The sequence below is a fragment of the Delphinapterus leucas genome, chromosome 5 (assembly GCF_059928025.1).
Source record: "Delphinapterus leucas isolate spDelLeu-1000000601 "Yukka" chromosome 5, BTC_Dleu_Yukka2, whole genome shotgun sequence".
NCBI lineage: Eukaryota > Metazoa > Chordata > Mammalia > Artiodactyla > Monodontidae > Delphinapterus > Delphinapterus leucas.
The window spans coordinates 136982775-137054863 of NC_143133.1; the positions used below are offsets into that span (position 1 = coordinate 136982775).

The 72089-nt window shown below is 41.4% G+C and overlaps 1 pseudogene; it reads right to left on the reverse strand.

Annotated features, from left to right (window-relative positions):
- Window positions 1-31280: 31280 nt before the first annotated feature.
- LOC111178986 (catenin alpha-1 pseudogene) lies at window positions 31281-33838 on the reverse strand (annotated as a pseudogene).
- Between the last annotated feature and the right edge of the window lie 38251 nt (window positions 33839-72089).

Below are 72089 nucleotides of genomic sequence, written 5' to 3' on the forward strand. Positions count from 1 at the left end.
CTTCACGTTTCATTCAGCTTGAACTCGGAAATCAAAGCCTCACGTGCATATCAATACTTCGAACGCTGAAGTGAGCGCAAGAAGATGAGAAGGTCTTACCAGGGTAATCAGCTGGACTTTTTCACTGCTCAAAATGTGGTTTTCATTATAAATGAATTGGCCTTCAGGGGAGAATATTCACAAGAATAGGAACTCGGGTTACTTAATATTATCAGTAAGCACCATCTAAACAAAGTGATCTGCGTAAATGAAGGCGTGAAGGCTGGGATCTGCTGGTGAACACATGTCACAGAGACAGCTTTGTGTAAGACTCACGAAGGTCTGCCCCGCATTACTCAATGGGGATGTGGGCAGGTCACACTTAGGTCCACTGTGAAGAGATAAGGAGGAAACATTTTACTTCCCTGCAGCAAAAGTATATCCCATGAATTCGTGGTGAGTTCTCTCCCAGAGCTTTCTGAGAGATGGACAATTCTGTCTCTGGGAAAAAGCTAGTGTGGGCTTCCAAAATCCAAGGAGCAGAATATGGGTATATTTTGATACCTGGAATCACTAGAGCCCCACTCTCAACCTTTAGCCTTCACCACATTTTACTACCAGTTTAGGGACTAAAGTCATAAAGTCCCTCCAGTGATATAAACACCTTATGTCACTCTTCTGCTGAAAGTCTCGTTGAGATCCCGTGTTTCTTTCAAAGCAAAAGTAAAGCACTTCCAGTGGGTCTCAAGGCCCTAGCCCCGACGTTTGCCTCTGATTTAGCTCCATTTCACGGCCTCCGTTTGTCCTCGCTCAGGGCTCACTCTGCTCTCACCACATGGCCCCTGTCTGTTCACAGCCTTTGCTCTGGCCTCTCCTCCACAGGGCTTCTCTCCCCAGGCATCTGTGCGGCCTCTTCCAGTCGGCTGGAATTCATTTGCACGAACTCTGTCCTGCCCACGCTACTTGATGAAGCAAACTGCAACCATCTCCCACTTCACCCTCTTCATCCCCTTTACTCTGTCCCACTTTTATTCTGCTTCCAAAGCATGTGTCACCTTCGAAAATACTATAATTTATTTATATGTTTATTTTTGTCATCCTCCTGTCTCCCACTGGGATGTAGGTAGCATGACGCAAAGTCTTTGATCCTTTTACTCACTAGGGCGTCATTAGCACTTAGAGCAGTGGCTAGCTTGTACTCAGGGGCAGATAAATATTTGCCTAATTTTGATAACTGCATGTGTAAACAAGAACAACTTATTCAAAATGCATTTTAAAAAATCTGAAACCTAAAAATATCTCAAACACATGATTTCTACTAGGAAGTAGACAGTACCACTTAAAGAATTCGTAAGTCTTTAAAGTATACAACTTGCTCTTCAGAGTAGTGATCAGCAAACTATGGCCTGGGCCGAATGTGGCTAGTTAGTTAGTTTGTTTTGTTTTGAATCAGAGCGTTATTGGAACCCAGCCCCTCCCATTCGCTTATATTGTCCAAGACAGCTTCTCATCCGCAAGAGCAGAGTTGAGCAAACCTTAGTTTGCTGACACTGACTTGGATCAAAGTTACAGGCATACATTCCAGCAGTTATCTAAATAAATGTTTTCACCTATATGTTAGGAGAGTAGAAGGAATCTAAGGGCGGGAGACTGTCTGAAGCGTCTTTGCTTCTGCACTGCAGCTGCCTGTCTGTCCCACTCACTCCAAAGTACCTTAAGTGTTTGAATTCTCCAGTGGTCTCTGACCTTCAGTTGAAATTGAAATCTGCCAGAATTCTAAAGTAAACAACTCCTTGAAGTCCCATCAGGGTTGGTTTATTACTCAGAATTGTCTATTTTCCATACTATTATTGGGCATCTTTAACATATTACAATAACCTGGATTATTCAGTGCCTGTGTCCTCAGTGATCTCTTTCCCTTTAAAAAGCAGTTCCCTTGATGTTCTCTGAAAGGTATTTAGACACTATTATACTACATTTATACTTCAATAATTTTCTTGAAGGAAGATATAATTTTCCTTAACATTTAACCCTAATGTAAAATTAGTGACCCTATACAGCAGTAGCATTGTTACCCTAATAGCTGCATTATAACTAATGATAGAGAAGGGCAGACTAAGATGACAGATTCATCATTATGCTTCACAAAACATAGGATGCTAGTACTTTTAAGGGGATTCGTTTAGGTGCTATTTTAAATAACACTTAATTGAATATATTCAAAGAGCTTCTCTTAGCAGAAATTGGAGTCAACCTGAGGCATGTCTCTGGGTAATTCAAGAGAAAAATTACCTTTCCTTAATTCTCTAGATACTTTTAGATGATGCTTTACATGTGTCGTGTGAATGTGTGTGTTAAGATAGATAGATAGATAGATAGATGATTAGATGGATGGATAGATAGATGGATAGATGGGTGGATGGATGGATGGATGGATGGATAGGTAGGTAGGTAGGTAGATAGAAAGAGAGATAGATGGTAGGTAGATGGAAGGATGGATGGATAGATGGATAGATAGACAGGTAGATAGATAGATATATGGAAGGATGAATGGATGGATGGATAGATAGATAGATAGATAGACAGATAAATAGGTGGGAAGAATAGAGTGTTTGCCTGGAGGGTGGCCTATAGAAAGGCATTCAATAAATATTATTGTTCTTTTCCTGTACATTCTTTTATTTCTCACCAATAAATATCAGAAGTTGAGAAGACTTTAGAAAATTCTTATTAATAGAATGCATGGAAATAGCCAAGTTGGGTAATAGTGACATTACAGTTTTGGTGTTAGACCTGAATTATCCAGCTAAACTTTTTATTGGAAACATCCAATCAGACAACTGACTGATTCATTTGGAACTCTGTAAACATAGGTTAAAGAAAACATATTTGCAGGGCAATTAAACCTAGCAGGATTGTTGTCCTACCACCTTAAATACCATTCTTCACGTCATTACAATATTAAAGGGTACGCATGCACATTTGATTCACAACCAATATTTATTTAGCGCCTACCAAGGTCAGAAAATAGCTGCTGAGAAACGTGAGCACTGCTGCCTTATCTGCTCCAGCACCGTCTGTCATTATTGATGGATGTTGCAGAGTGGCGGGACTAGGGACACACTACCACACTGTCAGCCACGGAGTCCAGCACGGTAGGATTTTGAGGTGTGTAGAAGGAAGATCCGACCAAAAAGGGGAGGCTCGGATGAGACGTTTCTCCCCTGACTTCACCTGGGAAGAAGATGTGGATCCGGGGGCCATCCAGCGCAGGTGCACCTTCCAGGAGCTCTTCAGTACATGCCTGTATTGAACCTGCAGGCACCCTTCCATCCGTGCTCCACTCCCATCAGTTGCGAGAACCAGCTTGCTCTTTCTTTTCTCAGTGTTTGCTTAGGAAGTCCTTTCCTTGTCTCCTGCTTGCCCAGCTAGTTCCCACAACCTCTTCAGGTCTCAGTTTTAAACTTTCTTCTTGGGACTTCCCTGGTGGTGCAGTGGTTAAGAATCCACCTGCCAATGCAGGGGACACGGGTTCGAGCCCGGGTCCAGGAAGATCCCACATGCCACGGAGCAACTAAGTCCGTGCGCCACAACTACTGAGCCTGCGCTCTAGAGCCCGTGAGCCACAACTACTGAAGCCCGTGTGCCTTGAGCCCATGCTCCGCTACAAGAGAAGGCACCGCAGTGAGAAGCCCTTGCGCCGCAGCGAAGAGTAGCCCCTTCTTGTCACAACTATAGAAAGCCCGCATGCAGCAACAAAGACCCAACGCAGCCAAAAATAAATAAAAGTTAAAAATTTATTAAAAAAAAAACCCTCTTCTTCAGAGTGACCATCCTCAACTCTTAGAATTCACCTGATGCTCCAAATTGTGCTCCCATAGAAGTCATTTTTTCATTGTACTCGTAATTATTTGTTTAATGTATATTTTCTTCAACAAAGTAAAATCTCTATCTAATGTGTATGCTCACTGTTCGTGTAACATCTGTACCTCCAGAGATGAAGACAGTGCCCGGTGCTCATGTGTACGCATAATAAATGCTTGCTGAGTGAACAGCAGAGAAGTCTGGTGAGAGGACTCTGTAAGTTTCAATGGCATATCATTTAGGTTTGGTGAGAGGCAGACACCAAGATGGGATCAGTCACATAAGAGATTTACCTGTGAAGGGAGTGAGAGAAAGTAGGGCGAGCCTTGTCGTGATGTGGTTCCAAAGACCATTTGAGCCGGCCTGTGGGGAGTCTCTGACCATAGGTGCCCACTGGAAGAGTCACAGAGCTCCCTGGAGTGGGTCTGCTGAGTATCCCCAGCGTGCCATTCACGAGCTGGGAGCAGCCAGGGCGGCAGCTCCCGGGACGGCAGCTGGGTGACCACTCAGCGATGCTCCCTTTAGGACGAGACCAGAGCATCACGTTCTGATGACTGCCGTGCAGTAACGCCCAGGGAGATTCCCTACCAGATGGCCTTTGGGGATGATCGCTTACAAAAAAACCTCTAAAAATACATGAGCATAGTCAAGTTAAAGGTAAGGTAACATTGATCACTGTTATATTTTATTTGGCATAGGAATTTTGATCTAGCTGTGATAAAGTTTTGCTTCTTGTTTTTACTTTTCCAATACCAAAATAAAATATTAAACTTTGCAAGAAGATGTGAAAAAGAAGATTAAAATAGTGCTTATAAATGGCAGCTTTTCTTGACCCGGACTGTACGAACTACTTACTTATGTTACATCAGTGGAATTGACACTTTTATCTCATTAATCGTCCCTAACGTGAAGTTGGTAGCCTACCACATAAGACCAGCCAGGGCAGAAAACCCTGCGTGATGCTTTTACGTCCAAAGGGTAGTCAGGCAGTGTGCAGTGTGGTCCCTGGCATCTAGGCTACCCCCCCATCCCCAGACTTAGTTGACGGTTACGCTTCAACAAATAGGCCATTTAAAGCAAGAAGATGCATTGCCTATGCTACCAGATCTATCTAGCATCTAGCAGGCAAGTTAAAGATGATTTGACTGAGATCACCTTCCCCAGGGACAAGAGCAAAACAAACGTAAATACTCGTAAATCTTTAAGAAATTGCCAGGACCTGTGGGCTGTAGGCTGACTATGCTTCATGTCACGATCTTGATAAGCTCCACACAAAAGTCTCAAATCCTGGCAGTTAGGAGTGGGCTTTAGGAAACTCTATTTTGTGCAGAGTATGTCAGTTAGGATCAGACTCTGTGGGCCTCTATAGACTCAGGCTAAAGCACAAAGTCTGGGTTCAGTGGAGATACCCCAATTCAACCTGACACGACTTGAAATTACCAAGGACCCCCTTTTGCTGTTGTCTGGAGGACGGATTTTTAATAGTCACTCAAGAGCTCAATTCCATCTAGAAGCCTCTAAGGTAGCCTAGTATTTATTCAAGATCTGGCCAAACCATGTCCCAAATGACTGGTGCCCATGAAATCAGGGAAAAGGTGCTAATTCTGGATACTTGATTTCTTTCTTCCTTTAGAAAGATGATATTTACAAAATGGATGACATGTGAGTAGGATTCTCAAAGATAAAGTAAATAAAAACATCATTCCCAGCACCACTAAAGAATATTTTCAAGTTATTGCAAAGTTAAAAACTGAAGTATAAAGAAGAAAGATGCAAAGTATGTTTTTTACGAATGAGACCAATAACTCTCTGTCATTCGATTCAGTGATCGAGTTTCCATAACTCTCTTATAGCTATTTTTTTCTTCAACTGAGTGTGTATTTATTGAGCGCCAAGCGCTGTTCAAGGAGCTGGGGATACAGGCAGGAACGCGAGGCCCTGACCCCTTGGAGCTTATCTTATAGGAGGAGAAGACAGTTAATAATGAGATATGCAAGTAAAGATTCAGTAAGCCAAAAATTATTAAGAACTATGGGAAAAGTCGTATGTGTTAGAAAAAAAAGATAGAAACTTTTCACCATGACGCTCACACTAAAAAGAAAGAAAAGAAAAAGGCTAAGGGGAAAACTAAAACACAGGAAGGAACTAGACAGTGCAGAGGAGAGGGAAGGGGCTGGATGGGCCCTCGTCCCTAGAGCTTCTGTGGAAGAGTCCGCGGGGCGGGGACGCAGGAGCAGAGGACTGATTTCAGGTGAGGGAGCAGAACGTAGCAGTAAACCCGGGAAAAAAGCATCCGGGAAGGGGAGACATCAGGCGCTGAAGCCCTGATCTGCGGGCCTGGCTGAGAAGCTGAAGAAGCACTGAGGAGACCAGAGCGACTGAGGGAGGTGGACGGGGCAGCAGTAGCAGAAGACGCACTGTGATGAAGGAGTTACATGTTACTAACTGAAAGTAAATTCCCGGCTATCTTAATCAGTCTGGGCTGCTGTGCCAAAATACCACATGCTGGGTGGCTTCAGCGCAAACATTGCCCACGCTTGGCCGGTGGTCCAAGGTCAGGGCTCCGGTGAAAGCCCTTCTCCTAGTTTACAGACTCCCTCACACGGCAGAGAGCAGAGAGAGGCGCGAGTCTCTGTGTCTCCTCTTGTAAGGCCACTAACCCCATCCGTCAGGGCTCCGCCCTTACGGCCTGAGCATTCCTCAAGGGCCCCATCTCCTAACACCATCACTTTTGGATGTAGGATTTCAACGTATGACTTTGGCGGGGACAAAAACATTCAGTCCCTGATACCAGGCACTTCTAGGTTTTATTGAATTTTATTTACGCAATTTTATTTACCCAATTTTATTGGGTCCTGGTGAGAAATCTGCCCGTGATGTTCTGGAAGCATGACCTATGCCACAGACTGGGAAGGTAAAGATTTGGAAGCCAGAGAAGGAAGAAGGTGGGATCCAACCCCAGCCGCTGGGAAGGGCCATGCTTAGGTTACACAGGAGGTGCTTCCATCTATGTGATCGTTGGTTGAGAATTTCTTATTAATTCACTGTTGCCCACATTGTTCACCACTAGAATCCTTACTGCACAACCACGCCTGGTCTCTTAAAAAGGTTAAGGGTGATTTTACAATTTATCATCCAAAATGGGGCCCACTGAAGAGTGAAAGGGGAGCACGTAAAATTACTCCAGGGTAGTAAGAAATAAGCCGGGGCTGTTCCAGGAAAACTCACGTGCACGGTTATCCCACTTTACATGCAGGAGCTCAGCCCCATTCACGCCAGCTCTGGGCGCTGGAGTCCCCTGACTTGGGAACTCTGGGCTGAGTGTCCAGACTTGTGAGGTGCACCCCTCAGGTCATTCTAATCTACCAGGGTTCTGGACACAGACCTGCAAAACCGAAAGTCCTGGGGACCCGTCCCCACCTCAGACTTAGGGGCCTCAGTCATTTCCCACTGAGCTTGAGCCCCACTCTCTTCAAAGTGTGGGATTCTTTCACCCTTACTTGTAAAATGTCCTCCGGAATTCAGGCTTTCAGAAAACCAAAGCCTGAAAGAAAACGACTTTAGGTATTTATTACTTCTTGCCCCATATCACAATTTAGCTCCATTGGGGGGAGGGGAAAATGGTTCCTTTCTTTCTTGTGTATTTCCAGGACCCTTTGAGAGGTAGGTATCAGAGATTACCGAGAGACATCAAAGGGCCAGCTTCATTACTGGCAAAGCTGACGGAGGGAGGGGTTTCAGATGTATGGCCAAGTGAGCTCATAAATACTTCACCTACTGGGATCACTTACCCACTTGGTCACTGATGGAGTTGGACCATTCCGGGTCCCCTCGGCAGGGGCAGAACCCACTCAGAAAGGTCACAGTGTGTATGAGCAGAGGTGTGACAGGCTGTTTCCACAGGACAGAGCCAAGAGGGGCTCGATCCCACACTGCAGATAAACGACTTCTCCTCTCCTGGTGAGCTGCAGTCCACATAGGGAAGCAGAAGTGTTTCTATAGCCCAGGTCCCTGAATACAGGAACATATGACAAGGGAAAAGTATCTTCCCAGCATGAGCTCTTTTTCCCTGATTTGTCTATGGCAGCAAAGCCAAAGTAAAGTTAATATTTCCATGAATAGTTCTGCCGAAACTATAGGCTTTATACTTACAGCAACTTTAAAAAAGAATCTAATTCTCTTCCCTAATGTGCGGTTCATAGTAGGTCTTCAGTTAATATTTGTTACGCATGTCTGCACGAACAGATGAATCGGGACTTCATTTTATGCCCCTGCACAGAAGTCTTCAAATGACTCATTCTAATTCATAGGTTAGAGCGGAATTTTCTTACGCTAGAATCCAGCGCTTTCGCATCTGATCTAACAAATCTTTCCACATCCCGCTGTACCGTTGGCACCAGCCTTCTCCCTTTGCAACCAAAAGGCCTGGTTAGAGTTCGTTACGCCATGTTCGTGTCCACTGCTGATTATTTGGGTTACATTGCTTTTCTCCCTACCCCACCCCTGCCTGTCCTTCAATATCCAGTTCCAATTTCACCTTTTCCCATAAATTCCTAAACTACGATAGAGTTTCATTTACCCCAGACTACTATAACTTAATACTGACTTGTGCAATTCAACTGTTATTTTTCAAGTACTGCCTTGTATGGCTGTGGAATTCTTCCATTGTCCACATCTTTCCCCTTAAATGAAAATGATTCTGGAGGATAAGAAACACGCCTACACTTTTCCTATTCGCTCTCACGCCTGGACCAGCTCTGAGCTGATCATAGCAGCTCCTGCGTCTCTGACTGTGGTAAGTAAACAGGGCCTCCTGTGCTGGGTCATTTCCTGCCTGTGCTCTGCTCTCTAATGGCCACTGGACGCCCTTCACAGCAATTCACGCCTCCGAGGCCTGCTGCGTTGTAATCAGACATCCTCCAAATAAGTCAGAGTTGAGCGCCTGCCACAGTGCGCGCCTTTGCCCAAGCGGAGGTGGCTGTTTCTCTAAGGCAATTCTGCGACATCATCCTTCTTCAAAATTAGCACATACTTCAGTTATTATTATTTGCACATTAAAATTAGCACATAATTTCATCTCAGTTTAATTTTGAACATTACATTATACTTTCTCCTTGGATTAGTTTCAGAATATGGTTATGTGATACAGTCTAAGTGAGAGCATATACTTTTACATTTTGGGGGGGCAACTTGCAATGGTATCACATGCCTAAAAATGTATAAAATCTTGGTTAATAAGTTCCATTTCTGTATACAAAAGAAATAGAAGTGTGTGCAAAATTTATTTAAGGGGGGGTTATCTTGACATTTTTTAGAAGAATTGAAAGTTGAAAACTAGTTCTATGCCAAGAAATAGGGATTGATAAAATTAAACTCCGATATATGTATTATGTGTGTTGTGTATAAACATATGTGGTTAGTGAGATAATGTAAAATAATTTTATCTACATGTGGATAAGTTATGCTAAAAATTGCTGATGAAAACCATGGATGGCATATCACATTAAACAATATGAAATATGTAAACACACACACAAAATGGAAGAAGTTTGTCTAAGACATTTACACAAAGGTAAGACTGTATTTATCTCTTAGTGAGGGGGCTGATTGTTTTTCTTCTATTCAATTAGTATCATCCTATAGTTATTTTGGTTAGCTTGGGTGGCTTTGGAAATAATTTTAAATTTAAAACATAAGTATTAAGGTATGTTATTATCAGGAGAACTTGAAAAAGATCTATACAGTCGATACATTTAATTATGGTTCTGAAGGTTCAATAACTCTGGGTGGGGGGAGGTGACATGGGACTGACAGACGTTTGTGGTAAAAGAGCTCTAAGTCATAAGAAAGAAAAGGGTTACCAAGGTTTGAAAAATACTCTCTACCTGCGTCCAGTGGGAAAAGTCCATCCTTTCCTAGAAGCTAAGGGACGGGGTGTACAGTAATCTGTACGGCAGTCTGCACAAGTTTATTTTCTGCCCCCAGACAAAATGATTGCTAATTTATCAAGAGAATTCCCTTCTGTGTGTACAGGTCACAGAGTTAATGGTGGGGCACGGTTTACAGGCAGTTTTCTTCCTTTTTACAAAAAATGATAAACTGTCATATTTTGCTTATTATAAATAAGTTCGAAATAGCAATGAAAAAATGAATAGTTCAACAAGGAGACTTCAGGCATTCAGGGGAGGAGACCGAATAAGTGGTTATAGAGTCTGTGGACTTTATAACAACAATAGTTATTGTCATCATAGAATCTTTTTTCTTGGCTTCATGCGATCATTTTAAACCATAATCAAGATTTACAGTGGATGTAATAAACAGCTTAGTGTTAGGTCATTCTTTAGTGCCCGGACCATTCAATTTTTATGTCCCACAGACTTTTACACGTTCTTCTTGAGCGCCTGCTCTACATTCCCAAAGCCGTGTTGAGCTCTAGCAGAGAACAATCACTCTTAAGCTATGCTCTTAAGGAACTGAGGATTCCAGTTTGCATTAAACTGTTTTGCACTGTCAGCTAACACCCTTGGTCCTAGCACACACCCACGGGGTTTTACATGGCTTGCTTTGCGAAGAACAAGAACAGGACAGGATTTTCCCAGGTTGCCAGTGCCCCACCAAGCCCGTCTGCAGACCAGGGCTTTGGAGACCTGAGCTGCCACTCCCCGAGGGGCCTCTCGGGGACTGGGTGTTCTGGAACTCCTCAGCCAGCTGAATCAGCCCAATAGAAAAATCCCTTGAGGCATAACCCAGTCCTGCCTCGGGCTTTGATCCATTCGGACTTCCTCCCCAGCTCAGAGCCTCTTCTTGGCAGGCTCCTTGGGGTTTCATCTCAAATGTCCCTTCTTCAAGAGAGCTGCTCTAATTTCACTACCTGGGGTAGGTCTCCTCTTGTTATTTTCTATCTAACCCCCTGCAACCCTCTGTTTGTTCCTCCCCCGGGCAACAGTCACAGCCTGTAAGCTGTTTATTCCTAGTTACTCCATGTATCGTCACCACATCCTTTAGACTGTTAGCTGCATGAGGGCAGTGATCACTTTTCCCTTCACTGTTAAGTCCCTACTGCCCAGCACAATTTACAGAACATAGGAGAGGCACTCTGGAACTATTATGCGGCATGCGGGATCTTAGTTCCCCAACCAGGGATCGAACCCATGCCCCCTGCCGTGGAAGCACGGAGTCTGAATCACTGGACCACCAGGGAAGTCTCTAGTTTTTTTTATTTTTGTTTTTCTTCTGTAACTATTTTTTGAATGAAAAAACGAATCCATTAATTGGCTAACTATGGATACTCCCCACTTTCCGAAAGTTTGCTTTCTGCCACATTGCTTTCAGAAAATACCTGCATTAGTACCTGTTTTCACATGGAAAGAAATCTGAAAAGGGTTTTCACTTTTATGAAAAAAAGGCGGGAAGTGAAAATAGCATTCAACATTTGTTCTGCAGGGAGTAGAGCTGTTACAGACACAGCGCACAACCCAAGCAGTGAGAGGGGCCCCGCCAGGCCCCTTCCCTAGAAGCTCAGCATCTCAGCATCAAGCCTCCAGAACCTTGACCTGTGTCTGGCAGCATCTGTGCTTTATCCTGATTCATTTTGTGCCTCCGTCAGCAAGAGGTGCCCTGAGGTAACTGCTTCTTCGCTTTACACCATTTCGGCTCGCGAAAGCTTTCGCGGGGCTGCTCTACTTTAGGAGAGCAAGGGAAACCTGTATTCAGTTTCAAAGCAAATTCGAAAGAGCTTAATTATCTTTTCCAAGGTCAGTATTTGAATTTGGATTTGTCTGACATTAAAGCCCAGTCTGTGTCCACAGCAAACACACCCTGGGTGATGTAATGAGATTGAATTTCTCATCTGCCGACTTCAATCCCAAATGGCATGGTGTTCTGTACCTCTGGAAGGAAAAAGGCGGGAGGAGCATGGCTGCTGGGCAACCAAGGCACCAGGATGTCCTGATGGCAGCATAATCGGCTGGAATCTGGCAAACCTCCCAGGATTAGAGTAACAGGGATAATTATTTTTCTGTCCTCTAATATCCTTTCAGGGTTGTCTTGAATTCCAGTCTCACATACTAAAATTGTAAACATTATTTCTAATTTCACACCATCTAAAATGTAACTATGTTCTTCAGGATAATTTAAAAATCTGTGCTAATGATTTAATCTATTGATGAATTTACTCCCAATTATCATATCCGCCCTGGGAGAGTTTCTACATGAACCATGAGTTTTAAAAAGGAAGTTTTCCTGGTTTTAAGACAGTTTTATTTCACCTGCACAAAGTCACATATCTAGACAATCAAATTATTCAGAAATAACTAGTAATTCTGATTTGGTTTAGTAGTTGGTTCACGATCATAACCATTAAACCAGTCTGGCATTCCCAGGTAAGGTCCTAAGCCAGCCATGCAGAACCTACCAAGAGGAGTCCCAGGACCTACTGCGTGACCCTAGGGCACTCACTGAAAATGCACAAGCTTTGGAATTGAAGTGGGTGGGAAAGGTGAAGCCACGTCCTGTAGCCACAGTGAAGGATGAGAGCTGTTTACTCACTTCCAGACCACCGCCTAGAGAACTCACTAGGGGCTCCGTGCACTTGACGGGCAAAGGCAACAAAATGGCTTCTAGCTGAGAAACCTCAACTATAGAAGCTGCCTGAAGAGACCTTTTATAGCAGAGTTTATGGTTTGGAAGGAAACCCACTGGCACGATGACAGTGCTGAGGTGTGTGTTTCCCGGGGACCTGGGGGCCGTGCGTGGGGGGGATGGGAGGGGTTGTCTGGCATCTTGTGTTAAAGGGTCCCCTGAAGGGGCAGGAAGATGCCCCATAATGGGGCCAGACATGTTCAGCACGCCTGGCGGGTCCTGAGAAAGTCGTCCCGGAAACTGCAGCTCTTGGTCGTGGGAGGTGGAGGGTGTCTGTCCGGGCTCCAAGAGAGAAAGGGCCAGCACCCAGCTGAAGCCAGGGGGAGAAGGGTGACCGCAGCCCCTGCCCCTGTAGGTGTCCAGCTGGAGAAGCGCCAGGCTGACACGAGACCTTTATCCGCGCATCAGCTCTCGAGTTGAGGAGGTCCCACCGCAGGAGATGTTTTGATTTCCAAACAGAGTCGGCTTTGGGGAGCAGAGAAACTGCAGGCCTTTTCACAGTGAGAGCACCCAGAAAAGGATGGAGCCTGTCTTGGAGTGTGTGAGAGAAGGACCACCCGGAGGGGCATCCAGCACAAGGAGAGGAAGGGACACAACCACTTTCTTTTTTTCCTGTGATTCCTGCGTCTCCACGCCACTGGTTTCCTGCGTTTTCCTACTGGGAAGGCACCACACTTAGCTTGGCTAGGATTGTTGACATCACTTCAAACACTTGATAATTGAATTTCCTGGCCCCCAGCAATGAAAGGTAGATGGTATGAAATGGGATAAAGAGTCGTGCTGAAATGAAACAGTGACAAAGTGACCCACAACAGACATCATTCAGGCTCCCTAACTTCCATGAGTTTGCATCAAATGCAGAAACGTCTCATTCATTAGAGCTAACCAAGTGGAACTAACGCAGTGTCTTCTGTGTGCCAGGTTCCCTGGCATCCATTGATGCTGCCTGTGATTCCTGAGGCCGGCACTTCTCCCTGGGGGTTAGGAGTGGGGACAGGTGTGTCTAGGCACTGAGAGCCAGATGGCTCTGAGGTTGAGGCAGCCTTGCCTGTGCACCCCAGTGAGCTGCTAACATGGGATTTTTTTCTGCACTTGTCCCGACTTGTCAAAGGTCGAGAAGGAGTCCTCTAGGCAATTCTTTGAACTAAATATGAATAGTCCCACTTTATAAAGTCTGGCCTCAGAGCCAGGGCTCTTAAAAACTGGACATTTGCCTTTTTTCACTGTATAAATATTGAACTAATATATAAATGACAAAATCCATGAAGAAAGGAAGATTATTAAAGTTAAAACAATGACATACAGATTGTTTTAAAGATATTTGGTTGTAAATTAAAATGCATTTAAGTTAATTTGTGTAAGAAAAACCTCTTTAAATGAAGAAGGAGAAGGGCAAGCTCCAAGTGGCGGGTGCCACAATATTTACACTGTGATGAAACGTGCAGACTGGAGCATCAGAGCTACACTTCAGGTCCCAGCCTCCCACTATGCGATCTGGGGCAGATCCTCTACTGATGTAAACTTCCATTCCTTCATATAGATATGGATGTTCATGCTACCCTGGGGGTGTGCAGTGAGATTCTAGGTAAGTGCTTCATATAGATATGGATGTTCATGCTACCCTGGGGTGTGCAGTGAGATTCTAGGTAAGTGCTTCATATAGATATGGATGTTCATGCTACCCTGGGGGTGTGCAGTGAGATTCTAGGTAAGTGCTTCATATAGATATGGATGTTCATGCTACCCTGGGGGTGTGCAGTGAGATTCTAGGTAAGTGCTTCATATAGATATGGATGTTCATGCTACCCTGGGGGTGTGCAGTGAGATTCTAGGTAAGTGCTTCATATAGATATGGATGTTCATGCTACCCTGGGGGTGTGCAGTGAGATTCTAGGTAAGTCCTTCATATAGATATGGATGTTCATGCTACCCTGGGGGTGTGCAGTGAGATTCTAGGTAAGTGCTTCATATAGATATGGATGTTCATGCTACCCTGGGGGTGTGCAGTGAGATTCTAGGTAAGTGCTTCATATAGATATGGATGTTCATGCTACCCTGGGGGTGTGCAGTGAGATTCTAGGTAAGTGCTTCATATAGATATGGATGTTCATGCTACCCTGGGGGTGTGCAGTGAGATTCTAGGTAAGTGCTTCATATAGATATGGATGTTCATGCTACCCTGGGGGTGTGCAGTGAGATTCTAGGTAAGTGCTTCATATAGATATGGATGTTCATGCTACCCTGGGGTGTGCAGTGAGATTCTAGGTAAGTGCTTCATATAGATATGGATGTTCATGCTACCCTGGGGGTGTGCAGTGAGATTCTAGGTAAGTGCTTCATATAGATATGGATGTTCATGCTACCCTGGGGTGTGCAGTGAGATTCTAGGTAAGTGCTTCATATAGATATGGATGTTCATGCTACCCTGGGGTGTGCAGTGAGATTCTAGGTAAGTGCTTCATATAGATATGGATGTTCATGCTACCCTGGGGTGTGCAGTGAGATTCTAGGTAAGTGCTTCATATAGATATGGATGTTCATGCTACCCTGGGGTGTGCAGTGAGATTCTAGGTAAGTGCTTCATATAGATATGGATGTTCATGCTACCCTGGGGGTGTGCAGTGAGATTCTAGGTAAGTGCTTCATATAGATATGGATGTTCATGCTACCCTGGGGTGTGCAGTGAGATTCTAGGTAAGTGCTTCATATAGATATGGATGTTCATGCTACCCTGGGGGTGTGCAGTGAGATTCTAGGTAAGTGCTTCATATAGATATGGATGTTCATGCTACCCTGGGGTGTGCAGTGAGATTCTAGGTAAGTGCTTAGCACAGCAAGCCTACATAATAGCACCCAAAGGTAGTTATCACCATCATTATGTCACAAGCTTTAAAAAATGCTATAAGCAATAATAGTGAATAGTTTGCATTTCAAAACATTATCAAGATAAAGTGTTATAAAAAATAAACTCAAAATGTGTTAAAGACCTAAATGTAAGACCAGACAGTATCAAACTCTTAGAGGAAAACATAGGCAGAACACTCTATGACATAAATCACAGCAAGATCCTTTTTGACCCACCTCCTAGAGATATGGAAATAAAAAACGAAAATAAACAAATGGGACCTAAGGAAACTTAAAAGCTTTTGCACAGCAAAGGAAACCATAAACAAGATGAAAAGACAACCCTCAGAATGGGAGAAAATATTTGCAAATATTTTATTTATATTATAATAAAATAAATATATTTTATATATTTATTATATAGTTGCTTTTATAAGGCAACTGATAAAGGATTAATCTCCAAAATTTACAAGCAGCCCATGCAGCTCAATATCAAAAAAACAAACAACCCAATCCAAAAATGAGCAGAAGACCTAAATAGACATTTCTCCAAAGAAGATATACTGATTGTCAACAACACATGAAAAGATGCTCAGCATCACTAATCATTAGAGAAATGCAAATCAAAACTACATTGAGGTATCACCTCACACCGGTCAGAATGGCCATCATCAAAAAATCTACAAACAATAAACGCTGGAGAGAGTGTAGAGAAAAGGGAACCCTCTTGCACTGTTGGTGGGAATATAAATTGATACAGCCACTATGGAGAACAGCATGGAGGTTCCTTAAAAAACTACAAATAGAACTACCATACAAACCCAGCAATCCCACTCCTGGGCATATACCCTGAGAAAACCATAATTCAAAAAGAGTCATGTACCACAATGTTCATTGCAGCTCTATTTACAATAGCCAGGACATGAAAGCAACCTAAGTGCTCATCGACAGATGAATGGATAAAGAAGATGTGGCACATATATACAATGGAATATTACTCAGCCATAAAACGAAACGAAATTGAGTTATCTGTAGTGAGGTGGATGGACCTGGAGCCTGTCATACAGAGTGAAGTAAGTCAGAAAGAGAAAAACAAATACCGTATGCTAACACATATATATGGAATCTAAGAAAAAAAAAATGGTCATGAAGAACCTAGGGGCAGGATGGGAATAAAGACACAGACCTACTAGAGAATGGACTTGAGGACATGGGTAGGGGGAAGGGTAAGCTGGGATGAAGTGAGAGAGTGGCATGGACATATATACACTACCAAATGTAAAATAGATAGCTAGAGAGAAGCAGCCGCACAGCACAGGGAGATCAGCTTGGTGCTTTGTGACCGCCTAGAGGGGTGGGATAGGGAGGGTGGGAGGGAGACGCAAGAGGGAAGAGATATGGGGACATATGTATATGTATAGCTGATTCAGTTTGTTATAAAGCAGAAACTAACACACCATTGTAAAGCAATTATACTCTAATAAAGATGTTAAAAAAAGATAAAGTGTTATAAAGAATAAGATTATAGTTACCATATTAAAACAAAAATATCCATATATGAATCATATTTCCGTCCTTCTATGCAATGACAATGCAGGAAAAAAGAAGATATCAAAAGCCAATTAATTAACAAGCTCTGTTATTCTGAGCAACTGACAATCTCTTTCATTCGTATTTTCTTCATACATTAGGTGGAATAATAATTACTCTAACTGGGAATGCTGTGAAAATAAAATGGAAACGAGACTTTAAAGGTTAATGTATTTTGTAAACTGTAAAAGAATATGCAAACTAGCTCACTCTACGGAAGGAATGTACTTATACTGTAGGAAAGATTTTACAATTCTGATCCTATAAAAGGTTAGTGGCTTATCCACTGTGCATGTAGCATCGCTAAGGAGATGACGTCTCTGTGTGAAGATGGAGTGAGTAGTGGTACCTGGCTGTCAGAATTCACAGGATCAGGCCGATGGTATGCTGGTGAATCTTTAACAGTGGATTCTGGTAGGCAGGGCTGGTTTAAGTGTTTGCCAATTTCTGCTGTGTAAATGCTCCTACACCGTAGCTGATCTTAAGCCACCAACGTAATGGAACTGAAAAGGGATTTTGTAGAGCATGAGTTTAGTTGGCCACCTGGAATTGGTGTAGTCCAGCTCCGGTACGACACTGGGTCAGGGGCACAATGCTTAGAAGGAAAAATGACTGTTCTTATCCTGCCCAGAAAGAACCCTAGCAAGGTCTGCCTTGTAGAAAGAAATGGTCAGAACCAAAACCACATTTGTTATCTTTCTACTCCAAAACTAGAGAATCTCTGAGAACGATAATTTGAAGGTTTATCCCTGCATAGTTTCACCATATTATTTAGGAAAATCCCAGTTATATAAGGTCTCCACTCCCTCCTCCAGGGAATGTCTTCCTTGTTATTCTGGCAATAATGAACTTTGCTTCCTTTGTCTTTATTTTAGTCTACAATTTTTTTTCTACTTTTTGTTTTTTACAAGGATGTAATTGTTGCCGTTGTCATTACACTGACTTCTTTTTCTGGATGAATGTAATCATTTTGCTGTAGATACCAATGTTTCTTTGACTTTCTGAGTGTAAAGGGAGTCAGGAAATCTAAAGCTTTGGCTGAAGTTATTTTTTCTGAATATAAGATTGTTAGTCTTGTATAATGTTTCTTGCACACCCAGTGCGTTTGGTCACTGTGACATCATGATGCGCATGTTCATAGAACATCCCAGCCACACCTGTGAGTCTTGACAGTGAAAAGGAGACACAAATCTCTGAATGGTCATTTCAGTCTAGGAGGGAAGATCAAAATATGTTAATGCCATACAACACTGAAGACGTGATTCATGAAAGAAATAGTCCATAAGCTGGACTTAATTAAAATTAAAAACTCTGTTCTGTGAAAGACAACATCAAGAATTAGAAGATACGACTGGGGGAAAATGTTTGCAAAAGACACATTGGATAAATCAGTTTATTTATGAACACTTTATTTATTGAAAACAAGCAATGCAATTTGTAAATGGGCCACAATTTTTAAAAGACAACCCACGAAGAGCGATATGCAGATGGCAAAAATGCACGTGGAAAGGTGCTCTGCATCAGATGCCATCAGGGAAATGCAAATTCAAACAACAATGAGACACCATGACACACCTCTTAGAACGGCCGCAGGCTGGAACACTGACAGCCACAAATGCTGACAAGCATGGGGAGCAACAGGAACTCTCATCATTGCCGGTGGGAATGCAAAATGGTGCAGCCACTTCTGAAGACGGTTTGGTAGTTTCTTACACAGCCAGACATTCTTTAACACATGACCCAGCAGCTGAACTTCTTGGTATTTACCCAAAACAGTTGAAAACTGATGCCCACACAAAAACCTGCACACAGATGTTCATAGTGTAAACATTTAAAATTTTTATAGAATAAACATTTATTCATAATTGTCAAAACTTGGAGCAATGAAGAATATTACTCAGCACTAAAAAAGAAATGAGCTATCAAGCCATGGAAAGAAAGGGACAAATCCTAAACACACATTACAAAGCAAAGAAGCCCATCTGTAAAGGCTACATAATTAATGACTCAAATTATATGACATTCTGGAAAAGGCAAAACTGGAGAAGGTGAAAAGATAGGTGGTGGCCTGGGCTAGTGTTGGGGGAGATGAACAGGCAGAGCGCAGAGGGTTTCTAGGGCAGTGAAAATACCCTGCATGGTAATTAGAATGATGGATGCATTTCATTATACATTTGTCCAAACCCAAACAACTTTTTAACACATGTAATTAAATAACTAACACATCATTTATTCCCTGCAGTATTTAGGAATGATTTCCGCGGTGCTCAGAGGAGCCATCGTCTTTATGAAGAACAAGTTAAAAGTGTTAAAAATAAACACTGCAAACGAGTAAGAGACAACCTTATATTCCCTGGAGGCTGGAAGAGTCTTAAATTTCCCCCTGAACCAATCGTTGTTGTTGCTTTTTTTTTTAACCGTCCTGGGAGTCCCTAAGAAAAAGAGACGGCTTCTGAGCTTCTCCCTAATCAATTAGTCAATCAATCAATCAATCATTGAACAGTTATTTATTTTTAATAAGTATTTCAAATATTCCACCATTTACGAGAATGTCAGATAAAACCTTTAGGGACTGAAAAGGTTTTGCTGTAGAGTTATCTTTTTGATGAGAGGATGAAACAGCTCACATTCTGCATAACAGCAATTATGTGCCACATTTCCCTGATGGCACGTGCACAACGAAGTGGAGGGAGCGTGCTCTCAGACTGGCAGAAGAAAAGAAAGTGACAATAAAATCAGAGCCTCACCTCATAGCCTGAGTCACACCCGCAGCGATGACAGGATTTTGACAGATGAAAGCACTAGAGGTAATTTTCCCTTGACAGTCACGTGAAATTCTTCTGAAGACAGCCTGGCAGAGTGCAAGGGAGAAAGAATATGGGGTCACAAGTCTGGAAATCGCAAAGTCAAAAGCCAGCAGAGCTCAGTTAATGAAATCATGAAATGCCACTTCGACTCTGGTTGACGGAAATGAAATAGATTGACAGCTTCCACCACATGGCATCCTCGAAGCAGAGGGGCACGGCGGGCAAGCCCACCAGGCATCCAGGACTCCCTTGCAGAGACCTCTCTTCCTAAGACTCAGCGTAGCATTTTGAAAAATAGGTTAACAACGCTCTCATTTGTTTCACATGTAGCTTCATTATGTACAATTCGAGAGAAAGTGTACACTTTGAGCAAACAAATGTATATAAGATTTTTAATTTAAAAATGAGATATTTTCCTTCATAACAGTTTTCTGTGAACCAGAAGCACATGTTTGTGTCCTGTTACATCCCATGCCAATCTGTCAGAAATTCCTGTGGGTTCTCCCTTCAGAATACATCCCCAATCCAGCCACTTCCGACCAACCCCACTGTTTCAGTCTTGCTGGAGCCCCCAGAATCTCTCACCTGGATACTCACCTCCCAACTGTTCTCTCTGCTTTTACCCTCGGGTCTTCCCCAGGTGCCTCCTCAGCTGATCCTCTGATCCCTTTAAAATCTAAAATGCATTTTTTAAAAAGCAGCAAATTCCATCATGCTTCTCCTGGGCTTAAACACTGCATTTCACTGGAAGTGAAGCTGAGGTCCTCCCAGCGACCTGCAGCCTGGCTCAGTCTGCTACAGAGTCACACAGCCTCCTGCAGCTTCTGGGCTTTGCACTGGCTGTTCCTCGGCCTGGGTTGCTCTCCCCCCAGTAACGGCAGGGCTGAATCTCTAACCTGCTTCAAGTGTCAACTGTCACCTTCTCAATGAGAACTACCCATCCCCCTGGAATCTCCCTTACCCTGCTCCATTGTACTTTCTTATAACACGTCACCAACTACTATACTAAACTATTTGTTCATTACGGTTATTTTTAACTCAGTCTCCCTACTGTAATGTCAGCTTTCTGAGGAATGGGGTCTTTGAGTTGGTCACTACTATATTCTGGGCACCTAGGACAATCTGGCACACCGTTATGACTCAAAAAATATTTGTTGAATGAATGAATTATAGACAATGGCATAAAAGGTCGAACCACTTGCAGGGCTGAGGTGATATTTACTTTTAAAGGAGCTGTGCTCAGTTGAAGACATAAGAAATGGGGCTACATCATAATGATACATTGAATAAATAATTTGCACATTAAGACTAGTGATTAGAAACAACGTCAGCAACATTTTGAATGGATCACACAATTGTGTATGTGATTAAGAAATTTCATGACAGGAAATAAGACATAACTCATGAATACGTGTTAAAATGTTCCATCTGCTTAGAATGGTTTCTTGCTTATCCATTTAAATAAAATGAGGGTAATAAATAACATTTGAACAGCAGTAGTGCTTTGTAAAAAGCTCTTCTTTCCCTCCCCAGTGTTCCTGTCCTTGGCTGGTTTACGGGAAAGCTCTCCACCAAGTGCATTATATACTCTTTCTCTAAGCCCAGACAAACCAAAAAGTTAGCATTGGGGTTACCGTTCAACAGACAAGAAGACTGGGGCTCAGGGAGTATTAGGAGTTTTGCCCGCACTTATTCAGTTAATTTAAGACTCTAGTCACGCAACATCTTTCCTGATGATGCCAAAGACCTGGCAGCAACTTGACCTTCTGTGTTCCAGGAGCGCAGCACAGGGACCTGCAGGTACCTTAACACCTCTGGGACTGTTTCCTTACATCTGCCTTCCCTACTCCTGATTCATCAGTTGTCTCTGATTCATGTTCACTCAGTCTCATCTAAAGCAGTTTGGGTGTACAAATTTAACACAGCTCAAGCCATTTTGCAGGTATTTTGCCAATAGCTTCTGTCACTTTGATGTTTCACGGTGTGATTATTTTATTTGCATTTAGTTATTTCACACAGGAAAGGAAAAATTATGAGTCTCAAGATTATGGCAAACCTAGTCAGATGAACGATGCCAACTTCAGAGACATTTAAATAAGATTATTTTGAAATCTATTCTAATTAATTGCCAACATGATCTAGGCATTCTTTTAGTGTTTGTAGGATTTTTTTCCCAAAGCTTGTATCTAACAAAGTTGTATCGATACACCTCAAAACACTGGATTTACAGTGATAAAAATGGGGTAAACTCAACAGGTAAAGTGAATGTGTTTTTTTCCATGGGTTTTAACAAAAGTCATTTTTAAGAAAACATTAGACTGCAAACTGAGCAAATGGTTAGTTTTCATAGCTCCTGAAATATTAATGTGACTATCACTGTATAAAACTTGTGGCACCTATCAGAAGGGTACAGCTTGCTGAAGTTTTAGAAACTAACACTAACACACCTGTGTAACTGACATCCAGACAAAGAAGTTGAACTAACAGACGCTGCCCTGGCATTCCAGCCCCTTCTATCACTACAGTGCCGCACACAGCTCCCCTCCCGCCTCTAGGGTCCTCATTGCTCTTAGAGAAGTGATTCTTTTTTTAAAAAAAATAATTCATTTTATTCATTTAGTTTTGGCTGCATTGGGTCTTCATTGCTTCACACTGTAGCTTTCTCTAGTTACAACGAGTGGGGGCTGCTCTTCATTGCAGTGCGCAGGCTTCTCATTGCGGCGGCTTCTCTCACTGCAGAGCACGGGCTCTAGGCGCCCCCACGGGCTTCAGTAGCTGTGGCACACGGGCTCAGTAGTTGTGGCTCACGGGTTCCAGAGCGCAGGCTCAGTAGTTGCAGTGCACGGACTTAGTTGCTCCGCGGCATGTGGGATCTTCTCAGACCAGGGCTCGAACCTGTGTCCCCTGCATTGGCAGGCAGATTCTTAACCACTGCGCCACCAGGGAAGTCCTGAGAAGTGATTCTTCAGTTTTTTGTTTTATTATTTCTTCCACCTTCTTTGAGGTATAATTGGCAAATAAAAATTGCAAATATTTAGGTTGTACAACGTGATTCTTTTTAGGTGTATGCTGTAATATACGTGTACACTGTGAAATGAGGATGCCGTCAAGTTAATTAATGCATCTGTTGCCTCCCATAGTTACCTGTGTGTGTGTGTGTGTGTGTGTGTGTGTGTGTGTGGTGAGAATACTTAGGACCTATTCTCTTCATCAACGTCAAGTGTACCATGCAGTATTCTTTACTCTAGTCAGCATGCTGTTCACTGCCCAGAAATTATTCATCTTGTAACTGAAGCTTTGTGCCCTGGGACCAGCAATTCCCCGTAGTGCCCACCCCCAGCCCCTGGCACCCACCCCTCTACTTTCTGGCTCTATGAGTTTGACTTTTTAAATTCCACGTATCAGTGAGATCATGAACTACTTGTGTCTTTGTGTCTGGCTTGTTTCACTTAGTGTAACGTTTTCCAGGTTCATCTATGCTATTGCAAGTGGAGTCTTCATTTCTTCATGGCGTTTCTAAACGTCTGCAGATGAAACTCATCTTGAAGCAGCTATGGGGGCTGCCACTGTACAGATGGAAAGATGGAAGTTGTCAAGCTGGCACATCACGAGCTGTCCTGAAAGCAAGACGGAGCCACTCTGTCCTCTCATCCTGACAAGTAGGATTCAAGTTCATAGCTTATGTCTTCAGGCTCATATGAATTTTCTGTAGTGTGTATGTCGCTAAGAAAAGGGGAGAATCTGAAGAACTCTCCCTAAACAACCAGGTCCTACTGTACAGTGCAGGGAACTATATTCAGTAGCCTGTGATAAACCATCATGGAAAAGAATATTAAAAACCAATCTATATATATGTATAGCTGAATCACTTTGCTGTATGGCAGAAATTAACACAACATTGTAAATCAACTATACTTCAATAAAATTTTTAAAAAAGAACTCTCCCTTTTCCTTCTCAGAACAACAAAAATGGAATTATTTAGACGTGAAAACATGGTGTTAATCTAAAAAAATCTTTAGAAGAGAACCTTAAGTCAGCAGAGAATATAATACTAAATGTTCAGTGGTCTCATTTTTGGTATTAAATACCTTAGCAATAACCATGTTGTCATTTTATTTTTACGTCTAGTGAACTGATCTTTTACACACTTTTTTTGGTGACATTGGTGTTGAGCAATTTTAAAACGTCCAAGTGGGGTTAATATTTTGTTCAAGGAGGGCCAGAGTAGTGTATACAGCTGTAGGTAGAGTTTTCTTAGGGGAAAATCATGCTGGGAAAGTAGTTATGTTGAAACCAATCTGCTTAGTGTCATGAAGAGGAATCTTGTAAGTAGCGACATCTGTTGGACCTATCACATCGAAAATGAAAACATCCCCACCACATGAATTATAGCAGATTCTTCTTGCTACCAAAACCTCGGTTCCTTTGTCCTAGGGCTAATGAGAAAAAATATATACTCACTTTGTGTTTTTTTTATTTTTATAAATATAAAATAAAATTAGATGATAGAACTTTATAAAGTAAATAAAAAGAAGAAAAAAATCATCCACAATTCCACCATTCACAGATAACTCTTAAAGTGTTATTCTGTTTTTTTCCTTGCACATAAATGTACATGTATTTGTTAACAAGATAATATTATATGTATTGCTTTGTAATCTGATTTTTGTCATTTATTAATCCACTTTAAACATATTGTCACATCATTAAATATTTACATTTATTTCCAAGATGTATTTCAATAAACATACTGGTGAAATATTTTTATAAGTATTTCATCTGTTTTACATACATATATATACACAAATACACATATAAAACACACACACACACACACACACACACACAGCCAGTCCCCAATTTAGGCTGAGATAAGGTAAGATGTTTTATAGGTTAAGTGTATGAAAGGCACTTTTTTTACTATGAGCTTTTTTTTTAAATCTCTCTTCATTCACATAACTTAATATCTGTGAGATTCACTCATGTTGCATGTATCAGTAGTTTTTTTTTAATTGCTGAGTAAGGCTCCATTGTATGGATACATCTTCATTTATTTACCCATTCTCCTGTTATGGATGTTTGCATCGTCTCCAATTTAGGGATTAACTGCATTTTTGACTTACAGTATTTTCAATTTACAATGGGTTTATTGGGATGTAACCCCATAATAAGTTAGGATGATCTGTATATGTGTGTGTGTGTACATGTGTATGCAAATTATTATTTGCCTATTTTTCCAATGGTATGTTTCTCTTGCTCATTATTTTCTAAGGTATCAACATGTTAAGAATTTAACTGTCAGACATTCATGACTCAAACAATTCTCAGCTTAAAATTGGTCTTTCAAGTTTGTTCATTCAAAAAAATTACATTAAAAATATTTTTCTTTACAGATTCTTTCTTTAGTGGGATGCTTCAGTAAGATATTGCCCATAATACAATCATTTAAGTCTTGTCCATATTTTTCTTTACCCCATACATGATTTAATTTTTTAATGTTTCATCATTACTCCTTATCTGGAATAACAACTTTAGAAAAGCAGAAATATCATTTTATTCCAAAATTATTATCTAGTTATAAACATATTTGTTGGATAATGCATTCTTTCCCCACTAACTTAGAATGACCTATTTATTATATACTAAATTCTTGTAGGTACTTTGATCTATTTCTTTCTACTTTCATTCCATTAATTTAATTTAATATTGTATCATTGCCATACTGTTATTAAAATTTTTATATTGATAATATATCTGAATCTCTGATGGGGCGTGTCTTCTTGCTTAATTTATGTAATATTTTTCCACCACATCAACAGTAAAGGGACCTTATATCAGACGCTTCCACTAATTCCCACCAAGTCTGGCTTCTGTTGTCATGTATTTTCTTCTACATATGTTTAAAACAACCTCAAAATATATCGTTATTATTTTTGCTTTAAACAATTACTCTTTAAAGAGATCTAAAAGTACGTATTTTATATCTACACACACATTTACCATTTCCCTAGCTCTTTAGTCCTTTGTGCGCATCCAGATTTCCATCTGGTACTGTTTTCCTTCTGCCTGAAGGACTTCCTTAACATGTCTGGTAAGTCCACTGGTTAAAATTTGTTCCGTTTTTTTTTATGGCTTAACAAGTCCTTTTTTCACCTTCAATTATTGAGTTGTTGGGTATTTTTTCCTTCTGTGCATAGAATTCCAGATTGGCAATTTTGTTTCTTCATCATCTTTCAGTACTTTAAATGCTGTTCCATTGTTTTCTGGGTTGCAACGTTTCCAACAGAAAGTATCCTGTCATTTTTGTCTTTGTTCTTCTGTGCTTATGTGTCTTTTCTCTCTGACTGATTTGAAAGATTTTTCTTTACCTCTGGTTTAAACCTTTTGTTTTATTTTTCTTATTTTACTAGATCAAGTGGAACTTCCATATCAACAGTAATGCATAATTTTAGTAGAAGACATTATTATCAACTTCTTGGGTTTAATGAATATGACAATGATAATGATAATAATAATAATAGTTATCAGAATGGTGAAGGCAATGTTACCTCAAAACATTGCTCCAATCAAAACAAAGTGTAATATAGTAAAAAGAATGGGGTTTCAAAATGAGAATAACATGGACTTTTATCCTAGCTTTGAAATTATGTTGGAGAATAGGTGAGCTGTGATTCTTCACCCCTTGCCTTTTGGTTGTGTGGTGTGACTCATTTCTTTGACATGATATAACCATAATTTGCCAAGTGCCTCTGCGATGGGTTTTATGTCAGAGGCCTCTGTCACAATCTTGGATATGCCCCAGGAGCCCCTGATCTAAGGAGGCTCAGTGTAAGTGGAGCCCCTGCCACTGCAGCATGGAGCTGAGCTGCACCTGCCAACCTACAGATTATGTGAATGAATGCTTGCTTCATACCATTGAGTTTGGGGATCATTTGTTACACAGCATGACAGTAGGAGTAGCTAATGAATACAAGTACCTCCTTCAAAGACTTTGTTGTGAATTTCTCCATTCATTCCTTGAACTAATATTTATTAAGCACCTATTCTATGCTATAGTGATGAGAGGGTCTAAGGCTACAATAGCAAAGAAGATGTCGTGGTACTTATATCGTCTGGAGGTGTGAGGTTAAACCTAAAGGAAATGGAAACAAAATAATTTTGAATGATAAGTCTCAACAAGAAAACAAACAAAAGCTGAGATGAATCAGACCATGTGGTGATTTACTTTGAACAGGGTAGGCAGGAAAGCTGTCGTGAGCTTTAAGGGATGAGAGATTGCTATATGACAGTAAATGAACGTAGACCTTGTTCTAAGTGTAACAGAAAGTCATGAAAAGGTTTTTATTAGGAAAGTGACATGATATGATATTCATTTTGAGAAATGTAATTTTGCTCTAAAGAATGGATGAAAGAAGGGCAAAAGTGATCAAAGAGGACTCCAGTGCTCCAGGCAAACTGTAGGAGCCCTACCTTGGAATTCCCTTTACCCCATCTTTTCAGGAAAAGTGGTTCTCATATAGCCTCTGTGATTGTGTTACAAAGTAGAAAAAGGGATGTCAAGAAGGGCAGTGTGGCATGACAGACTTTCAACAATCCAGTGATGTGCGGCCAAGGGATCAGGACCCTTATAGAGAATGGTACTCAGAGCAGCTTATACAGAAGTTAGAAGGGGCAATAGATGCCATGGAGATAACTCCGGGGAGATGGAAAGACATCCTTCTTCCCCGCCCCACCCCGCAAATATTTTACCACCATATCTGAAACAGGAAAAAGCGACTTTGAATGGGAACTGTCTGGGGCTTGGGATTATTGGCAAATGTGGAAGAAAGTGTAACTGGGATGACCAGTGTTACAAGCTCCACCTCCTTTTACATCCCATTCCTTTGAAACATCTCTGCAGACCCCAAGGTGCCACAGAAGGTGGTTTAGAAATAACTGTCTTGGACTTCCCTGGTGTCACAGTGGTTAGGAATCTGCCTGCCAATGCAGGGGACACGGGTCGAGCCCTGGTCCGGGAAGATCCCTCATGCCATGGAGCAACTAGGCCCGTGCACCACAGCTACTGAGCCTGTGCTCTAGAGCCTGTGAGCCAAAACTACTGAAGCCCATGCACTGGAGCCTGTGATCCACAACAAGAGAAGCCACCGCAATGAGAAGCCTGCAAACCTCAACGAGGAGTAGCTCCCGCATGCAGCAATGAAGACCAAACACAGCCAAAAAAAAAAAAAAAAAAAGAAAAGAAAAGAAAGAAAGAACTATCTTAAGGAATAACTGCTTAGTAAGGCACATAAAAGGCCTTCAGTGACTTGGTGCCCACACTCTCCAGTCTGCTTCTCAATGAGCTCCCACTTCTTTTCTGTGTCTGTGTCCAACTGTGCGGACCTGTGTCCAGATCCCTTAGTGCAATTAGTCATTTGTGTCTCTGTTTTTCTGTCTCTATCTCTGTTTCCATCTCTTACTCTCTGTCCCAAGAACAATGCTGTCCTTGCAACTGCTAGGCAAGCATGTGCTTGTTTTGGGAATCCACCTGACAATTTTGGATTAGACTATCTGAGCCTATTTGTGGCATAGATGCTGCAAGGTGTAGGTGTCCACAAACCAGTTAAATTGTGAACTGATTGTGATCAGGAGTCAAGCCCATTTTTCCTTTGTCTTTATAGCCTGTGGACTAGTGCACTGTCGTGATGTAGAGTCATGACTGATCAGACAGCAGACTATCAGTTAGCAGTCACTTTGTAATTAACTACCCCAAACTACGGTGACTTAAAACTATGAGCCTGTGTTAGCTCGTAATTGTGTAAGTGGAGTGGGTGGTCCTGCTGACTGGGCAGGGCTAAGCTGATCTCAGAGGCCTTGCTTGTACCTTCATCTGGGGTCAGCTGGCTGGTCCAGGATGGCCTGAGACAAACGACTCATCCCTCTTCATGCGGATGCAGGCTCTTCTCTGCCAGCAGGACAGCTGGGCAGCTGGACACGCAGCAGCCTTTGGAGAAAGGAGTGGACGCACCCAGGAAGCCCCTGAATTCAGGTCTCCGCACTGGTGCAACGTCACCTCTGCCATATTTTATTGGCCAAAACAAGTTCACACGGCTGGTCACAGAGCAGCGCAAGAGGTTCCACTGCTTCATAAATAAAAATATTGCCTGTATTTGACCACTACTTGAAAAAGACCTAACATTGTCCTGAGGGTAAGCATGGGATACAGATAGGATACATGATTTTTTAAAAATATAAGTTAAACATAAAGTAATATACTCAATATTTTGTAATAATGTATAAGGGAAAAGAAACTGAAAAAAATACATGTGTATATGTGTGTGTGTGTGTGTATAACTGAATCAATTTGCTGTACAGCTGAAGCTAACACATTGTAAATCAACTATACTTCAATAAACAAACAATAAAAAATAAACATAAGATGAAACAGGAAAGCTCATTAAAGAATCTTCCCCGGGGGATATTATCAGACTTCACAATGGTCTTGGAAGTTTTAAATTTTAAATATGCACAGAAATGGAAAGAAGCGGAAATAGAGAGAAGAAAAATGGTTGAAAAGGATTAGAAATCAATTTCCTAAGAAAATGTGAATAATTGTCTTGACTTAAATGGCATTCTTTTTTTTTTTTTTTTTTTTTGCAGTACGCGGGCCTCTCACTGTTGTGGCCTCTTCCGTTGCGGAGCACAGGCTCCGGACGTGCAGGCTCAGCGACCATGGCTCACGGGCCCAGCCGCTCCGTGGCATCCGCCTGCCGATGCAGGGGACACGGGTTCGGATTGATGGGTCAGTTACTGAAAAATGTGGGAAGAGGGTCACAAAGAAGCAAGAGATTGACGTACTGTCAAAATGTTGGCCGTTCCATGCCAAGGATGACACGCCAAGAGCGGTATGAGACAGTGACCGGAAAATGGCCAGCGAAGGGGGTGTTGCCGTCCTGCTAAGGAATGAACAGCCAGACCAAACGTCACGTCTGCATGGGGTGAGGTTTAGTCAGTTTACCAAGAAGGTTTTCCTAGCTATGCGCCCTGGGAGCAGCCTGGCTTCTCCTCCACCTAGAAAATGCTGCGCCTCCCAGCACCTCCCAGACCTCACGGGGGGCGGGGGGCCATGTGAGGAAGGACACCTGAAGTTTAATCTTCCGTGTCTTCAGGAGAAATCCATCTTGTTCCGATTCGACACAATATAGGACTTGAATGGCCAGACTTATTTCAAAACAGTGTCCTGTAACACTGTGGGTTTCTAGATCTCAGAGAGCATTTGGACCGAACCTAATGTGTGTCATATCTGTGTACTGAGACTCAGAGAGCTGGGCGTCTCCAACGACACCAGAAAAACCCCTCCCTTATATTCCTCCGCAGGCTTCAGCCCTCTGCCTCTACCTGTCTCTCCTCCTGTCAGAACTTGAGGGGTATTCAGGGAGAATATACAATCCAATATGCTTTTTTTTTTTTTTCCACTTTGTTTCATAGTGGACTTTATTGGGAAAAGTTATTGTAAATGACATTCAAATTCATAAAATTTAAATAAGAAAGTAAAATTATACCTTGTAGCTCTAGTAATCGCTATAGTAACCACAAATAAGGTAAGTCTAAATTACTGCCTAAGCGAACACTATTTTGTCAGGCTTCTCTCATAAGCCCAAGGTAGGAAACACTGCAATTATTAGAAGTGAGCCCAATGACGAATTTGCATTTGAAGCTGAAGAAAGGGAGAAAACCGTGTTCTGATTACAGCATCACGACACTCTAGCCTGAAAAGCACCTTTATTAATGTCCTGCAGCAGAGTATATTAGTTATTGTAACCACGCATTAAAATTTGTAGTTTGGGGACTTCCCTGGTGACGCAGTGGTTAAGAATCCACCTGCCAATGCAGGGGACACGGGTTCGAGCCCTGGTCCGGGAAGATCCCATATGCCGCGGAGCAACTAAGCCCGTGTGCCACAACTTCTGAAGCCCACGCATCTAGAGCCTGTGCTCTACAACAAGAGAAGCCACCACAATGAGAAGCCCGTGCACCGCAACGAAGAGTAGCCCCCGCTCACCGCAACTAGAGAAAGCCCGCGCACAGTAAAGAAGACCCAACACAGCCAAAACTAAATTTTTAAAAAAGAAAAAATAATTATTTCGTGTCATTAAGAGAGCAATCAGTTTTCTTCATGATACATCATGTTTTACTCAGTTTCGTGTGGTTTGTCCCTCCAAAGACATTTCTGGGACTGTTCCTTTTTCCAGGGCCTCCTAAGATGCCCAGGTTGCTTACTCTGGGTCATCTTTGGTCATTTAATACCAGCCAAACTTCCGGAACCAGTGGAAGCCCTCTCCCTGAACCAGACCCCCTTCTCTCAAACCCTACAGCTGCCACCACTAGAAGACAGGCATCTCAACTTGGTCAACAGTGTTCCTAACAAGTTAATGTGGGATTCTCTTTGGTTATGGAATTTTTACGCTTATAAAAAAATATAGCTAGATATATGCTCCTGAATTCTAAAAGTATTTTGACTGACTTAAACACAAGTATGTCTTTGCAAAATTGACCAGCTTGGCCAGGTCTGAAATCTATTTTCCTATGGAATCTAATATCAGTGTCCTATTTAGCAAACACAAGAGTGAAGAACACTGACAGGTCTTTAGAAGCCCTGAGGGGTGGGGGCAGCCTGAGATGCTGTCCACGGCTTTGACCTCACTGAGGGCCTGCACAGGGCTCACGTGCTTCTTCTGAGATGCCCTCTTAATCTTGGTCTGTGTCTCATCCTGTGCCTCTCTCTTCACCAAGGGCTTTTTCTCAGGCACCTTCATCTTCCATGACACAGCAGGGAGGTTACGGGAAGCCCTCCCCTGAGACTTCTAGTATTTGGCGGAGGCTGCACACGACACCTTCACTGTCTGCACCACCGCGTTCATCAAGTTCTTAGCGCTTGGATCAGGGACGTGGCGCTGTCCACCCCGGAGACGACCAGCTCCCCAGCGAGGTTCTGCACGTCAGCCTTGACTTTGCTGTAGGTGTTGAGCTGGTGGCAGTAGAGGACGATGCACTGCAGGTAGGCCAGCAGGTCCCTCTTGCAGGCTGAGTCTGGGCAATGGTCTGCGACGGTACGGCCAGGCTTACCCATCCAGGATCCCGCCTCAGCAATTTTCTTGGCGGCACTGATCACATCTGATGTGTCTTTGAGCGGTCCTTTACCTCGGGTAAAGTCCTTCATCTCCATCATGATCATGCACGTCTGCTTGGCCAGCACGATGATGTCATTACCACGGTCGACCCACTTGGACACTTCGGCATCCAGCTTGCTCTTTTCTTCCTGGAAACTGGCCACCTGTTCCGCAGTCTTTGCTTTTTGCTCCTGGGGAAGGAGAGCCATGGTCGCCCGGGCACTCTGGCCAGCCATCAGCTGACCGTCTTCCGTCCGGACGCTTGTCCTGCTTCTGACATCGAAGTCTTCCGTCTCGAAGTCCGAGTCACCCAGCTCCTCAGGGGTCCTTATCATCAGCAGCGCTTTCCTGACGTCCCGGATGCCGTCGTACACCAGGCGTGAGGCGTCAGTAAACTCCTCCTCCTCCATGGGCTGGGCCGGGTCCGAGCTGAGGGCTTCCACGGCCGCTTCGCTTGCTCGGTAAAATGTGGCATGACTGTGTTGGAGAGGAGTTTGGTGGCTTCCAGAACCTTCTCTGTGTAGACCCCTGGCTCGTAGGTGTCCGTCTCTGAGGTGACCACGTGAATGACCCGAGCAGCTCGGCCTCGAGTTGCACCAGCTGTGCGGTACATCCCATCCGCATCTTTCTCATGGAGAGCGATGACGCATTTGTTCACGTCTTTCAAAATGTGATTCTCTGAGACAGCCAGGAAGTCATCAATGGAAGTAATGTCATTGACATCATCTGTGAGACCTCGGACTTGTTTTTCCCACCGTTCTTTAAAAGGATCCATGTTCTCTTGGGCCAGTTTACTCCGTGGTTTTGCTGCTAAAGCCAACGCAGCATTGATAACCTGAGGACAGAGGGCTTCTAGCTAGCTTGCAGACATTCAAAGAAGCTTTACACCTTCTTCATTGTTTGAGATGGAACAGGACAAGCCGGTGACCTCAGTTAATTTGTCGGCACGTTCACGGAAAACTCGGGCATTTCTTTAACTTCTTTCTTGTTTCCATTCTTTGCAGCTTCAATCAATACTAAAAGTGGAACGCTGGTTTCCAGAAATGAATCTGAAACATGGTCCATGACAGCTTTGCAGAGCTGCCTCTGCAAGTCCGTGGTCTTCTTGGTCATTTTATCTATTGCAGAATTGAGTGCATCACTCCCTTCTTTACGCCCAGCGTTGCCCATGTACTGTGAGAGCAGGTCCTGCAAGGCCTGGCGGACAGCATTACACTCGGCCACGACTCTCTCACGCCGGTCATCACGTGTGCAGGATGAATCAGCCATCAGGGCAGCCCCACTAATGATGCTTTGCAGGCGCCCCTCCAGGGAAGGCCTAAAGCGCTCCTCGCTGAAGCTCAAGGGGTCCACAATGATTTGTTTATCAAAGTTATTGAGGGCACATGCCAGTTCTCCTCCTTCTCGACCCTGGTGCTGGGAGGCGTCATCTGATCCAGTAGCCTGGGCTGCACTAGAAACGCCTGTGACCGCCTCCCGCAGCTGCTTGTATATCAGGTCTCTGCTGGCCTTACAGGCTGCGACATCAGCGTGCTGTAGGCATGCCTGGGGTGCAGTATAGAGGATTGGAACGTTTTTCTGCAGGATTCCTCTGGCTGCAGCCATCGGATCACGATGGCCCATATCTTTCCGTTCCTGTTGTCTTTTGGCTGCCATAATGTTCAGCTTATCCACTTCAGGTTTCAGGGCCTTATACTGTATTCCCAAGTCCTGTTCAGTGCCAGCATTCCCCAGTTTCAAGATACCGTCTTCTACAACTTTCAGCTGAACAAGTAATTTGTAGGCATCTGTCACGTCAGGCAAATTAAGCAGCCGGGTAACACCAGAGAGCAAAGCTCGAGCTGCCCGAACCGCGTTGCCACGCGTCGTGGGAGAAGAGGGACCATCCACAAACTCTCCAACAGCACTCTCCATCAAATCTCCTTGTTTTCAAACACCTTCTACAGCAGCCACAAGCTCCTCCTTGAGAAACTGACTCTCCTTTGCAATTTTATCCCTGTCCTCCAAGAAATTGTCTGTTGCTTGTTCGACAGATGCAGCCCAAACATGGGCCTTCTTAGAACGACCTCAATTCTTATTAGAGGGCCCCTTGCTATTGGTATTGACCAGGGTTGTAACCTGGGTAACAAGAGGCTGCAACAGTCTTTCAACTGCCAGAGTCCTGATCTCTAGACTTTTGGGGTCCCGTTTGATGTTTATGTTGCCTGCGTGGACAGCAGTCATTTCTGTGGCGAGCTCGGCAAGTGCAGGAAGATTCCTGAAGCCCGAGGCCAACGGCCATCACTTTGTCTTCCCTGTTATGTTTTGATTAAGTTAAATAGTATTTTCTGAGGGTTACCTAGATGGATATTGGAAGGACGGAGAGACACGAAAAGATTTTGTTACTTTCCACCCGCTAAGCACAAGAGGCCAGCTGAGCAGGTCAGAGAGTGGGTGACAAATGACTGTAGGTGACAAATGACCGTAGGTGACAAATGAGCGTAGGTGACGAATGAGCGTAGGTGACAAATGTCTGTAGGTGACAAATGAGCGTAGGTGACGAATGAGCGTAGGTGACAAATGTCTGTAGGTGACAAATGACCGTGGGTGACAAATGACCGTAGGTGACAAATGAGCATAGGTGACAAATGAGCGTAGGTGACAAATGACTGTAGGTGACAAATGACCATGGGTGACAAATGACCGTAGGTGACAAATGTCTGTAGGTGACAAATGACCGTGGGTGACAAATGACCGTAGGTGACAAATGAGCGTAGGTGACAAATGACTGTAGGTGAGCAGGTCTGGTGCACAGCAGCTGAGCAACACCTGTTAGTCAACCATAACATAGCTAGCATTGGATTATGGACAGAGGAATGGATGAAGAAGATGTGGGACATCTATACAATGGAATACTACCCAGCCATAAGAAAGTGCCATTTGCAGCAACATGGACGGGCCTAGAGACTGTCATACTGAGTGAAGTAAGTCAGACAAAGAAAGACAAATATCACATGATATTGCTTATATGTGGAACCTAAAATATGACCCAAATGAATGAAAGAGAAACAGAGTCACAGACGCAGAGAATAGACTGGTGGTTGCCAAGGGGGAGGGGCAGTGGGGGAGGGATGGAGTGGGAGTTTGGGGTCAGCAGATGCAAACTATTACATACAGGTTGGTTAAACAACGTCCTACTGTAGAGCACAGGGAACTACATTCGATATCCTGTGACAAACCATCATGGAAAAGGATATGAAAAAGAATGTGTACATATATGTATAACTGAGTCACTTTGCTGCACAGCAGAAATTAACACCACATTGTAAATCAACTATACTTCAATAAAATAAATTTTAAAAATAGTATTGGATATATCTTTGTAAACTATTAAGTATTATTAAGACGTTCTCCTGTTAATACTAATTCCTAAAAATATAAACATATTTGGTTGCGTTGTACATTATTTTTAATAACTGCATCATCCTAAAGATCTGACCCAGGTCACTGTTCCGTGTGTCTCTTTGGACAGCCTGACCCAGCTTTATGCTCTTTCAACGTTCTCTCTCTGTGTCTGTGTGATTTTCAGTCAGCTTCAGGTGTAGAAGCTGGATTTATTTTCAAAGCTCTTCAGGTGAAGTGGCTTCACTTCAGACTTGGTTCGGGGGGTCTGTGTCTCGTCACTCTCCTCGCACCTGCCCCCCTTTCACCTAAACAAAGTCATCTGCTGACGCCATTTCTCATTTGGCTCACGAATCCGACCTCTGGAGCTGCTTTCCTGCACTCGTAGTCTCAAAATGAAAGGTTTGACTCAAGTACCTTACTTTGTGATACTTGGTGCCTTTTGGGCGTGAGTAGGTGACACTGCTGCTTTCCGGGCAGTGACTGTGTGATCCACGGTAAGGGTCTGCAGAGCCCAGAGCCATCTCGCCCCTTGTTTGTTTGGCTTTGCCATCTCCAGCCTTTTGTGAATGTGAACATCTAATGGCACTTTCTGCAGACCTGAGACTTTATTCCCGAGTTCGTCATCCAGGTTCCAGGGATGAGCATCTATGCCCCAGCACTTCCTACCCAGATGAAGGCTCTGCTAACCCTTGGAAACTATTTTAAACTCCAGCCCCACTTTGATGGCATACTCTGCAGATGGTTATTTGACAATGCAGATGGACGTCAATAGAAAGTCTGTGCTGGGATTATTCTGTCTGTGCTGTTCCCATCAAGCTCCTAAATAATCCACCTGTACTCGTTCAATAAACACTAAGTACTGACGAGATACTAGGTACCTATTAGACAGATACAGTGACAGACAAAACATGCATTACATACCTGAGATTACAGCCTAGGCTTTCTTTCTCTGTGTCAGCTGTTAGTATGAAGTATACACTAATGAACCCTGGAGGAAGCATAATTTCTCTATACTTCCTATTTTTATAAACATGATGTACTTTGGTTGCTCTATGTTCTGATTGTTATTAGGTTTACAGATGACCTCTTTCAACTAGATATTCATACTCGAATACTCTGGATCTCTGTTAATTAATAAAAATGTATTGTACCTCTGCTCTTGTCTCTGTGTGCAACATATAAGTCAAAGAGAGTCAGCATTCGGTGATTACTGAATCATGAGTGGATTACTTTAGAGGATTTCAGGAAAGAACAGAGTTTAATCAAGTGAAACACTTTTCTAGAGGAGCAGTTATAAATCCTGATGTTACAGACACAGGATTGAGTTGGATAATGCCAGCAGAGAGAAAAATTCATAGGAGACATAGTATATAAAAGAAATCAGGGCTTCCCTGGTGGCGCAGTGGTTGAGAGTCTGCCTGCCGATGCAGGGGACACGGGTTCGTGCCCCGGTCCGGGATGATCCCACATGCCGCGGAGCGGCTGGGCCCGTGAGCCATGGCCGCTGAGCCTGCGCGTCCAGAGCCTGTGCTCTGCGACGGGAGAGGCCACAGCAGTGAGAGGCCCGCATACCGCAAAAAAAAAAAGAGAAATCAGTTTTCTAAGGGGAATAACTTCAATTTTTTCAGGAACTGTAAAGTAACTTGTGAATTTAGGACTTTTATAGAAGTAAGACCAGGAAAATTCTAACAGACGAATCCTAATAGCCAAGCATCACAAGAAATGCCTAATCTGTTTTTACAGAGATAACTTCACCACTGGCATATAACTGCTAATTACCAAGTGAAATAATACTAAAGGAAACAGCATTCTACTCACTGATTTATAAATCAATACAAAATGTAATTTTTTTTCCAGGTTTTAGAAAGCATTATGTCAGAATTATGAAGAATTGCTGGATAAACCAAATGGTGTGATCAGGTCAATGTGCACCTTATGTCTACAACACTTTACAACCAGAAAGGATTAGACTTGCTAAACATCTTCAGAGCACTTTCTGAAGTTCACTCCAGGAGCCTCCTTGCTCCCCTACCCCTGCCTCTCCTCCGCAGGCCAGCGAGTGCTTTGGGGCTCTGCTGCTTGGGCAGGGTGGCCATCTGGTCCTTGAGCTGAGCTGCTGGGATTGGTTCACTCAAGAACTGGAGTAAGATGCACAGGAGCTCCGCATCAATCCGTGGTGGTCCTTGGACACGGGAAGTCCAGAGACTCGGGAATAAGGGAAGTCATTGGGGGCTGTTGTGATGAGAGAGCAATGAGGGGTGGTCTGCAGAGAAGAGAAGGGTAGGCAGGGATGAGGGGCCGAGAGAGGAGGTGCTGAGGCTCCTTATGGATTATCTCCAGACCCTGCCCTCACCTACAACACACTGACTCTTTTTTATTATTATTATTAATTGTTATTGGAGTAGAGTTGCTTTACAGTGTTGTGTTAGTTTCTACTATACAGCAAAGTGAATCAGTTATAGGTATACATATATCCCCTCTTTTTTAGATTTTCTTCATATTTAGGTCACCACAGAGCACTGAGTCGAGTTCCCTGTGCTCTACAGTAGGTTCCCACTAGTTGTCTATTTTATATATAGTAGTGTGTATATGTCCATCCCAATCTCCTAAATCACCCCATCCCCCCCTTCTCCCCTTGATAACCGTAAGTTTGTTCTCTACATATGTGACTCTATTTCTGGTTTGCAAATAAGTTCAGCTCTACCATTTTTCTAGATTTCACATATATGTGTCAATATACGATATTTGTTTTCTCTTTCTGACTTACCTCACTCTGTATGACAGACTCTAGGTCCATCCACCTCACTACAAATAACTCAATTTCATTTCTTTTTATAGCTGAGTAATACTCCATTGTATATATGTGCCACATCTTCTTTATCCATTCGTCTGTTGATGGACATTTAGGTGGCTTCCATGTCCTGGTTATTGTAAATAGTGCTGCAGTGCACATCAAGGTGGGACGCATGCACTCCTCTGACTCTGTACACAATGAGAGTGTGTGAGCTTCTCTTTCTTCCTATGATAGTTTTTGATAACTTAAAGGATAATATCACCTTACTCTCATCATGTGTGCACAAGGAGCTCAGGGTTAAGGTGATTGGACCATAAAATTGCTATCACCTCTTAGTACCAGCACTTTCTGGAGGGATTGTGGAGTACTATGAAATAAAGAGGTACTTACGTACATTAGGAGGGAACTAAAAAGAACACGAGCGTCTCCCTCCTACGTGTGGAGCTGTGAACAGCTTGTACGCACTGTGAGCCTCGGGCTGGCCTTGCTTGTCCAGCACCACCTACCCCTGCCAAAAAGTGTATTTTCCAGACCAGCTGGAGTAACAACTGGGACACAAGGAGATTAGTGAATATTCATGTGTTTTAGCTGCCGCCAAGGTGAATCTTCCCAAATCCTGATTATGTTTATTTAAGTGAAACATCTGCCAATAAGAAGGAGGCTTGTTTATGGTAACCGCATAGCTGTGGCTTCTGTCCTCTGAATAATGATAATACAGACATTGGCTGCATGGCCTCATCCTTGGGGGTTTTCTTTGTTCTTTTTGTTATTATTATTTGTGAGTAGTAAGCTTCTTGTGCCACCGAGATTGCTAGCCATTATGGCAATAAAAGGGCTATTTGTTGCCTTTCCTGTTGGAAAGTGGCTAATGCAGACAAGGGAGCTGCTCAGGAAGCAATGGGTTCGTAACATAAACCAAACTTGGATGTTTCTTTTCAGGGTTTAGACACTAACCGGTGATGACCCAGCTGAGGTCCGTGAGAACACCGCATGTCCTCACAGATATGAGCAGCCCAGGCGTGAACTGTCTTATTTTTTTCAATATTCTGGGAACAGTAATAAACAACACGAAGTTCTCCACTGTCTGGGGATAGAACGACGGGAGTTGTGTAAATAGACTTAAATCGGATTTCCTGGGCATGACTGTTTCCATTACCTACCGAGGACTTTATTTGGAAAAAAATGGACTATTATGAAAAATATAAAACTTAAGACCCTTTATATCCTCATTCAACCAGAACTTCAGGGCCCATCTGGGGGGCACACCTTCCCCAGGGGTGACAGGGACGAACTGGGCAGAATCTCTGGCCTCGTGAAACTTACGGTCTAGTAGAAGCGAAAGAGAGGCAGGCACAGAGCATCACTCTGCCCTAATCCTCAGGCTGGGCAGTGAGGTCCAAGGGCAAACGTCCTAACGGGTCCCCTCCCTATGGACTGTGTTTGTTTCCTGGAGCTGCCTTAACAAAGCACCATGATCTGGGCGACTCACAACAGTGGGTGTTCATTCTCTCCCAGTCAGGAGGCCGGAGGCTGGAGAAGCGGCTGGCAGGGCCCTGCTGCCCCCCGAAGTGCCCCATGGAGGGTCCCTCCTCTCCCAACAGGTCCTGGGGACCCAGGCGCTCTTTGAGTTGTGGCAGCACAGCTCCAGGCTCTGCCTCCGTTCCCCTCTGTGTCCCTGTCCTCACGTCCTCTGATCACAGGGACACCAGCCATGTTGGGTTAGGGCCACCCTCCTCCAGGATTACCTCTTCTCAACCTGCTACATCAGCAGTGACCCTGTTTCCAAATGGGGCCATAGGTGGAGGTGCTGGGGATTAGGGCTTCAATTTATCTCCCCGGAGGACACAGTTAACCCACGACATGGAGCATTTAGTGAAGAGTGAAGCTTGTAGGAGTGGGGTAATCACACACCCGCAGAAAGTAATGAGACAAAGAGAAAGGGAGAATGGATAAAGAGTGTTTGAGTGACGTGAGCTGGAGGTGGACGTCTGTAACCCTAATTCTCTGGTTCCTGACGGGTGGCCATCTTCAAACCACGTCATCTTGTCCTGACCCGGGAGTGCCACTTTCAGCTCTCTCCCTGGACACTTCTGTGCACAAAATACAGTCACTGTGATTTCTCACCTGTGACTCCACCAGGGCAGGGCCTGGGTCTCAGGGACCTACTGTCAAGATCTCCCAAATCAGAGAACTTCTTGAACCCGTGCCAAGCCTCTGGCACCAGGCTTTCCCGGTTGGCTACTTCAGAAGGGACAGAGTTGAAGTCCAGGAGGTACATATACTCAGGGTACACAAATGCAGTTTTATCTTTCCCATTTTTAAAGGGAATGCATATCCCCTGTAACACAAAGTGTAACTTGCAGTGTTTCAGAACAAGGAGTTGGTTTATTTTGAAAATGTAGCTCATTGTTGCTTTTCCAGCAGACGCCCTATCCAGACGGCCTTTTCAGGGAAACGAGTCCACATAAACACCCACAATGGGCCATTCAACACAAACCCTGTCCCAGAACAGGTATTTCCAGTGTGTCCTTCCATGCGCAAATACAATGCCCCAGAAGGACAAAGCTTGCACAAATGACACACCGCAAACAGAGAGATTTCAATAGCACCAGAGGAGTTCAGAGTCACTGTGACATTGCCCTGCAGAGAGAATAGTCTCGGCAAAGCCACCCTGGGTGGTTGGGTGAGTGGGCTGTGATAATTCTCTCTGGTGTTGCTCCTCAATCTTCTAATTCTTGTTTTAAAAGGTTAAAACACACACATACTTCTTGCCCTATTAAATTCTTCTAAAAATGCTTAACTCCTTCTGTTTCTGAAAATAGTACAATTCTCCTGTCTCACAAGAACACCTATCAAGTTTATTTCCATAAATAAAAGAAAGCTCTTCAGGGAATGAGTTCTTTCTGTTCAGGTTACTTAAGACTTTGCATTTCCTACTCTGATTTTGGAACATTAAGTAACTGTACAAGATGACAGAAAGAATCTAGTCAGCTGTTTCATGTGGCTACTTTCCAGATTAAAGCGTATGTGCGGAAGTTTTTGTAACAAAGTGTTTATGAGAACTGTCACATTTGCTAGGAAGAGCTGCTTTTATTCAACCCCCGCCATATTCTTTCACTACTAATAAAAATACATGGACTATGATCAGAAAACTGTTTTTTTTTTTTCCTAAAAACTGGCCAAACATTGCAAAGTTTCCCTGTATTTGCTTTTCAAAAAGTCTGCCTGGGAAAAGTAAATTCCAAGAACTATGAGGGACAGAATGCCAAAAAAAAAAAGCCTTTGGTGAGTTGATGAGGAAAGACTGTTCCAGGTGTGGGGAGAAGCTTGGAGGGCTGCATGATTCACAGAGGTAACCATAAATAACTTCATCTCAGATACGGGAAGGGCACTAAGAGGAACGCGGCAAATAAGGATGCGCTTAACAGAATCCGCAAATAGCAGCTGATACTCACTGGGAGGTTACTAGATGCCGAGTCCTGTGCACTAATTATTTGACTGAACCTCCCTCCAGCTTTATAAAGTGGACACTACTATTGTGCTTATTTCATAACCATTAAATTAAGGAATAGGGTAATTTGCCTAAATGACCACGACTTAGGAAACCAACGTTCTACAGGATCAGCTGGCAACAGGATGTCCAGAGCCAGATCTGAAGAGCTGCAACTAACAGCTCTTAAAATTTTTGCAGCTTTGGACGTGTGGAGAAAACTACCAGTTCACAGGGATATTTGTTTTTTTAACATCTTTATAGGAGTATAATTGCAGTAAAATGGTGTGTTAGTTTCTGCTTTATAACAAAGTGAATCAGTTAGTTATACGTGTACATATATCCCCATATCCCCTCCCTCTTGCGTCTCCCTCCCACCCTCCCTATCCCACCCCTCTAGGTGGTCACAAAGCACCGAGCTGATCTCCCTGTGCTATGTGGCTTCTTCCCACTAGCTATCTATTTTACATTTGGTAGTGTATATATGTCCATGTTACTCTCTCGCTTCGTCTCAGCTTACCCTTCCCCCCTCCCCGTGTCCTCAAGTCCATTCTCTACATCTGCATCTTTATTCCTGTCCTGACCCTATGTTCTTCAGAACCTTATTATTATTTTTAGATACCATATATATGTGTTAGCATACGGTATCTGTCTCTCTCTTTCTGACTTACTTCACTCTGTATGACAGACTCTAGGTCCATCCACCTCACTACAAATAACTCAATTTCGTTTCTTTTTATGACTAATATTCCATTGTATATATGTGCCACATCTTCTTTATTATTTAAACTTCCACATCTGTCTCATTTGGTGAGTCGACTAGACTTCTTTCACTGTTTCGATTCCTGGTGTTTGGGCTCCTCACCCCATACACTGGCGACCCTTCCAAGCGTCCCCTTTGCAACCATCTGTGTAGTGAATTCACTCATTTTTCTACTGGGTGTCCTCTTTTTCTCAATGAAACATTTCCCCACTGTAATGTCATAAATTTATTCTCCTTTATTGTCTTCTAGTATTCTTTCATTTTAGCTGCCAAATTTAGGACTTTAATCCATCTGGAAATTACTTTTGTTTATATGTTTTGCCATTTTATTTTTCTCCATATGATGAAATCCCATAAACTCATCTACTAAATACTATTTTGTTGTTAATGACGACAGTAGAGATTGCCTCCATAAAACTTTCTAAACAAACGAGACTCTGGTGTTTATATTGCATTCCATTGATCTTTTTGTTCCCATGCCAAAAACATACTATTTTAGTTCATTTTGCTTTGTTTTATTTTATTTTACCACAATGGCATTGCGAAATGTCTTCGTACATCATTGGGTGAGCTTCCCTCTTTGTTCTTCTTATCCATAATCTTTATTATTCATGGATTCTTTTTATCCATGTGGTTTCTTAATCAGTTTGTTCAGCTCTTTCAAAAATTCTGCTGAAATATTTCCAGGAAAGACACATAATTTTAACTTGGTTTGAGAAGAATGACATCTTTGCAATGTTAAATTATGCAAATCATAAACAGTGTTTATCTCTACTGTTATTGAGGACTTTTTGTCCTTTCATAGAATTTTTAACATGGATTTGCTCACTTATTTGCTTATTATCTGTGGTAATATCCAACAGAGAAGTGTGCACATCTTGTGTGAATAGTTCAATAAATCATTACAAAGAGACCACATCCATGTAATCACCATCTGGGTTAAAAAAAATAGGAATATTACCAGAACCCCAGAAACTTCCCTCATTCCCCACCCCCAAGAAAGCTTCCTTCTCCCCAGAGCAGATGCCAATTTTATTTCTGGTATTCTAGCTTAGCTTTGCTGATTTTTAGATCCTATGACAATGGAATTGTATAGAACACAGTTTTTTTGTGTCTTTTATCACTTACCATTATGTTGGTGAGATGCACTGATGCTGATTTATGTAATAGTAATTAACTATTTCATGGTATAACAGTATTAATGTTGTCTAAATGTATTTATCCACTTGTACATTTGGGCTATTTCCAGAGGAGTGAAGCTGCTGGGGTGTCAGAATTCCTAGTTCAACTTTAATTGACAGCACCATGCAATTTTCCAAGGTCGTCATCATAACCATTTACTTTCATACCCACAGCAAACAATTCCACTCCTTCCCATACCCTCACCGACTCATGCTACGACTGTGTCCTTATCTGTGCCTTACAACAAAAGGCGCATCGCTTGCCCTTTAATTGGACATGTTGACTTTGATTAGTGTGGTATCTGCCAAGATCCATCACTTTTCACTCAGTAGTTCCCCTTTGTAACTAACAAGTCATTCAAGGAGATAAGTCTGTGTAAATATCTTGCTTTTCTCTCCCACCTTTTTTGAGTATTCACTGATGGTTTTATAACTACATTTTTCATATAATATATATATATATATATATATTTATTTATTTATTTTAGGCTTGTGGTATAAAGGAGACACCTGTCCTTTTAGAACATACTCTTAAGAGCTTAGGCATTTAAAATGTGCTATGACTTGTTTCATGGTCCAGCCTTTGACGTATCTTGGTGAACACTCTCTGTGCGTCTGAACTTTCTACAATGATTATTTATGTTTCAATAGACTATTTATTTAAAGATCTCATTTATAATGTCTAAATTTGAAGGAAAAGAAGGCCTACATTCAAATTTGAAAAGTATTTTAGACTCTTTGAAGGATATAGTTATCAGAAAGGCACTCTATTCTTCTTAATAATTTTTTTTTTTTTTTTTTTTGCAGTACATGGGCCTCTCACTGTTGTGGCCTCTCTTGCTGCGGAGCACAGGCTCCGGACGCGCAGGCCCAGCGGCCATGGCCCACGGGTCCAGCCGCTCCGCGGCATGTGGGATCCCCCCGGACTGGAGCACGAACCCGTGTCCCCCGCATCGGCAGGCGGACTCCCAACCACTGCGCCACCAGGGAAGCCCTTAATAAATTTAAAATGAAATGCTCATAAATATCCAAATGGGTAAAACAATTTTATTTCATTTCTATCACATTCAAAATTCCTACTGGTGATAGAACCACAGCACAGGAGCTGCAGGGTCCATTTTGTGACCCTCGCTCACCAGAAACCTCTGCCATCTCAGGGCAGGTCACAAAATCATGTCCACATTGGTGTACTTTCTCAAATTTGCCCTCCTGCCTTTTCCCTGAGAGTGGTATTCCTCCCTTTCTTTATGAGATTCCCACAGTGTGTTTGTTAAAATTACATATTCTTGGTACCTGCTTTCATATATTCTGATTCTTTGGATTTTGATGGAGTCCAGGAATTAGCATTAAAAACAAACAAAGACCAAGAAGAGTCTCATGTGGGTGGTTGGGGGACCACATTTGAGACACAATGTCCTCACTCATCCTGATTTTTATACTGATACGGATGTGTTTGTCCTTCTTGGACTCTGGGTCTGTTTGCACCAAAGGGTATAAGAAGTGGGCTGAGGAATAGAAGTGCACTGACTCACAGGAGCACCAATAGCCATTTGACAGCAACCCCAAATCTTGAAGTTTGAATATAGATTCACGTAGGCGTTTTCCTTGATTTGGGCTTAATGATACTAAATGGTTAGATTATCTAACAATCAGAAATTCCAAAGCATATTGTTCACAAAGCAATAAATTATTTGGATGAAAGGAAGATCTACCAGATCAGGACATAAAGAATATTCTAAATCTAGACACCCTGTCATATGGCTGACTGTATGTATATGGTATAATAACCAAGAGACAGGGTGAACTTGGGCCATTCCCTGCTGAGCCGTCTTCCTTGTGGTGGAAACTTGGTGGAGCCGTTATGAAGGCATCTACTCCCCACTGCCAGGGCTGTTAATATTCTCCTCTGTGCCAACTAAAAATATCTAAAGTGTCTGTTTTCTAGTTCTTCATAAAACTTTTAAGTTTTCACCCATCTCTTTCAGCTGCTGTGAAAATTTGTTTCTGTGATAAGCTGCACAGGCTTTTGAAGAGCAGACTTTTCCTTTCCAGCCCAGCAGAGTATTAATAGCTCTTTTTTAATTGGATAGAACTTTCATTTTCATTTTTTCTTTTGAGAAAAGCAATCTGTGCTAGTTGTGGAAACAATTATTCAACATGCAGCTTAAAAAATCTATTAGAACAATCTCTCGGGAAAGTCAAATCCAGGCAGGATTAACTTTCCAAGAGGGAGGACAGTTGTCTACACTGAAGGTTGTGCAATCCAGCAAATACGTGAGGTTTATTTTTAGCATAAATTCAGCTCTTTCATTTTCCCCTGCAACTGAGCAACAGCATTAACATGATTAAAGTGGTCCTAAATCACTGTACAACCGCACGTCAGAAAGCCAGGAATTAGACTGTGTATATAATGGACCAGAGAAAGGCTGTGAAATTCTAATTTTCACCTAATTTTTCTTAGAGTACTTTTCCAAACAATGTTTTCCTCTAATACTTTATGTGATCCAATAGTGAAAAGTAGAGCAGACTATTTCAGAGATGATTGAAATCAACGCTGCCTGTGGAGAAATCAATCTGAAGGCCTTGTGGTCTCTTTAAATTCATTATGATACAATAAAATTACGTCCTTCCCCCCTTTCCCCTTTGGTAACAATAAGTTTGTTTTTTATGTCTGTGGGTCTATTTCTGTTTTGTAAATAAGTTCATTTGTATTTTTTTTAGATTCCACATATACGATATCATATAAATATCATACAAATATCATACGATATTTGTCTTTCTCTGTCTGACTTACTTCACTTCGTATGACAATCCCTAGGTCCATCCATGTTGCTGCAAATGGCATCATTTCCTTCTTTTTATGGCTGAGTGATACACTACGCTCAATATTTTATAATAACCTATAAGGGAAAAGAATCTGAAAAAGAATGGATATAACTGAACCCCTGTGCTGTACACCTGGAACTAACACAACATTGTAAATCAACTACACTTAAATTAAAAAAAAATAAAATTTTAAAAGATGACAAAATTGTAAATGTAACAATGATAATAATAGTTATAGGACTTCCCTGGTGGTCCAGTGGTTAAGACTCTGCCTTCCAATGTGGCGGCCGTGAGTTCGACCCCTGGTCGGGGAGCTGGGATCCCACATGCTTCAGGGTGCGGCCAAAATCTAAAAATAAAAAAAATTATAATAATGATGAACACCTGCTTAAATTCCCAAATTATTGAAACACGAAGGGAAAGACAATAAAAGAGACTATTTGAAACTATTCTGAATATTTCTCCATAGGTAACTGACTTTTAGAAGACCAGTTAACCCCTGGGGATACGGTTTACTTTACTATAAAAGTGACTGAATTTAATGTCATAAATATATGCATCGAAAAAAGAAGCGGAAGGAATAGCCAAACATATTCTTTAAATAAGAAAACACAATCTATTAGAGTAAGGAACAGTTGTTCTGTTAATAGCCAACATGGTTTCTAGGCTTTTAAACCTGGGTAGGAAGCACCAACAGTGTGGCTTAAACAACTAGAATCCTAAGTAAAGCAGTGAGTTTCCATGAGCTTCAGTTTCCTTGTCATCGAAAATGAAAAGAGTTGGACTAAATCAAGTGTTCTTTACCTAGGTTGTGATATGCAGTCTCAGAGGAAACAAGAGCCCCTGACAGAGAATGAGGAATTCTGGATGCGTGTACCTTTGCTAGGAATAGGTCCACGGCTTCCTTTTTGGACCATCAAAGGGCCCCGAGGCTAGGAAACATGCCATATGCTCCCAAGGTCCCCGCTGCTCTGACAACCTCTGGGCTGTATGACTTCCAACTCCACTTGAGTTCTGATTAAGGAAAAAACTCCCTTTTTTATTGAGCTTACAGTCCAAGTGATTATATACCGTAAAACCTAAATAGTCTATTGTCCACTGGAAATACTTCCTTATAAATAAATAGAATAATTATCCTTTTATAACAAGGATATTCTGTAAATCAGTTGTAATGAAGTTCCTGAAGCTCTTTTTTTGTCCAGAAAGACAGCTCAAGTTGATTACAAATTCCATTCACATGGAGACAGTGTCCATAAAAAGAAAAAAAAAAGTTGTTTTTATATGCAACAGGGTTCTTCCTGGAGAACAGATGACAGTAACACAGAAGCAGGTGGGATGCGTACACGTGTGTTATGTAAGAAGAGGCAAACACTTTGGCTTAATGAGAAAGGCGTCTTCAGTTAAGGGCGTGGAGGACATTTTTCCATTGAAGCGAAGGCATAATCATGAAATAATAAAGCTTTCAAAATAAAAGCTGCTTTAGTAACTGTGCTGAGTTTTGTCTTGGTGTCTGAAGAAGGGGAGTGTGAAAAGATGGAGCGGATGCAAACTAAGGGACCCCGAACTGGGGACTGACAGACAGGGTAACATGTTCACATCTGGCGGTAGTCTTCTGGCTTCAGAGATTTTCTTCTTTAAAATTTCTCTTCTCCTTGTGAAATGTCTCATGTGACAAGACACAGGCCTTAGGTGTATCATAAATTCAACCACTGATTTGTAATTCCCAGAGGATAAAGAGTTTTGTTAGGACATCCTGGGCCTAATCTTTTGTGAGTTTCTTAGGCCATTGCCCCAGTTCTTTAGACTCCTGAAGGAAAACATTACTTACATGGACTTTGTTCCCTAGTCTTTCAGTGTTTTTGACTTTGGAACTGTGTGCACAGTGAAGATGAGATGTATAGGAGGAAGAGACGGAAGGGGAGGCTCTTCCTTCTGGCTGGATCCATGTGATCGGAATTATAAGGAAGTAGAGGTGTGTAGGTATAAGTAGATCTCATCAAACCAGACAAAACAGAGTCTACTGACTATTGATACGTGTGCTTATAGCTTGATAAAATGCAAGTGCTTTACAGAAAAGGAGGCTGAAAGATCCCAGGGGGATGTTGGAAGAATATGCTGATGCGGGAAGGGGCTGATGTACAAGCAATTGAGAGCTTTGAGAAGTGAATTCATTCACCTTCTCCCCGGGATGCACGCTGGAACTCAAAAATAATAAAGCAAAATCACTGCTCCAAGGAGCTAGCAGTTTTGTGGTGAAGAAAGGTGGGAAGAAGAATGGAAATAAAATGCGAGACAGAAGATATCCAGGATGTGATGACTGAGATTAGAAATATTTTACAAATGGGACTGATTAGACTGTTGTTCTTAAAGCAGAGAGAAGATTAATAGCAAAACTGCCAACGGCACGCTCTCAGGCGTTCTATGCTCCGTCACTATTTAGGAGACTGTGGAGAGCAGGTCATTTTGACCTCAAGGAGCTGCCCTGGGTTTCAAGCCCCCTGACAGAACTTTACTCTTCCAGGGACTTCAAGAGACCAAAAAAGAAAATTGAGTCTTGTGCTACAGGGTGAAAGTGCAGATTAACTAACAAGACAATGAAGTCAGGGAAGCAACCATTGGAGGGGGAAGAAGAGTTAGCCTAGAAGAGATTCTCTCCTGCGTGCAAACCCTTTAAGCTGAGCGAGTGACCAGAGGCTGTGTGCTAGCATTTATCTCTTGGGTAAATTGTATTCCGAGACCCCCTCTGTCTGAGGAAAAAATAGTCCTGCATATGAGGAGGGACGCCACCAGGGAAGAGAAGGAAAGAGACGACAAACATCTGGACCCTAACACCACAAGGGACAGACATAAACTTGACAGTTTAGCCCCAATAAATATCACAGCAGTGGAATAAGGGTGGAGAGGTACAGATGTGATTTTTCAAAAGATATTCAAAAGCTGTGTCGTGAGAACTCACAGAGGAAATTTATTGGGGAATCTTTTGAGACAGTGATCAGAGACAACTGAGGCTTAAGGTGGTTCGGCTCCATCTGTAGGAAACAGAAAAATTAAACTGTAATTGGTTTTCTGAACAAGAGAGCAGGTGTTCAGGCTATCACAAATTACCTGTAGAAAGATTTAAAGTTTTGTGTTCCTTACTTCACCCTTCAATGCTTCTTGGAATTCTGTCTCCTTTCAGGGGGGAATAAATGGCAGCAGCAGACAGGGTGAGGAAAGAGACTGGGGCCCCTGGATCACTGCACCTTGACACTTGTGACCTCGTCATAGTTGCTTGTTCTTGTTTACCTAAGTTTACCCCTTCCCTCTCAATTCCATGCCTTTATCTCCTTATGATCTTATCCCTGTTATAAATTTATCCTGTTCATACTTAACCACAGAGCCAGATGGCCAGCATGTGACAAGAATTTATTCTATGTGATCTAAGATGCAGAATTGGAATCATTCTGTAGAGGTTTCCAGGAAACAGTTGGAGATAACTACCAGAACGGAGTCTCTAGGAAGTCATAGAGTTTTATGAAATTGTGGCTTGGCTGGTGAAACAGAGAATTTCAGATCACCAGAGTTATGCTCAAAGAAGCTGGATGGCCCCTTAGCAGGAAGTGGCAGAGACATTTCCTGCACTGAGTAAGAGGTTGTGGATAACACCCAACGATTTGACTCATCATGCTTCCTAGCTGAGGAGCTAGATGCCAGGGCCTAGAGTGGGATGGAGGGAAAGAGGCATGGCTCCTGAAGCTATGGTATAGCCTGATTGCTCACACCAACCAAGTAAATAAACCCACATAGTGTTTATAAGCAAAGAAGTTCAGAATTCAACAAAATTGTCTAAATTCTATGAACCAGACACTTCAGCTCAACTTACGAAGCCAAGAAAGATTTTAAAAACCAAGGCAACTCCAAATACAGGAAGAAAACAAGCTAGGTTGTCATTTTCAGAATTCTAAGAAAGGTAGAGGCCACAAAAACTCCAAAAAAATGTTAAGGCAAGTATCTGGCTTGCCTCTGATTTATGTGAAAAAGGAAAACCAGTGATGAGGGGCAGGATGGGCACCACTTTACCCACAGTGGTTAGAGAAAGCAAGAGTTGGGATTGGAATGTTGAGAAGAGGTAACCGTGTGGAGACTTGAAAATCAAGCATTTCCAAAAGAAGACATGCGAATGGAGAATCCTGAAATTGAGAACAAGCTTGGTGTGTTCCTGCAGCAGGAGAGAGGGTTCCAGTGGCTGGAGCGAAGTGAATAAGGGGAAGGATGGAGGGAGACAGGTTGAAGAGAAAGGAGGAACCCTTATGTAGGGATTGTAGAGTTTAGTAAGGAACTTGGATCTTATTTTGTTTCTAAAGGAAGCCATAGACTTTTTGGCCTAAGCAACTAGCAGTGAGGAGAAGACAGTACAGATGGTATGAGAAACACACTCTTTACCTCGAACCATCACGGAAACAGAGAGAGCTAGAGAGACAAGGAAGTTGAAACAAGAGCTTCGATCATTTCTAGGAATAAATGCCATGAGGGTTTTGAATCACATGATCAGCATTCATCTTGGCTGTGGGAACAGGGTTCTGGGCTTCAGGAGGGCCATGAATACAATGGGGGCAGTGAACTTTTATTCACAGAGAAGTCAAGGAAGAACTTCAGATACAGAGGAGTGCATGAAAAGTTGTAGATTTTAGAAATAGGAACTAAGATGATGTGTAATCCCTTGATCAAGTCAACATTTGGGAGGGACGACAGAGCCATAAATGCAGACAATATGCTCTTTGGTGGCTAAATCTGAAATCCAGGATCGTGGGTCAGATTGATTCTGAAAGGCAAAAGGTGAAGAGAGGAAGGGTAGACTAACCAACGGTATTTTGAAGGCTTCACAGATTTGTGATGCTGACCGTTCTTATGTAACTGGGACGGAATGAAGGCCACAGGTAGGAAAGTCTGAGGCTTGGGGACCTGTAATCAGACATTGAAGTAGAGCAGACAAAAAGGCTGCACTATAAAGCATTTTTTAAAGGAAATGAAATGTACTCAACTACTATATTTGTAAATTGTACAACCAAATGAATATTTCTTCAAAAGAACAATCTTAGGAGCCAGACACTAATTCCAGAAATGCCTTCATTCCTCGTGGCAACTTCAGAGCTCTTTTACAAGACACATCCATGTACATACCTACGTGAACAGACCTGTCTGATTTCCTGAGTAATATTTCTCTGTCTTTGATCTATGACTGAAGGCTGGTTCTCAAGCCAAACCTACTCAAAAGAATAAATATTTGATACCACTTACAATCTTTCAAAAAAAATTCTTTTTTTCTCTTTGCAATTGGAAGATTTTATTTTTTTCAGTTTTAAAAAATTAATTTTTATTGGAGTATAGTTGATTTACAATGTTGTATTAGTTTCAGGTGTACAGGAAAGTGAATCAGTTATACATATACATATATCCCCTCTTTTTCAGATTCTTTTCCCATGTAGGTTATTACAGAGTATTGAGGAGAGTTCCCTGTGCTATACAGTAGGTCCTTATTAGTTATCTATTTTATATATAGTAGTGTGTATATGTCAATCCTAATGTCCCAGTTTACCTTCACCCCTCCTTTCCCTCTAGGTAACCATAAGTTTGTTTTCTACATCTGTGACTCTATTTCTGTTTTGTAAATAGGTTCATTTGTACCATTTTTTTTAGACCCCACATATCATATGATATTTGTCTTTCTCTGTCTGACTTACTCCACTCAGCATGAGAATCTCTAGGTCCATCCAAGTTGCTGCAAATGGCATTATTTTGTTTGTTTTTATGGCTGAGTAATATTCCATTGTATATATGTACCATGTCTTCTTTATCCACTTCTCCGTCAATGGACATTTAGTTTGCTTCCATGTTTGGCTATTTGTAAATAGTGCTGCAATGAACATTGGGGTACAGGTATCTTCTTGAATTATGGTTTTCTCCGGATATATGCCCAGGAGTGGGATTGCAGGATCATTATAGTGGCTTTATTTTTATTTTTTTAAGGAACCTCCATACTGTTCTCCATAGTGGCTGCACCAATTTACATTCCCACCAACATTGTAGGAGTGTTCCCTTTTCTTCATGCCCTCTCCAGCGTTTATCGTTTGTAGATTTTTTTGATAATTGGCATCCTGACTGGTGTGAGGTGATACCTCATTGTAGTTTTGATTTGCATTTCTCTAATAATTAGTGATGTTGAGCATCTTTTCATGTGTCTCTTGGTCATCTTCATGTCTTCTTTGGAGAAATGTCTATTTAGATCTTCTGCCCATTTTTCTCAAGAAAGAAAAAGAGAGCCAGAGGAATCAGGCTCCCTGACATCAGACTATACTGCAAAGCTACAGTGATCAAGACAGTATGGTACCAGCACAAAACCAGAAATATAGATCAATGGAACAGGATAGAAAGCCCAGAGATAAACCCATGCACATATGGTCACCTTATTTTTGATAAAGGGGGCAAGGATATACAATGGAGAAAAGACAGCCTCTTCAATAAATGGTGTTGGGAAAACTGGACAGCTACATGTAAGAGAATGAAATTAGAACACTCCCTAACACCATACACAGAAATAAACTCAAAATGGATTAAAGACGTAAATACAAGTCCGGATACTATAAAACTCTTAGAGGAAAACATAAGCAGAACACTCCCTGACATAAATCGCAAGATATTTTTTTTTTTTTTTTTTTTTTTTGCGGTACGCGGGCCTCTCACTGTTGTGGCCTCTCCCATTGCAGAGCACAGGCTCCGGACGCGCAGGCTCAGCGGCCATGGCTCACGGGCCCAGCCGCTCTGCGGCATGTGGGATCTTCCTGGACCGGGGCACGAACCCGTGTCCCCTGCATCGGCAGGCGGACTCTCAACCACTGCGCCACCAGGGAAGCCCACAGCAAGATATTTTTTGGTCCACCTCCTAGAATAATGAAAGTAAAACAAAAATAAACAAATGGGACGTAATTGAACTTAAAAGCTTTTGCACAGCAAAGGAAACCATAAACAAAATAAAAAGACAGCCCACAGAATGGGAGAAAATGTTTGCAAATGAAACAACTGACAAGGGATTAATGTCCAAAATATACAAGCAGCTCATGCAGCTCAATGTCAAAAAAAATGTTCTTTTAAGTCTGAAGGCATTTTCAAACTTGTTTTGAGCATGACACTGTTATAAAGCATGGGATTCCAAAGCAACTACAGAACTTTTTTTGCTTTCATCTATAATGAATTTTTGAAAATTCATTTGAAAACTGTAATACACAAAAGTCAAAGAATAAATAGTCCCTTATAAGCTGGTTTGAAAACAAACCAGTATGGTAATCTCCAGGTCCATCCATGTTGCTGCACAAGGCATTATTTCATTGTGGTTTTTTTGGCTGAGTAATGTGCCACTGTATATATACACCACATCTTCATCCATTCATCTGTTGATGGACACTTAGGCTGCTTCCATGTCCTGGCTATTGAAAATAGTGCTGTGAACATAGGGGTGCATGTATCTTTTCGAATTATAGTTTTCTCCAGATATAAGCCCAGCAGTGAGATTGCTGGATCATATGGTAGTTCTATTTTTAGTTTTTTAAGGAACTGCCGTACTGTTCTCCATAGTGGCTGTATCAACTTACATTCCCACCAACAGTGCAAGAGGGTTCCCTTTTCTCCACACCCTCTCTGCATTTATTATTTGTAGACTTTTTGATGATGGCCATTCTGACCAGTGTGAGGTGATAACTCATTGTAGTTTGGTTTGCATTTCTCTAATAATTAGCAATATTGAGCCTCTTTTCCTGTGCCTGTTAGCCATTATGTCTTCTTTGGAGAAATGCCTATTTAGATCTTCTGCCCATTTTTTGATTAGGTTGTTTGTTTTTTTGATATTGAGCTGCACAAGCTGTTTGTATATGTAAGGAGAGTAGAAAGCAATAACATGTTGAAACAGTTGCATGAACAGTGCTGTGCAGGTAAAGGTGGCAGATAACAGCACAGTAAGCCTGGAGGTAGGTTGGCCAGAGCGTTCGTGCCAATCATTGTTCACTCCTGTCTTACCACGTAGTTCGCACCCTCCAAACCCCCCTCTCGATCCAGGAGGATTGCTGGAACTTGAGCTTCCATGTCTGGGTTGCAGATCAGATGGAATGGGAAAGCTAAGAGAACTGGAGAAGTATCCCTTCTAGAAGCAGAATCTCTATAAGCAGGTTTTCCAGAAATCTCATTTATGTCTATTCATGTCTCACTGGCCAGAACTTAGTCATATGATTACACGCTGAAAATAAGCCCAGTTGGAAATTGATTTCTCAAACTAAGGAGGAAGAGGGGTCCATAGATATTGGGGAAGCACCAGGAAGTCTCTGCCCAAATTGCTTTCATCTCTTTAACATACTGCTTGTGATACAGCCTCCATCTTCAATTTCCTTTGACCATCTAGACAGGACCAGTAGTTTTCTCCACTACATGGTTAGTCCTTCTCTCATTTTTGAACAGAACTGGAGTATGATGTAGGACACTGACATTTACTTTGAAAAATTATGATTTTGAAGCCTGACTTTTAAGTAAACAAGAGCTATTTGAATAGTTTGTAGTTTTTTCGTACTAAAGGACCTCTTTGTATAATATAATCAAACATCTAGGTCAATAGAAAGAACACTGAAGAATGCAACTGAAAATGATGCTTTGAAGTTAAAGTTGGTTAAATCCCAGCCAAACTAGTTTGCTGTCATACTTCTGTTTAATACGTTTACAGTGGAGAAATTCTACAACTTGTATACTAGTAAAAATTGGTTGACATAGCTTGAGAAACACAACTTCCTTTCATTAGGTCTTTACCTAGCAAAGGTGCTTTTGTAGAATTTGCTTGATATACTAATAACTTTGCAAACCTACATCTTGGCTATCTTGAATAATGCTGCAAGGAACATAGCAGTGCATGTATCTCTCCAAGATCCTTATTTCAATTCTTTTGGATAAAAACCCAGAAATGGAATGCTTGATTATATGGTGGTTTTATTTTTAATTTTTTGAGGAACCTTTGTACTGTTTTCAAAGTCAGCTGCACCATCTTACATCCCAACAACAGTGCACGTGTTCCAATTTTTCCACATGCTCGTCATCACTTGTTAGATTTATTTTTTGTGGGGTTTTTTGTTTGGTTTTGGATTTTCTTCTAATGGCCATTCTAATAAATGTGAAATTATATTTCATTGTGCATTTAAATTAAATGTTTTGATGATTAATGATGTTAAGCATCTTTCATATACCTATTGGCCACTTTTACGACTACTTGGGAGAAATGTCCATACAAGTCCTTTGCCCACTGAAAAAATGAGAATATTTGGTTTTCTATTAGTTTTATTTTTACTGTTGAGTTGTAGAAGTTCTTTATATATTTTGAAGATTAACCTTTTATCAGGTATATTGTTTGGAAATATTTCCTTTGCTGTGCAGAAGTTTTTTCTTTTATTTTATATAGTCCCATTGGTGTGTTATGCTTTTGTTACCTGTGTTTTTGGTGTCATATCCATGAAATCATTGCCAAGACCATGAAGCTTTCCCCCTGTCTTTTCCTAGAAGTTTTTGATAAATGTGATCATAATGAATGTATATATATTTTAATCTTATTCTCAAAGAACTTGCCCTGACTCTGTGCAATAACTGTCTCACAGCTCTTCTTTACTCAACTACCTCTTGTGAGTAGATTTCTCACAAGGATCCAGCTTTCTTGGTGACAACTATCCTTAATATACAAACAAGACATCTCTGTACCAGGTCATTTTCAACAGGTGTGTGTGTGTGTGTGTGTGTGTGTGTGTGTGTGTGTTAATAGTGAGCCCCTCTGCAATTCTATCACTAGCACAGAGTTCTGGTGAAGAAACAGCTGAAACAGAATAAAACAAAACAAAACACTGATGGGAATTCTCTACGAGTATTTCAAGATTTGTCCTCAGAAAGTGTGGAGTAAAAACCTAGATTAAATGAGGAAAAGACACTAAGTATTTCTTTATTCCATTAGCCTTTTCTGTGGTATTTTATCACTCTATTTATTATATACATTGTGCTAATATGTAACTTCCATATGGTATGTTGAAGTCAAAGTTGTTTGTATTTTTATTAATACAGCAAATACTTAATACGACCATAATCTGTGAACTCAGACAGACTAAATTCAAATCTTTCTTGATCACTTACCAGCTATTTAACTCTGGGTAAAATATTTAGATTTTCTGGCTTTGTTTTGCTTTCCATAAGGTGATGATGTACCTACTCCTCAAAGCTGTAGTGAGGATTAAATGAGTTAGTATATGTTAAACACTTAGAATAGCACCCGGACCTGGTAACGCTCAAAAATATCAGTCATCGCTGCTGTCCGTGCTATAGTTTTCCTCTGCTTCGAAAGATCTATATAAAAATCGCTCTAATTTTGGAGGGTTTTACTTCTTTTTCAAGCCAAAGCATTGTTGTTGTTGTTTTCAGAGCACTTAAATCCATTCTTTACACGAGCAGCCAGAAACTCAGAAATTTCTTGACAGTAAGGAAGCTACTGCTTGGTTCTAGAATGATGTAACTCTGCCCCCTCCAGCCCAAGGGGAGATGAGCAGACCTGCCCCCTCCCCGAACTCCTGTCCCATTCAGGGTCCAGAGTAAAAGAGAGAATGCAGAAAACAGGCTCTAATTGTAGGTTGTTCTAGATAGGGAATAATTTCACGTGATTTTGGTTCTAATTTTATCCCCACAGACAAATCATGTTCAGTGTATCTGCTGGATTGTGACCATTATCTTCCTCAGGTGGCAGCAGCCAAGTTCATTCTCTGAGGGTTGCCCAGACCCTCCTCTGAGTTTCACATTTATATATTTAACTCTCAACGGGTCATCTCCATGTAAGTGTCCATAAGCCATTCTCATTCGATGTATTTCAAATTGACCCATCACCCGCTCTCTGAAAAGACCTGATCACTGGCGGCCTCTCAGTTACTCAGCCCAGAATTCTTGACAGCTGTCTCTTCTTCACACCCTACACTGAACCTTGACCTTCCTCCCAGATATTCTAGGAAGTAACCTTCATCCAGATTTTGAATATTCTGCCCAGTCGCCGTAATTGATAAGTAGTCCTAAGCGCTCAGCTGAGTCTGAAGACTATAAATTATGTGGAGCTGTGGAATTTAATGCTGCTCTGTTCAGAAAACACAAATTCTGATATTTGACCATGGGGTCTACATATGTTATGATATAGTGTGAAAATCAACTGATTCATGATCAGAAAAACAGTGTGAAACCTAAGTGCTAAAGAACCCAGCACCCAGGAACCAATGGTTCATAGTTAATATGAAATCAAATGTCAGTCATATCTGGTAAAATTTTAATTGGTTTATCTGTTCAGTAAGAAAGGTCATATGAGAATGACATTTGACATGATACTGAGTTTATCCAGATTAATAACGACTTCACATAGTCTCTTGCTTTCCCTTTATTTTCCCCTTCACTCTTAATGGTGTAAAGTACCCAGATGGTGAAAAATTTATATAACATCCTTTAAGTTCAATTAATGTCAAATATTAAGAATGTCCCAAATTTACAAACAGCTCATACAGCTCAATATATTAAAAAAAAAACCATCAAAAAATGGGCAGAAAATCTAAACAGGCATATCTCCAAAGAAGACAAACAGTTGGCCAAAAAAACACATGAAAGGATGCTCAACATCACTAATTATTAGAGGAATGCAAATTAAAACTACAATGAGGTATCACTTCACACTAGTCAGAATGGCCATCATCAAAAAATCTACAAACAATAAATGCTGGAGAGGGTGTGGAGAAAAGGGAACCCTCTTACTCTATTGGTGGGAATGTAAATTGGTACACCCATTATGGAGAACAGTATGTAGGTTCCTTAAAAAACTAAAAATAGAGCTACCATATGATCCTGAAATCCTACTCCTGGGCATATATCTGGAGAAAACCATAATTCAAAAAGATACATTCACTGGGGATATAGGTATATGTATAACGGGTTCACTTTGTTATAAAGCAGAAACTAACACACTATTGTAAAGCAATTATACTCCAATAAAGATGTTAAAAAAAGATACATTCACCCCAATGTTCATAGCAGCACTATTTACAAATAGCTAAGGCATGGAAGCAACATAAGTGTCCATCAACAGAGGAATGGATAAAGAAGATGTGGTACATATATACAATGGAATATTACTCAGCCATAAAAAGAATGAAATAATGCCATTTCCTCAACATGGATGGACCTAGAATTCTCATTCTGAGTGAAGTAAGTCAGACAGAGAAAGACAAATATCGTATGATATTGCTTATATGTGGAATCTAAAAAAAGAGTATGAATGAACTTCTCTACAAAACAGAAATAGAGTTACAGATGTAGAAAACAAACTTATGGTTACCAAGGGGGAAAAGGGGGGGGGATAAATTGGGAGATTGGGATTGACATATACACACTACTATATATAAAATAGATAACTAATAAGGACCTACTGTATAGCACAAGGAACACTACTCAGTTCTCTCTAATGACCTATATGGGGAAAGGATCAAAAAAAAAGGACTGATATATGTGTATGTATAACTGATTCACTTTGCTGTACAGCAGAAATGAACACAACATTGTAAATCAACTATACTCCAATAAATTGTTTTTAATAAAATAAAATAAAAGAATTTAGGAGCACTAATTGATCACAGAGCAACTACATCTCCAAGACTGGGCGATCTTGAGAAGTGTTCAAGGCGATGTTTTCCTGAAAATGTTTGGGAGTGTGATATCTTATTCACGGGTTTATCTTGAGCATTATGTTGTGAGATGGGCAAAATTCATTTATTCTCCTTTTCCTCCATTTAACAAATATCTACACTGCCCTTACTAGTACGAGCATAGCACCAGGTACTAGGGTTACAGGAAGCAATTTGAATAAACTTTGCCATCAGCCTCAAAGAGTGCACAAATTAAATAAATGTATAGATCCTAGCAAATGTCTTGGCATTTAGGAGGCTCAATGAATATTATTTGTTTTTATTTTCTCAATTTTTATAATCTGGGCTATCTTTTTAAATTTTAAAATTGTGAAACTGCACATGATCTTTGAGGTGTGGAAATGAGAAGTTTCTTTTATGACGCAGGGAGTGAATTGGGTTTTATACATGAAGGATTTCACTGAAGCTGGGTGCTCGGGAATGTCTCAGGGATGGCAGATCCATTATTCCTATAGCTGACTTGGTAATAATCTGTATAAATAAACAAATGGAGTTTTGTGCATTCATTAAAAAAAAAAAAGAATTATTACAAGAAGACCAAAAAGCCTGACATTTTCTAGCAATGCATGGCTACTGAGTTCAAAACAGAGCCAAGGCAAAAAACAGTCATGCCCTGGCCAAAGTCCATATTGTAGATGAGAAATTTGGGCCAAGAACGGCTTTCCATTTCTTAGGACCAAGACAAAACATAGTATGAGGCCTAATTTTATGTGCCACCTTGACTGGGCTAAGGGGTGCCCAGAGAGCTGGTAAAACTTTCCTGGGTGTGGCTATGAGGCTGTTTCCAGAGGAGACTAGCATTTCAACAGTAGACTAAGATCACCCTCAGCCACGTGAGAGGACAGCAGGCAGTACACCGAGGGCTTGAACAGAAGGGAGAGGCAGACCAGGAGCAGATTCTCTACCTGCTTGAGCTCAGACATCCACCTTCTCCTGACCTCGGACATGGGTTCCCTGGTCTCACGACTTTGAACTTGGACTGAATTGCACCAACGGCTTTCCTGGTTCTCCAGCTTGCAGACTGCAGATCTGGGGCCCTTGTAGCTTCTATAATCGAGTGAGCAAACTTCTATAACAAATCTCCTGTTGTGTGTATATCTCTGTATAGCCTATTGCTTCTGCTTTTCTGGAGAACTCTGACTAATACACGTAATAAACCAGATTTACTATTTTTGTTGTTTGCATGTTAACTAGTGACAAAGCAACATTTTAGCATACTCGTTCATCTGTGCCATTTTAAATGAACTTTATTATATATATAAGAAATTCAGAACAGTGATAAACCAAGGCATCCTGCTTTTTTAAGTGTTAGCAGTGGGTGTGGGGTGCTGCTTTGATGGGCACACATGCTCCTTCTGGTTTTATCTTATACTGAGGGATACTAGGAAATTCAAGCCCTCCACATTTCTTCTCATACTCACAAAAGAACACTTAGTACAAATAAAAGAAAATAAATGTAACATTTAAATGAATGTAGGTGCGCTTAGTGGCAAGCAGAGGTGTGTGTGTATGTGTGTGTGGTGTGTTTGCCATCCCTACCTAATGAGAGCTGGGTGGTCAATCCAGCTGTCTGTGACATTTACTTCTGCAGATGGAAAAAAGCCTCAATTTAATTTAAGAGAAAGCAGCATTATTGTTTAGAGTGAGACAGAACTCTCAAAGTTCTTAACAGCATGAGGCAATCAAATCATCCTCAAAGAAATGTCTCCAATGAGGAAACCAGATCAAAGAGGTCAAATAATTCCTCCTGAATCACACAACTCTGAGGCAGAACATTGGATCAAAGATCAGAGAACCCGGCGCTGAGTCTTCCCGCATCTTCCACCCAAGAGTTTTGTGTTTTGGAAGAAACAACATTTGACCTCAAATGAATCATCACCAAAGTGCTTAAAACCTGGAAGAAGATAAGGGCTAACAAAATGTAAATAAATCATAAGCCCAGAAATATAGCCACAACTTTGTCAAACCATCAAATAGTTGGCAGCTCTTTCGTTACTTTTAGGGATTTTCTTGCTGGAGTTCACTTTCAGGTTAAGCGTAAAGCTTCTGAAGAGGTTACACTCATACAATTTTGTTCCCACCCGGAACTACTGCCAATAGAATCTTCCAGAAATGCCAGTGAAGTACAGTTTTGGTTGGGAATAGAGGTTACACAGATGTCCGCAGTGTGACAATTGGTTTCCATAAAGTAGGACCACAGGCCTGAAGTAAATTCAAGCCCTAGCCCCACCAGAGATAACCCAGAACTAGCCATGTTCCCAGCCCCAGCCCCTGCATCCTCAAGCCCCATGAGATTCTTGGCATGATCGTGTTGAGTGGATGCTCTGCTGGAGCTTGCCAAGTCTGTTCCCTATTTTCCATGGGACATGCCCATGACATCAAGATTTATGAGGAAGATGAGCCCATTTTAAGATCCTCTTGGGTGTTTAGATCTACATCCAACCAGCCTGAGTGTATGAGCTATCTAATTCTGTAATAATGCTGCATGGCACACAACCAGTAAGCCTCAGGGGCACCAGCCACTATAAACATTTATTTAGGGTCATGCATCTATAGCTTGTCTGGGTGGTTCAAGGGATCTAAACTAGATTCAACAAAGCTCATTCATGTATCCGAGGTCAGCAGCAGGCTAGCTAGGTAGCTTTTCGCATCACAGGTGGGCATTCTTTCAGGTAGTGGCTCTGGGATACCTGATCCGGTTGCGTCCTCCAGCCGGCTCGTCTGAGGATGTTTTCCTGGCAGGACAGATGGCAGAAAGAGAGAGCAAGAGCGAAAGAGAGAGGGGGAGATGGGGAGATAGCTTGAGGGTTAGCCTCAAAGCTGGCACACCGGCATTTCTGCCGTGTGCACTTGGCCAAATCAAGTCGTAAATTCAGGCCAGATTCTACGAGTGTAAAAATAGATTCCATTGCATGATTGGAAAAGCAGAAAAATCACATTGCAAAGAAGATGGATATGACAGGGAGTGGGGCTAGAGTGGGAAATGAGGTCTCTTTTCACAGTCAGTATAGCCACCTGGGGACCTGAAGCCCAACGCGTAACGCACGCTCCTTCTGAGGGTGTGCCACCGCGGCCAAGCTGGGTCTCGGGGCGATTCCCAGCCAGCGAGAGTAGAGACACGCTCTCAAATTCCTCCCCAGCCCCCTCGGTGCCCACACTCTCTCATCTTTGGCCTTTCTCCCTGACCTCCTTCATGCAAAGACGTTTCCCTCATACAAGGGCAAAATTAACACACCCCAAAATAGAAAGTCACAGGCACTGTCAGAATCAGGCAGTATCAGAACGGACACCGGCAATCAAATCAGACACTGACGGTGAATGGCGGGCCCTGCTCTATGTCTGCAGATCAGCCCTGCATCTCTGCCGCGGGAAGCTGGTCAAACCGCCTGCCTCAGACCCAGGCTCCCCAGGCCTCTGTGAGGCATCATTTCTTTTGAGTCTCTTGGACATAGTCTAAATATTCCATTGAGAATGTGAAATTCAGTACAATACTGTCTTTGTATATGTGTGCATTTTTCTTAAGAAAAGGTCTATAATTTCCACTGGATCCTTAAACAAGAGTCCATGACTCAGAAAAGTTAAGAACCACTACTTATTTGGGTTAAGCCAATAAATAAATCATGATATTAAATACTAGTGAGCAGAGTAAACTTCACTCTTCAAAACAGCACTTGAAAATTCCCTGACAGGTTAGATAGTTGATGCAGCTTAGGGGCATCTTCAGGACCAAGGGGAGCAGCCTCTAGGCACATATATTCTTTTTTTTTTTTTTAATTGAGGTACAGTTGTTTTACAATGTTGTGTTAGTTTCTACGGTACAGCAAAGTGAAGTGTACTTCCCTGTGCCCTACGGCAGGTTCTCATTAGTTATCTATTCTATACCTATTAGTGTCAATCCCAGTCTCCCAATTCGTCCTACCCACCCCTGGCTTTCCCTCCTTGGTGTCCATACGTTTGTTCTCCACATCTGTCTATATTTCTGCCTTGCAAACCGGTTCATCTGTACCATTTTTCTAGATTCCACATATATGTGTTAATATATGATATTTGTTTTTCTCTTTCTGATTTACTTCACTCTATATGACAGTCTCTATGTCCAACCACATCTCTACAAATGACTCAATTTTGTTCCTTTTTATGGCTGAGTAATATTCCATTGTGTATATGTGCCACGTCTTCTTTATCCATTCATCTGTTGATGGACTTAGGTTGCTTCCATGTCCTGGCTATTGTAAATAGTATTGCAATGGACATTGGGGTACATGTGACTTTTTGAATTATGGTTTTCTCTGGGTATATGCCCCGTAGTGGGATTGCTGGGTCATATGGTAATTCTATTTTTAGTTTGTTAAGGAACCTCCATACTGTTCTGTATAGTGGCTATATCAATTTACATTCCCACCAACAGTGCAAAAGGGTTCCCTTTTCTCCACACCCTCTCCAGCATTTATTGTTTATAGATTTTCTGATGATGCCCATTCTAACTGGTGTGAGGTGATACCTCATTGTCGTTTTGATTTGCATTTCTCTAATGATCAGTGATGTTGAGCTGCTTTTCATGTGCCTCTTGGCCATCTGCATGTCTTCTTTGGAGAAATGTCTATTTAGGTTTTCTGCCTATTTTTAGATTGGGTTGTTTGGTTTTATTTTAAATATTGAGCTGCATGAGCTATTTATATATTTTGGAGCTTAATCCTTCGTCAGCTAATTCATTTGCAAATATATTCTCCCATTCCGAGGGTTGTCTTTTCATTTTGTTTATAGTTTCCTTTGCTGTGCAAAAGCTTTTAAGTTTTCATTAGGTAGGTCCCATTTGTTTATTTTGTTTTTATTTCCATTTCTCTAGGAGGTGGGTCAAAAAAGATCTTGCTGTGATTTATGTCAAAGGGTGCTCTTCCTATGTTTTCCTCTAAGAGTTTTATAGTGTTCGGTCTTACATTTAGGTCTCTAATCCATTTTGAGTTTATTTTTGTGTATGGTGTTAGGGAGTGTTCTAATTTCATTTTTTTTTCCTGTACATTTTACCTGTGAAGGACAAATTGTCTGCAGGCCAGTATTTACATCTCATTTTGAATCTATCAAAAGCAGCTTGTCTTTTTACACTTCTGTCCTTGAAAATGTTCTTCAAGCCCCAGCTTCTTTTTCAAAGTCTTTCTCTTAATTTGTAGCTCAAATGCAGAAGCAGAACTTACCCTTGAGAAAACATTCAGAGCCATCCTTTAATTTAGGGTATGAGTCAGAAATGAGCAAAGCCATCCTATAATTCTACAGTGGACAATTCAGCTTTGGGTATCAGACTAGCAAGACAAATTCATAAAAATAATGAGAAATAAAAATTCTTCTAAAATCTCTTGAAAAAGATAAGACTTGAAAACTCATAAATTTTTATTATGTTTATCGGCATCAATGGATTCAATTATAACACTGTACAGGGAACTTTTCGTGTGTATCCAAACATTTTCAATAATTAACTCATATTTTTTCATGTTGCCTAACACTTGCTGGCACCAGCAGTGCACTAATCTCCAGAGGGCCAAAGAAATCAAGGGTAATGATCTCCTACTGTTAATCCACAGGGAGGTTTGCAGTTTTTACTGTAGGAAGTAAATTGCAGATTCACCGTCACTGAACAAACAGCTTGAAATGATAGCTGAAAGAAAGAAGATGAAACTAGGGGGAAATGCATGGTTGAATATATAGCCCTAAATTTACGTCACAAAATCTCATAGATAAATACAGAGTGGGGAAAAGTAGTTTAAGAGTAGGGCTTATGACAAAGATTTAGAGACTTTTATTTTAGGTTTAAAATAAATTACTGTAATAAAGAAGCTTTCAAAAAAGCAAATGCTATTTCAGGCTTTATTAATAAACATATAGGCTGAGAGTAACTGACATTCTATCTGTGTTGATTGCCCCACCTGCTAAAGGGGCTGTTCTCCAGATGGACACAGTAAAAATTGGGAAAATTTCCATACGGGGAATGATCAAAGAAAATAGGGATTACTCTAATCTATATAAGTGGATATAACATAAAAATAGAGGACCATTGCCCTCTAATATTTAAAAGACAGTCATCTAGAAGAAGGATTAAAATTATTTTCCATGACTTTGGCAAGCAAAACAAAGACCTAAGGGTAGAAATTATAACTAGGCTCCTTTTGACTCAAAATATGGAAATATCTCTAATGTTAGTCATACAAGTGGCCCAATTGCCCCCAAAATATTGTCTTAGATTTCTGGTGCTAAATGAGGAGATATGGTTAGAAAAGATGCTTATGTCTGATAGGGATGTGCTTCTAAATGGCCTCTGTGTTCTAGACTGTGGAAAAGGCTGTCCTTTTCCACAGTCAGGTGTCTTTAGAAGAACAAACTAAAGGGAGAAGATGATACTAATTTACAAATGAAACTTAAAAACAACAATCTAGGAATAGGTATAAGTTCTTAACCATAATACAAATACCCTATGACACATGTCTTAAGGGTATATTGAAAATTCTCTTTGATCCCATGTTTGGTATTTGTATTTTTAATGTACTTTCATGCTCTTTTTGAATAGAAAACAATGAAACAATGAAGTGAAGCTTCTGCTCATTGTGTTTTGCTTGGTAAGTTTCTACAAGGTAGTGGTTAGTATTCTTCAGACAACCATGATCTCTCTTTCAACACACACAATGACCCCAAACCCTTTATAACTGAGCAATCCCATATCACTCTGGATTTTTATCTCTGATAAAAGATTTTATGATATCTACAAGCCAGTCTTCTCAAACCTCCATCAGTCTAGGTCACCGACTGACTTTTTAGGAATAGAGATTAAAGGTATCATTTCCTCACCCCTGAAACGCTAATTGATATCAACATAATGCCGTCCAAATGGCCTTTTGGGGGGAAGTTAAATGTACTTCTAAACTAAATCATGCAATTCTGTGGGTATGCACTTTGTGAGCTTTAAATAATGACAAACCTTTATTTTGAGCAGTGTCAGAATTGGAGTTATAGGTGCATTCACGAAAGAAGCATGATTATAGACATCATCAGTTAAAAATATATTGTATGAACGCTATAAGACATCCTTGCATAAGGATACAGGAGATTTTTAGAAAGAAGTAGTTTTCTGCAGTTATCTTATTTCCCTAAGATTGAAGAATATAAATATATGCCTACCCATAATTGAGACTTCCAGAATGCAGTTATTTCCCCAGGGCTATGTCTCCCTTGCATCATTTCTACCATATATTCTTAAATAGTTATAAACCTTTCCCTTCTTTCCTCACCTTCTTGTCTCTATTTTTCTCTCTTCTGTCCTTTCATCACCATTTCCCTCAAGGGCAATCAAGGACGATCTCTTTGGCTTCTCTTTTGTCCATCTGTGTAGTAACATAAGAGAATTAGACCCACTTATCTCTAGAAAATGAGTGACATTTTATGGGGTTCGGAGCAGGCCACCCCAAAATATGACACTTTAGCATATTGGTTATTTTGAATTAAAGTTACTGAAGAAACAGCCAGTGAAATAAGTGAAATAAGGATACTCTGACCCTCCTCTATCTTCCTGAGAGAAGGAATAACTCCCATGTGAAAGGTACTCTCCCCGCACCAGGAAATAGAGAAACATCGTTATTCCCAGTGATCCGGAGTTGCGGGGCCAGGTAGGCTATGTAAACAAACTCTGCGTAGCCCTTTTCACTAATTAGTACCCAAGCCTAAATTTCTTTGTCTTGTCAGTTCTTCACAAATTTATTACTTCTTTGTCTAAAAGGTACATGCTGTTCACAAGGGGATTGGTTCCAGGAGCCCCCTGCAGATACCAAAATCCATGGATGCTCAAGTCCCTTATGTAAAATGGGACAGCCTTCCACATCTGCAGGGTTCTTATCCATGGATTCAACAAACCCTGGCTTGAAATTTTGATCTATGGTTTGTTGAATCCATGGATGCGAAACCTGTGAATAAGGAGGACCAAGAGTATGCTTATTGAAAAAAATCAGTGTATAAGTGGACCTATACATAAAACTTGTGTTACTCTGGATCAACTGTATAAAAGCTGCCCGTTCTGGTCATTTCTCTGAGTCTCATATTTCTATAAACAACTGTAAGCACAAAATTAAAATTTGATTTTCCTCTGTAATCTGTGTCATGTCAGTTTAATTATTTGGCCATCTAGGAGCACCTAGGAAAGAAAGAGCTTCTTCCCCAACAGTTGGCACAGGATGAGCTTCACTGGCTGAAGGCTCTTTGCGCTGCGGCTGCTGCAGCTGAGAAATCCGGGGACCTGTGACAGCACCGGCTGAAGGTAAGGCTTTTTACCAGTCAGCCTCCTAAGTCTCTGCCTCAGGGTCTGATGGAAATGAGAGGAGTTAGAACCCTGTTTTCTCCTTTTGCTAAATTGAGGTTAGCATGGGGCTTTCCTGGTGGCACAGGGGTTAAGAATCCACCTGCCAATACAGGGGACACGGGTTCGAGCCCTGATCCGGGAAGATCCCACATGCCATGGAGCAACTAAGCCAGCGAGCCACAACTACTGAGCCCGCGTGCCACAACTACTGAAGCCCACACGCCAAGAGCCCGTGCTCCACAACAAGAGAAGCCACTGCAATGAGAAGCCTGTGCACCACAACGAAGAGTAGCCCCCACTCGCTGCAACTAGGGAAAGCCCACACAAAGCAACGAAGATCCAATGCAAAAATAAAATAAATAAATAAATTTATAAAAAAAATTTTTATTAAAAAAAGTAAATTTAGATTAGCAGGAGAAAATGTTTGTGGAACTAGTTTCTTTGGCATAGGAACTCTGGTAAAAAATTGGTTTGAGTACTATTGTTTCCTATTGATCGTCTTCCTCCCAGAGATGGTCACTGTGTTTCTCTATCTCTATCTCTGTCTGTTGTGTCATTTGTCATAAGGAGGAAAACCATAGGATGCGATTTTCCTTTTGCCTTGTTCTTTGTCTTGAGAGTTTGGCTTTGTGTCCGTGAGAACATTCTCTCTGGTCTCCTCAAGTCAGAAGATGCACATACTGGTGGCAGCCAGTCAAATAGACTGGAGTTCTGAGACACAGTCCCAAGCAGCACTCTGTTTGGCCATGCCAGCTCTTGGGGGGAATTTGTCTTAAAGTGTCTCAGTCCATAAGAGACCGCCCTGTAAGGCTAGAAGATCCCCATTCCAATAGCACCTGCCCAGGTCAGAGATTAGCTGGTCTGTAGCTGGAGGCTTTTCAAGTTCCCATGAGAGGCTGCAGACACCCTTTTCTCTACACCATCCTTACCACCTGTATGACCAAGGCCTCTGATTTTGTAGGCTATCTTTGGGAGTGAAATCCATGGATCTTGTGAGGGTTACATCTCGCAGTCTCTTGTGGACCCCTCTTGAGCCCTTGGTTTAGCCATAAAAAGGCATATTCTTTTGAGTCACTATTGAGATTAATAGATCCTGCCTGTCAATGGCCAGATGATAGATCCTTTGAATGGATTATATTTAAAAGAAAGAAAAAAAAACATTTTTAGAGAGCTCTGATCCTCAAAAATTGTCTTATTGGTGCATAAGGAAAGTCCAAATTGAAAAGAGGACACAAAGAAATGTAATGGCTAGCCTTAGGAACTCTCTTAACAAGATGAAACAACAGAAATTAAACTTAGAACAAAATTCAAGTCCCCATCCAACAAAAATTCCTCTTCTCGAAATCAGAACACATCTCGTCAGCAAAACCACTTAACTTTCAAAACCCCTCCATTTTCCCCAGAAAATTCAGTAAACACCCAGCTGCTTGTTTTAACTTTCCTTTCCTACAAGATTTACAGAGAGCACTCAGCCTAGTCTTTACACCTAGGATATACAGGTCACTCATGTAAATACTAGAAGTAGGAAATAAATTTAACACAGGCGCTCAGAACAGGCAGTAAGTCTCAAACATAAGGTTTGTTTTTCTGGGCTGTATAATCAGGCCCTGGCAGCTTCAGACCTTCCTATGCAATGTCCCTTGTGGATATGCCTTAGACCCTAACCACAAAGAATTTATGTCCCCTGGACAACAACAGATCCCTTAAATTATAAAGCCCTTTTACCTTCACTTCAGAAGGTTCTACCAAATTTAGAGCAGTCAAGAAAAAAAAAAAAAACCCACAAAATTTCATTCTTTTTCTGTCCCTTGAAGTTGTAAGTTTTACCATGTTTCTAAAATATAAACACCCCGGCTCACAATTGCCGGAGACTGAGCCTGGCTAATTCAATCAGCAAAGTCTGAGGGGAAGAAAGAAAAGAAAAGAAAAAGAAGAAAACTAGCCTTTTTAAAATACAAACTGCTGGAAAACCTCTTTTCCCAAAATCTAGTTCACAGCCTCATTAAGATTACATGTCAAAGACCAATACAAATCATAAACGTATTCTCCACAAATAGTAAAAAGCTTCAGCCACCTGAATGGATATACTTAACTTCTTCCAACTGTTATTTATAAACTTGTGAGTTTTATATTGTTATACTTGACTCATGGCTAAAATGTTTAAATGAAAGCTATAAGATCTTTGTGTTTGTATGTATGTCTACCTATGGACATTACAGTTATGGTATTTCTCTACCTCTGGATGGTATTGTCAATGGTAATTTGTAAAAGAACTCTAATTGGCTTAAAAATAAGCACTTATGAATTAAGCATTTCTAAATTTCAGAGATATAATAGAAATGAACTCAAATGTTTTTGAAGTTCACATTATGTAGTATAATTTTCAGTAAATAAAAAGAAGCTTAAGTTTGTTGGTTTAATTAATACAGGCACACCTTTAGAGTACTTGACACTATCCTACCTGGATTTACTAAAAGTCAAGTAAGCTCGTGTTATCTCTTACAAAATTTGTCAGCAAGAAAAATAATATAAGATAATGGCTAAGTGCTTTAATATCTTATAAAATGTTCATAAGCATAATTGTTAAAAACAAATGAATTCAATAGATGCAAGTAAGATGAGAGTTTTAAGGTAAATTTTTAGTGATGATTTTTTTAATGACATATTTAAAAAATTTTTTTAATGACTACTTAAATAGTTTCCCAGATCTCTCTGGTCACTTCCACACTTAGAATTTTGCAAGTTAAATTAAATGATGGGGGTCACTGATAGTCCAGATTATTTCCAGATAAGATAAGATACTGAAACCTTAGTTGCTAAATACACCTAAGTTTACCAACTTTTGACCTGTTATTATAGAGACTAAAGATATTTGCGTCTCTTAGTAAAAATAATTTATGCCACACTGAGAAATTGTACTATAAGGAGCATATGTCTCCAAAAATTATGAAATGTACTCATAAATTTGCCAATATAAAGAATGCTGGTATAGAAAAAATGGACAGTTCACAATTGCTTCCTTCTTAGATATCACTAGAAATTAAAGTTTTTAAGATCAAAGAATTCTAATGAATACATGTAATTATAATTATTAGAACTAATAAAGGAAACAACTGTGTATACCAAAAGAAGTAGAATATATTTTTTGGTAAGAAAAGGTACGAAGAATGAAGATACATTTTTTTTGAGGAAAGAGAAAGTAAGTTTGTCCTAAAGCAAAGCTTATTCTTTCTGAATAGGCAAAAAACAAGGGACAAACCAAAATGGACATACAGATTTGTAGAAGGGGCTTCCCTGGTGGTGATGCAGTGGTTGAGAATCCACCTGCCAATTCAGGGGACACGGGTTCGAGCCCTGGTCCGGGAAGATCCCACATGCCGCAGAGCAACTAAGCCCGTGAGCTACAACTACTGAGCCCGTGCGCCACAACCACTGAGCCTGCACTCCAGAGCCCACGAGCCACAACTACTGAGCCCATGTGCCACAGCTACTGAAACCTGTGCACCTAGAGCCCGTGCTCCACAACAAGAGAAGCCACCGCAATGAGAAGCCCGCGCACCGCAGTGAAGAGTAGCCCCTGCTCACCGCAACTAGAGAAAGCCCACGCTCAGCAACAAAGACCAAACACAGCCATAAGTAAAAAAAAAAAAAAAAAATTATAGAAGGTTTGTGAAAAAGAAATCTTGGGAAAGTAGTTTTATATGTGATCAAGCTGGATAAGATTGAATAAATTTATTATAAGGGTTTTTGAAATAAGCTTTAATGTCAATAGTATACTCATATAAAACTGCATCTTAATTTTCTTTCACCTGCTAAAAAACCAAATTTTACTTGGACTGTTCTTATCACTCAGTTGCCTCAACTTGCCATCTAAGCAGTTGATAAAGTTATGCCAAGCACGCATTAAAGGTTGAAAACATATTCCCTGGTCCCTTAAGATTATCTTTGCTGCAATTTTTGCTCTTGGGGCTCACAAACATAGCAGTGAGATTGAGTTATTGGTATAATACTGCCTTAAAATGTGCCATGTTATGAAGTAATTTATTAGGTTGGTTGCCTAAGAGTTAACCTGCCAGAAATAAATGTTATGAATCACAACTGTTTAACTGAACTAACCTATTCTCAGGACTGACAGACTGGTTCAATGAGATATGGAACAATTTACTAACTCAGCTACTAACCTAATTCTTGTTTCACAGCCACCAGCTCAACTTTTAAGTATAGGGTTAGGGTTAGGGTTAGGGAAACAGCAAGGAGGATACTCTGACCCTCCTCTCTGTCTCCCTGGAAGCAGGAAATACATCTACTAAGTGAAAGATACTCTCCTTGCACCAGGAGGTAGAGAGACAGCCTTATTGCTGGATATCAGGAGGAATTGAGGGCAGGAAGGCTATGTAAACACCTCTGTGTAGCTTCTTCACCAATTAGACCCAAGCCCAAGTCTCTGTCTTCTCAGTTCTTCACAGATTTATTGTTCTTTTATCTAAAAGGTTATAAACACCACCTGCTTTGGTCATCTCTTTGAGGCTCATATTTCTGTAAACTCTTGTACGTATGAAATTAAAATTCAAATTTCTCCTGTTAATCTGGGTCATGTCAATTTAATTATCAGCCAGAAGGACCTAGAAGAGTAGAGGAAATTTTTTTTCTCCCCAACCCATTCAAAGGT